The sequence below is a fragment of the Microchirus variegatus genome (assembly GCF_963457635.1).
Source record: "Microchirus variegatus genome assembly, chromosome: 3".
Classification (NCBI taxonomy): Eukaryota; Metazoa; Chordata; class Actinopteri; order Pleuronectiformes; family Soleidae; genus Microchirus; species Microchirus variegatus.
Genome location: NC_139804.1, coordinates 15461305 through 15533393, shown reverse-complemented (window position 1 = coordinate 15533393; position 72089 = coordinate 15461305).

The window sequence follows — 72089 nt, the reverse complement described above, 5'->3', positions numbered from 1 at the left end:
TATTACACTGTGTATAGGCCTGGAATAAAAGTGTGAGATAGTACAAGTGAACTTGTATGATGTACTGTCACACAGACAGGGCAAAACTCTCCCTGCTAAAGTTTATATTTGCTTTATCTCCCCACAGACGTTCGGTTTAGCCTAACCCTAACCCTTAGCCAAGGACAGGTGGGTCCTGAGCTGCAGGTGCTGCCTTGGCCACCAGTCGATTGGTTTCTGTTCGCTTTGGAGTGACGATGCTCTTCGAAATGTGCTAGTTTACCTGAGGAGGAAGAGTTGAGATCTATTATGAGTCAGAAAACTTGAGTGTTCAATTTAATGCTGGTTTTCTTACAGTGTGTTGGCAGAGATTTCCATTTATTGAAGCAGATGGTTACAAAGCAAGCAAGCGATGGAAAAAGTAATAGTTGGGAGTCTTGTTTGTTTGGAGAAGTTAATATTTTATGTCTCTCCAAATTGGAGCCTTTGGCAGTTCCCAGTCTCTCTCTCACACTCACAAACGTGGCAACAGTTCAGTCTCTCCAGTCCTTTCAGTGTTTTTTGCCCTTAAGGTGCTGAAATCCATGATTTCTTCCCGTTCACATGTGTCGCTGCATGAACTCGCCTATGTTTATCTGTGGCTGACTTTAGTTTAGATTGAGAATGAAGAAGCAGGAGAGCATACAAAAAGAAGTGACAGCACAGTGAAGCTGAATGCACCAACAGCTCACTTCATGTCTGTCCCAACTGGAACACTCGACTCCATTCTCTTGGCTTATTCCTCATGCCACCAGGCTGCCAATTCCTATTACGAGAGGACTGAGTTTGGAAAGTGAGTGCTGGGTTCTGCTCTGTCACTGGGACATGACGTAGTGCTTCAGGATGTGTACTGGTGTTGGTGACAGTTTGTCTGGGTCTGATTGTCCTTCCTCTGTGCAATCATGAAGGCTTGATTTGGTGAGATGGTTCATTTCCTGATGCAGTTTTTAACAATCGAACCAGCTATCGTGACTGTTATTTTGGCTTTTACATCTACTTTTACTGCTGCTTAATGAGTGCAAACCTTTTCACTCTGCTGCATGTACAGATTGTTTAGACTATTACAGGACTTCTGGACTTCCTGCAGTCCAGGGGTGGGAGGGAATCACTCACTCCTTGCATTAATACAGCCTGATTATCAGGCGGAAGACACAAAAGAGCGCAGTGTGAGGGCTGCTGGCTGTCTAAACAAACAGTGCAAAGATTAACTACCTCTGAGATTTGCTATGGTATTAACGAGAGAGAAGATAATAACAATGAGCTGTATGGAGACGTGAAATAAAGGGAGAATGCAGGACTGCAATCCATTAGCATTTTACAAAACACGTTTCTCGCAGAAGTGGGATCTCTTTCCAAATCCTTGTTAGCGGAAGCATCTTATCTCCATTCATTATAACCGTTTTTAAAAAAATCAAGTAGAAATTAAATTCAAGGTAAGACTGATTAATCAGGATAATTGTTGCCTTTTTACATAACCCCATGGCCAATTACTTAATAAATCTACCAGTTGTTATTGAGATTCAAAAGTTTCCCTTTATTGCATATAGCAGAACAACATTATGAGCTGGGTTTTAGATTAAAAACACAGCTGTGAGGACAAACAATAGGAAATAATACATTTAAATATAAATAGATGCCACCGAAAAAATTAAAAAGGTTATTACATTGGATAAAATACTAAATAAAATAGAATGACAACTGTTGTATTACACATGAATGGCACAAATAAATAATACATATATAACATTGCTTGTGTTGCAGATCAGAGGAGCAGTTTATGTGTGATTGTGTTTGACTGATCACAGCTGGGTGTTACTGTTGGTTTACATACAAACACACAAGCTCTTAATGACACCACAATACTGAGCAATATCCCTTTATATTCTATATTTTGGGAAATGTCATTATAGGTAGAAAGGTTCAGAAACTGTGAAAATAGCAGATCTACATGCTCAAAACACATTGCAATAATAGAGTTGTAAGCTGTTAAGCTTTTTGTTCCAGAAACACAGTCTCACAGGAGAAGAGTTTCTTAAGACTGAAAAGTTTATTGGACTACTTTGCAGCGTTCAGTGTCAGGTTGTTAGTTTCAGAAGCACACGAAGGTTTGGCTCTCTTCATCACTTCTCAAAGGGAAGAATGTTTTCAAAGTGGGAGCAGTTATTTGGGTCAAGGTACAGCAGCCGATTGGTTGGCACTAGTGGTGGGCGGATCGATCCAAAAATATCAATATATCGATCCACAAATGAAACAACAGCAAAAGTATGTAGTTTGTAAAACGCCTGTAAAATACAGTGGCAATACAATTAATTTATACAACCACGCCAAGGGAAATGCTGAGTTTCAGAGACAGAGAGAGGAGGAGAGAAACCCTCCACCCCCTGGCCCCCGACAGACCCACACCACCGACCCAGAGGCAGCGGTCATTAACAGAGGACTTTCAGTTTGGCAGAGAATATCCAGGTAGATAATAGTGATGAAAGTAATATTTTGGCCATCTTTGACATTGGATAATACATATTTTTAAATGCAGCTGGTAATTAGTTACTTTAGCCAACTCAATAAAGTATAAAGTATGCCAAGACCTTGAAATAATACATGTATCCCATTGAAACGTGTTATTTTAATTTTGCTTTATTTTTGTATTTATTTTTGTAAACTACTTGAAAGAAAATAATTTGTTTATAAAATGTGTATATAACAACAAGTATTTTACTTATAAACTTTCCTGGATGGATTACTATTAACTAATAATTAACTAATTAATAATCCAAATGAAAGGACGGAGCAGCGTGAAAGGAACGCCGAAAGTATCTGTATCGCTGATACTGACTGGTATTGGATCGATACCAAAATTTGCGTACACAAAACCCGGTTAATTTGGGGCAGATGACATTTAACATTTTTTTTGCTCTGATTTCAGATGTTAATGCGGTTATTGAAGCCAGTAAATGGCATTTTTTGGTCTGCAAAATATGTTATTTTAAAACTGCATAGATGTTTTCTGTATTTCCCCATGTTCCAATCAAGTGATTGAGAAATAATTATATGGTATGGTCATTATAGCATTGCTAAAACAACACAAGCTAATGGTGACCTAAGACCTAAGACATGCTAGCTCAACCTGACATATTCCAGGTCCAGTTCCATGCTACTGCTTAATTTGGAATCAGGTCTGTGTTTTTTGACCCACAGAGAAGTGTTTCCAGGCCACAAAAACTGGTTATACTCTCACACCAAGTTTTTGTTGGTCCAGAAGTGAGCTGCTTACGTTGGAGCCTGGGGGTTAGGGTTATCATGGCCAACAGGAACAGTTATACTCATCAGATCAGTGTGAAGAGGTAGTGGAAAATTCAAGTCTCACTATATTTGTTGCAATAATTAAAAGTGTTTAATTAACTCATCCCTAAAAGAATCTCAGGTTGCACCAGCTCTCAGCCAGCACCAACACTATTGTGCTCTAAAGCAGAATTTTTCCAAGATGCTAATCCAAAAATCTGCGTTGCTGAAACAGTTGAGGAAAAATCGTTGCCATGTGTGAACACATCATTCTTTCCTAATAAATGACATGAATATGTAAAGTGGTTGTCACACAGGCATTTGCATCAAGTGATGCTGGAAGAAGACATTCACCATGATGAGCAAAGTAGACAGGCCACACAATAGTGTAGTGGCTATTTAACTTCAGAAGCAGGTGGGCCACAAACAATATGTGTCAATAAATAAATAAATAATAATGCATTGGCTAAAATAAAAGCTTTATAGCAATTATAGAAGAAAAAATTGCTATAGACTGCTTATATGGCCCGACCTGGTACCTCTCGTATAAAAAAAATATATATATATATTTGAAACAAAGTTTAAACAAATAATGTAGAAAAATACAATTCACAGAACAAGCCTGAAGAATGTCATGATGTTTATTAAGATTTTACGTCATTCGAGAGAGTCAGAGATCTGTTGACGCTCTGAAAAGCTTCATCCATTACATTGTCAGCAAACCAGACACATTTGGCATCAAGTTCTGGCTTGCTGCTGATGTCGATACTAAATACTAAATACACAGTCAATGCTGCGCCATACCTGGGAAGAGACTAGATGAGGCCAGTTCAGAGGCTTTGGAGACAGTGTGGTGGTAATTAATTAATTAATTAATTAATTAAACAGCTTTGAACTTAAATAAATAAATAAATCATTTCTACTGAGTTATATATTACAAAATAAATAAAATGGGCTTGTATCTGTAATTTCAAGAGCCGTTTCAATTTCTCTTTGTCAATTAACACATTTTCTGCCTTGTTAGAATTCACATTTGCTTCCTCATATTTAGTATCACCTGTTACACATGTATTTATTTTCAATTTCTACTATGATTATTGAAATGATATGCATACATAATTTCAGAGTTTAATGATTCATTTATAAAAAATGTTAGTGGTGGGGACAAATGCCATTTGCATGTTGTTGTTCAGCACCATTTTCTGTATGCGTTCCGGGACCTGTGCCCATCTCGTCATCCCTGCGCTGTCATATGTACTTTGCATTCCGGCACCTTAGGATTTACAAATTAAACACTGGTTGGGCACTCTACATTGACCGTAGGTGTCAATGGTTGTCCAACATGGCCATTGCCTGTCCAGGGTGTATCCACGCCCTGTGTCAGCTGGGATTGTCTCCAGCTCCCCTCAACCCTAAAGTGGAGGATAAAGCAGTAGGCAACAAATGAATGAATGAATGAATGAAGTAGACCGAGAAATCAGGGACACTCTCCTCACTGCACAGTTAGCCTAAACATGACTGTATAATATACATTATGTATAATGTTACATTACATTATGTTTAAGGTTAAGCAGAGGATTTGGTTAAACAGCTTAATTACAGCCCACTTGTGTGTGAAAGTGCAAGGATCTCAGCAGGGCCACCCACTGCAGCAAAGGACCACTGATGTCTATTTTGTATCTCTGGCTTTGTTTTTGCTGTTTTCTCTCCTTCATGTGGGCTTGCGCGAACAATGAAAATGATACAACACAGTTTCCAGTGTGGTTTTCATCCATCTATCATTGCTACAGTAAAAGTAAGGTTGTGGTGTTAGTTTCTCAGAGTGAAGGAGTAAAGGCAATCATGGTAGAGAGGCCATTTTGAAGTGAGATCTCCACTGTTGCAGAGGCTGTGTTACATATTTCAACACCACCACACATGTTGCATTTTAAACTACAGGGAATGAGTTTGCTTTCCTTTAACTGCAACCACTTGCTCTTTTGCCCCTGCTATGCTATTACTGTTGCTCTCTCAGGGGCTGGAAGGAAAGCAAGACAAGGACCGTTGAGGGTAAGTGGGCACACGGGAGAAAAGTTCACTCACAGATCGCAAAATGTTGGTTGAAATTCCACAGCATGAAAGTATCTTAGGGAGGATTTCACAACAACATATGTTGACTAGATTGTGTTACCCATGGGTTTATGTATTTAAACAATAAGAAGAAAACATAAAAGGATATGCTTTTGGATAGGGGTGGTTGCTTTAAATATGTACGTACAAACTCCATTTCCAGAAAAGTTGGTACACAAATGCAATAAAAAACTTGTTTAATCTGCTTGAACATTTATTTAACAGACAAGGGGACAAATAAAACATATTCTGTGATGTTGCTGTTAAACCTACTTATAATTACACTTTTTAGTGTTTGCAAGGTTTGCAAATTGATTTTTTTTTCATCTCTGACAGAGCAGTGTTGCCAACATGGCGAATTTGTCGCTAAATCTGATGACTTTTTGCGGTGTTTGGAGACTCACGTGAAAGCATGTATCACTCTGAAGTTACTGTGCTCAACAAGCAGCGTGTGTTGGCAAGATCTCCTCCCAAAGCACAGTAACCTCCGCAGTGCAAGCCTATAGTCAGAGTGAGGGGCAAACGGAGTGTGATTGATGCATCACAATCCAATTAATGCCTTTGAGCCGTTCAATATGATTGGATGGTGTTTGTACAGGCCTGTCCTTTCCACAGATGACTGATTTTTTTATTATCATTTTTGTGACAATGCATTCATTAATTATTTGGTTGCACCTGGGGGTGTGAAGAGGATTTTAAGCAGTACATGCTCCAGAAAATGATCTCCCACCCCACCTTTAAACCAATCAGAATTCTGCATGTCATTCCTTTTTTAAAGGCAGATGGCCTGTGCCTGTTGCATTGCTAGTTAAAGGGAAAGATGGATCTGCTTGTGCTTGAGGTGAAGCAGGAATATGAAATAAAACATCTTAATACAAAACACAAAATAAGTGTTCATTGTTTGCTCATATATGTATATATATGTACATATACATAGACATGTATACAAGTCCTGCTTTTGTATCTACTCTACCCTACTACAAACTTACGGAGACGACAGCAAGGCCTGGCTCCCGTCATTGGTGAAATGGAGTGAGGTCAAGGTTCAGCCAGAAAGCTATAGAGTGATGCTGTCAGTAAGATGGAAGGACAAACACAGACAGAAAGGGAAGGAGATGAAAGCAGACAAGAGAGATTGATGAGATTGATTAAAGTGTGGGACACTGACAGAAAAAAAAGTGTTTTTAACATAAAAGACAAGGTGCTGAGAGGGTGGTTTGATGTTACATGCGAAAAGGAATGCTATTGTGGTCCATGTGGGGTTAATGGGCCACTTTACAGTACATTTGTGATGAACATGACAGTGTTTCTGCTTTAGTACACGTCCTTGTTTTTATACATAAGACAATACACCAGAGAATGTTATGTGTTTGTTTGCGTCCATGAATAAAATCATGCAGTGGATGTTAGAACATAAGCCACATTGTAAAGTTAAAGTCCTTTTTAAAGAGTGGCTGACACCAAAAAATAAAAATAAATAAAATAAAATCTTTTTATAAAATAAAAGCTTTTCTCACTGGAAACTAAGGAAGCACTCCGTCTGTGAATGCACATTTCTGGATAAATGTTTAAAGAAGAACTTCATCTTCATCAGCTTTTTCCTCCACATGAGGGTCGCGGGGGCTGCTGTGCCAATCTCAGCTGACATAGGGCGATTAGCAGGGTCACACCCTGGACAGTTCGCCAGTCCATCACAAGGACACACATAGAGACGAACAACCATTCACTCACACATTCACACCTATGGTCAATTTAGAGTGACCAATTTACCTAATCCCCATATTGCATGTTTTTGGACTGTGGGAGGAAGCCAGCAAACCCGGTAAAAACCTATGCACACATGGGGAGAACATGCAAACTCCATGCAGAAAGGCCCTTGTTCCCGACGGGTTCCTATGCAGCACGGAAAAGTATGGAATTTCATTTGAGTAATTTAATGGAAAAATGTTCTAACAAAACATCTAGCAATTGTTAATCAGATGTTTAATATTGACTGAAAAATCCTCCGAAAAGTCTGGAAAAGTATAGAATTTTGAAATGGAAAATGTGTAGGAACTCTGAAAATGTCAATCAGACTTAGTTTATTTACCTTATGAAATTCCAGATTTTTCCGGAAGGGGGAGATTAATGTTTAGAACTTATCTCATAAAAACTACACTGAATGGATTATGACAGTCTTCCATCTTTGTGGACCTTTTTTTTGAAAAAAGGCACATATGGTATCATAATGTGGTTGTTCTCTCTCCTTATATACTGTATATGTATAAAAAAGAAGTGTATTACACACATTTCATTTACTCTCATTAAACAGAACTAGAAACTGAATATAAAGGTAAAGTCTACAAAACAGTAGACTCTCCTGTTCGATCCTCTCGATTCTTTGTTACAATCCAGAATTTATTTTTTGAGGTCACAATGAAAGAGAGGATGTTAATTTGAAATGGACTAAATGCTACAACTACAAACAATGAAAATCTGCATTATTTCAATAAAAAGCAAATCAAAAAACTATCTTAAATGTGAAACTAAGGATTCATTGACTCATTCATTTTGGCAGTGTAGTAAAATACAGAAAATTGAGTCTAGTAGAGAACACTCATGTTGCATTATCACACAGAAATTTAACACATTATTTTATGTGTTTTTTTGAATACTTTTTACACTGTGATATCCCTCTTTTTCACCTTGTGAAAACTGTAAATTTGTGTTTTCTCCAACATGGTTGCACTGAAAAGAAAATAAGTGCATTATTATATGAACATAGAAAGAACAATAACAGCTGGAAATAACAAATTAAATCAACACGAAACCACATGGGGTGAAATATTACAAGCCTTGACTGCATAAAAACAGGTGGTGTGCCTGTTTGCTTTTCTGCTTTTCTTTTGTTTTGCATGTCTTTCTATTATCCAGTGTGTTTGTATGTTTTTGCACATTATGTTTGGCTGTGAATTTACTGGTGATTTATGTTAATTTAGCTGCAACCCATTTTAAAAGTCTTAAAGAAGAGGTTGTTTTGTTTGGTAGATATGTGTGGTGTTTTTGTCTTGCAGCTGTAATTGCAGGAATTCATCTGTTGCTGTGTACTGCTGTTGTTATGTACGTTGCATTTTTTTCTAAAATAGTCCTTCAAAAACATTCAAGACATTCAAAGCTTTCATTGATGGCAGAAGCAGAATAAAATACATTTAGTTACAGAAAAACATTCATAAACAAATCGTCAAACCACGAGAATGAATCATTGTGAGTGATTTTAATTCAAGTTTAATTTCTCAACAGTGATTTTTATGGGATGAGAATGCTTCTAATGTGTCGTGGGGTTTCGCCATATGTGGCTGAGAATATGGGAGCGTTGAGCCACTCACAGCCATGTGTGTGCCCCGCGCACAAACAAAACAAGACTCATAAGGAAGACGGCCGCCATCATCAATCATCTTCAAGCCTTTTATTTACCAGGGAACAGAGAGTGTGGCAGGAGAGATCAACCGGCTGTCTGAGGAGAGCACACACGCAAACACAGACGCACAGGTCTGTGTGCACACACACACACACACACGTATTCACACTGACACACTCTAATATTCACATACTTCAACATTGCACATACACACACACACACACACACTCACCAGGCAAACAAGCCATCAGCAGCACTCATTGCCAGCAGAGTGTGGTACTTCCTGCCTTGCTGACACATTTTCACACACACACACACACACACACACACACGCATGCTCTGTCCTCCCCTAACAAACTTGCAGAGCAGGACCCTGGATGTATAGAGTAGTGCTAACAGTGAGGCCACATTGATTTAACACTCAGGATTAAAGCTGAGACACGATTGTTGTCATTAGTTTCACAGAATGTGGAGAGAGGGAAACAGATCTGATGATGTGCTATTTCAATTTGGTATGACTTAAAGTGACACAATGGGATTTGTTCAAATTCAACTGATGTCTCCAATATAGCAGGCCATGTTGTTGAAGTCATTCATACAATGTGCATACAATAGGTTTTTAAAAGCTGGGTTGAAAACACAAACTAACCCCGGATTTCCACTGGACGCGGAACGGCAGCGGCGCGGTTCTGCTTTGTCCTCTGCCCGGCGTCAATCCCCACCGGGCGTGTTACGGCAGCGGCGCGGAGCCTTGGGAGCCAGCGGTATTCACGGAAGATCGCGTGATAATCTCGAACGGACGCGAGTTCGCGAGATCCAGCGATAGACTGTGTGTATAAAGTAAACAACAACAACACAGCTTCTTTTCATTCTCCGACGTGGAAGAACTGTTGATCTGGTGTCACAAATGATTTTATGTTTCTCCACTTCAACAATCAGTCTCTCGTCGTACATTATAACTCTCTGAGACGCTCTGATTAATTGACTGTTTACCTGGCAGCACCGGTCACGACGTAATGTTGATGTGAAGTTGTGACAGGTTATATGACCTGCGTATTGTGTTTTATTTTGAAAGGGGGGCGGAAATGTTTTACTTTGATTCTGTGTCGGACTTCCTGTCTTGTGCGATCTGCTTCGTTGAAATTTACGAGGTCCAGCAGCCGCAAAGGAAAAAATAGAACTGATTCCTATCGATAGCGCTGCGGCGCGGCGAGCCGCTTCTGGGCCGCTGCTGAGACGCTCCGCAGCGCGGCCGGTGGGAATGCTCTCATTGATTAGAATGGAAGCGATTTGCAACGGTGACCGCACCGCTGCCGTTCCGCGGCCGTTCCGCGTCCAGTGGAAATCCAGGGTTACGCTTCAGAGCATTAGGGGTACTGTGTGAATGGAAAGACACAAAAAACGAACGTTATTTCTGAGCCACTCATAACTTAACAGTGTGTTACAAATGAAATTGTCAAGCTAATGACAAATATAAACAATAAATGAAAAAATAAGTTTTGTATAATAATTCAATCGGCTCGTTTACAGCAACTAGGGGGTATATATGTTAGTTATGGAGGTCTACTCTATGTGCAATAGGACCACTCTATGTAAGCTTTAAGACTTTGAAAACGATATTCCCTCCCTTTAACAACAACAAAAAAAAAAAATAGCTTTCAGCACTGGCTACTGTAAATTTTATTGAAATTCACTCAATAAAAGCAGCCATCACTACCTCGATTTTAAGTGTTAATCTCTTAGCAAACAGAAACAAGTGGAGGCAACTGTGTCAGTGTAAAATAATATCTGTGATTTAGAGACAGGAAGCCCAGAACAACAGGAGTCTCACATGACATCTGAGAGTGTGTTGATCAAGTGTCACTCGTCACGCTGATCCCACGTCGGGCAGAACTAAGTACACTGTGAATGGATAGCTGTTATTAACAGTAACCTTATCCACCCATACAGTAAGTCTACTTCATGTGAAGCATAAAGACAACGAGCAGAGCTTTATTGGTTCAAGCCTCAGCAGCCACACTCATCCTTGTAACCGCTTCTCTTAAACACTGTGTGAGGGGGAAACCCTGGGATTACGTGCCATGCTGCGGCAATAAACTGTGTTAAAGACGCATCACAAAATGAATTCCTTTTTAATGGAGGGAAATGTGAAATGTGAGTGCAATCGGGGAGCGGTTTTGTTAATGGCCACTGTCAGATAAAGAGTTTGTATCTATAACATGTCAACATTTCAGCCTGAGAGCTGTTTGTTTCATTGATTTTAATAGGAAATGTCATTACTGTATTGTAAATTGTTTGTATAAACTATTTTTATATATATTAATGCACACATTCTTATTTAATATTGTCTCTCTTTTACTAAGTCTTGATATGTATCTGCTTTTCTTAAATGTATTTCTTTTCATTTTTATTGATTATGAGTATCACTTCTTTACTCTTTATTGTTATACTGTGTTTCTTTACACCTATGGCAATGCAACTGATCCTGATCTGTCACATGATTTTGATCAGGGCAGATTTGCTATCAATATGAAACATACATGTTCTGTGTTTAATATGAGTAGTTTAACTCACAGGTAATAAAAATCTAACAAATGTAATTGTTGCCCTGTTTCACAGCCTTGTCTGACTGGAAACTAACTCCTGCACCAAAATCCATAGAGAAAATATTCAGTTTTTAACTCACAGGAACACAAAGGCTGGCTTCTTTAGTTAGTTTTTGTCACCAAGGTGAATCCAAACAGAGGATTTCAAACACTGAAGGCACTGAAATAACACATTTGATCTTAGTGATGGAGACAGCAGTGGATCAACAACTCCTGTGTGCTGTAATGTAAAATCACTGATTTTCTCCATGGACTTTGGTGAAGGAGAAATGTGACAAAGCAGTTGGGTTGTGATATTATAATCCCTTTGCTGTAACTCAGCATGGAGTCCAAATTAGAAAAAAAGTATTAACATCATTTCATTGTGCTAAATGAAAGTAATGTAGTGAGATCATGTCTGCATGAGGCCTGCAGTTATAAACTACAGTACAGTTTTAGCCACGAGAAGTGGATGTGCTTCCAAAAATAATGACATTCATATTTATTTATATTTCAAAATAACTTTGCAAAGAAAAAAATAAATTAAAATAATCAATATCCTTTATTTTGAAGCCAGCACTAAATCGCCTCAGTGCAACCACACTGTCATCCAAGGTTCTTGGCAGGCAGACTGTTCCCAGCATTGTGGAGACCTCGCCATATAGTTCCTCTGTGGATTTAATCCATCTCAGTGTCTTCTGTCTCCTCATGTAATCTCAGACTGACTCTATGATGCTGAGATCAGGACTCTGTGGGGGACACACACCATCTGTTGTAGGACTCTTTGTTCTTCTTGGCGATGAGGACAGTGCTTTGTGACACTGGCTGTATAATGGGGGATCACTGTCATGCTGCAAAAATGAATTTTGGTGCGTGGAGATGCCACCTTAAAGGTATCTGAATATCTAAAGTGCCAAATTTGAGAATAAATTACAACTGTGGAGATGCCAAATATAAACTTTTTATATGGTGACATACTTTTTTAAGGTGGCCTGATTTACATGTATACTTGTTACACCTTATATAATTTTGAATTGGTAGAATCATTTCCAAGAAGTGAAATTAAGAGGTGGACAAAGTTCAGCAAATGCAAAAAAAAGACCCAGTGTTTGGGAACCACAGCTGATCCGAACTCATATACAGTATACTGTTAATGTATCATATATGCACATTTTTGGTCTGTCATTTTTCACTCGAAGCATAATTAATTTCTGTGATATCTAAAGGGATATGTGGTGAAGCTGTATAAGCTACTGACACATTTATGCAAACCCCCGTTGGATCACTGTGTAAACAACAGATTATCAAATACTTCACCACATAAAATCTATGTGTGCTTAAAGGTGAAGTAAGTAGTTTATAGTGACATCTAGAGGAGAGGCTGAAATTTACAACAACTAACTGCTTCTCTGCTCACCCCCTCCCTTCCCTGAGCGCTACGGTATCCTCAGCCGGTCAAATGTCGTCCTCGTCGTCTTTCTCCGTGTCGGCAGATGAGGTTCTAGTATTTATTCAGATGTATAAGTGTGTCTTTTGTGTATCACTGTAAAATATGTGTGGTCCTCTCAGCCTCGTCTCGGCGTTCTCTCCAGCTGACCAGTACTTTTCCACTCTGTTTATACCTCAGACTTCCTGCTCCGTCAGAGGAGGCGGGACTTCCGCTACAAGTAAAGCGATGCTTGATTTGTTCTCTCGGGTATGTCCTTACAGGCTCCAGTAGAAACATGGCGTCTTGCTGCTAACAGTGGCAATGCAACAGCGGCCCGTGACCATGTTATTTTACATGACTTTTTGAAACACTACAAAAATGAAACAAAACATATTATACAGCGACTAGACAATGCAGGAGCACATAATATGTATAAAAAAGTGGATTTTGGGTCATAATACTACGCAGTGTCCCTTTAAGTTTACAATATCGTAATAACGTTTGCCACTAATGTGTGTAAAAGGCGCTCCAAATAATGGAGAAGTCCATCGGCGATTTTACACCACGGTCACGAACGATTAGTTCGAAAGAACAGATCTTTTGAGTGAACGAACTGCCTGGGATAACTTCATGAACTGATACGTCCCTTTCTTAGTTCAGTTGAGCTCAGCAGCGAGCGTGGTGGCCAGGAGTGGTACTGCCGCATCCCGTGACTCACTTGACGTGACTCTTCGGCAAATGACACCGCCACCGTGCGGGCAGGGAGGGAGGTGGAGTCTGTCAGGGCACGAGAGTTCATGCAGTCACTCACCCGCGAACGTACTGACGCACTGAACTGTGAGACTGAGGACGTGAATCTCGCGAACGTACTGACGCACTGAACTGTGAGACTGGGGAGGTGACTCTCACGGTTGTGCTGTGTGTGTAAATCTCGTTCGCGATGTCACTCACTCGTGACCCGCGCCGCGAACCTACTGCATTAATAATAATTATAATAATAATAATATATATTTTTTTTTTAAATCTGCACTCAGGGTGGACATGAGTGACGTGACAGGGCTCCTTCAAAGCACTGAACGATTCGGTGAACGAATCTTTTGAACAAATTATTTTAATAAACTGATTCTAGTTATTCAGTACAGTCAAATGAACTGTTTTTACTGAGTGATGCTCAATTTATATATATATATGTATATATATATATTCATTTATGTAATTTATTTATTAAACTGGGACAATGGAGTTTAACAGTTTCAAGACAGCCCAAGAAGCTTATGTGCTGCACAAAGAGCTTATAGCAAATGTTGTTTTACAATTTCAGTCCCTAGTGGCTTTTATATGTACAATATATTATAAAACGCTGCAAATACATGACAATGCAAAACAATAAAACACAGACACCATAGTTTAGTTAAAATGTGTACAGCTCTGATTTGAGTCAACATTTAACCTTCAAATTAATTAGATTTAATTATTAGTGAATTTTTATAGTTGACAATGTTTTTTTATTATTATTTTTTTTTTTTCTTTGGCTAAATCTGGACTCAGGCCCACGTAGAGTACTGTTAGCACTGAAAATGAGTCAGTACCTCATGCCTCCACACGTCAGATCTTTCTATCAGATGAGATGAAAACACATATTCAGTAAAAAATAAAATACAGATACAGACCCCTCTCTGTGAACCTCACTGTGACTGGTGAAGGTCTTCCACCATAGGCCATAGGAGGAGAACTAGTTCAGTTTTCTCTTAGATCATACCAAATTACTTAATCACCTGCACTGAGGTTATGCTTTTGGCCATTTGTCTGTTTGTGCGCAGCAAGAAGAAATGATTCCATTTTGGAGGTGGATTTGTAATAATGCAGTGGAAAATTGGGCAGCGTTGGCACAGGTTTGCACTCCGAGTACTTTCTTGGTGTACAGTACCATATGCGTCGCTGCTATACATACAGGAGAATAGAGTGCACAGAGGTTTGTTCTGGCAGGGAAAGGAAATAATAGATTGTCCCATATGTCGATGGTGTGGAGAGAGACTTGGCATCAATTTATGATACGAAAACGCAATCATGAGTGCAGATTGGCATATGGGGACATCAGAGACACACATGCTCCCTGTCGCTCTCTCCCACTCTCTCTCTCTCTCACACACACACACACACACAACCATACACACACTTGATGATTTCCCCTTAGACTCCTTGTCCTCCGCAGTAGTACACATGTCATTTGTATGCCGCCCCTCCAGCTCAGTGACAGAACAACATTTGGAAACACTCATCTCCTGATCACATCCCTGCTCTGCTACCAGTTATTCCCAGACAGGTGTCCCTGTGCACACACACACACACACACACACACACACACACACACACACACACACACACACACCAATACACAAACACAGAGAGAGAACCACCCATATTCTCTGAACTGAAGCACAAGCTAACATACAAGCTAACTCTATGTCCTCTTACACAAGACAGCTCCCATTATCTATGTATATGGGTGCACAACACCTGAATTAGTAAATTGTCTGTATTTGTATAGTACGCTTCTATATTGATGACCTCTCATACACTAGTTCTGTACACTACAGATTTGCCATTCACTCACACATTCATTCATGCAGCACATCTATGTGCATACCACACTTCTCATATCCATTCACATGCTACTGGCCCAGCCATTTGGGGCAACATGAGGTTAAGTGTCTTGCACATTATCAGCATGTAGAGCTGGGGAAAATACTATTGCCCATTGCAAGTCAAGTCAATGTTATTTATATAGCCCAACATCACAAACACAGTTTACCTTGAAGAGCTCTACAGTCTGTAGAGCAGATGACACCCTCTGTCTTTAGACCCTCACATCAAGTTAAAGGGACACTGTGTAGTATTTATGGGTTTATCTGACCCAAAATCCACTTTTTTATACATATTATGTGCTCCTGCATTGTCTAGTCGCTGTATAATAGTTTTTGTTTCATTTTCGTAGTGTTTCAAAAAGTCATGTAAAATAACATGACCGCGGGCCGCGGTTGCATAGCCACTGTTAGCAGCGAGACGCCATGTTTCTACCGGAGCCTGTAAGGACAAACGCGAGAGAACAAATCAAGGGTCGCTTTACTTGTAGCGGAAGTCCCGCCTCCTCTCTTCGTCTGCTACGGCCGCGGTAGCTCGCCCTCTCCCTCACCTCACGAACCTCATCTGCTGACACGGAGAAAGACAATGAGGACGACATTTGACTGGCTGAGGATACCGTAGCGCTCAGGGAAGCGAGGGGGTGAGCAGAGGAGTAGTTCTTTGTTGTAAATTTCGGCCTCTCCTCTAGATGGCACTATAAACTACTTACTTCACCTTTAAGGAGAAGAAAAGAATTGTCCTCTCTCCTTTTTTTTGTCTTGAAATGGCACCTTAAGAAAGTTATGAAGCCTCAGCACAGATCAGATAATAAAGATTAAAGATAATAGCCTAATTAGAGAATTGATCAAAACCTATGATCAACTTTTTGCTCTTTGCAATCCCGCTGTAAAATCCGTAGTTTGAACTTGAAGGATTTTGCCCCTTCAAAGCAAAGACTCCTGGAAGAAGATATACATACTAATAGGATTAAAACCAACATGAGTTGCATATATTGGATATAGCAGGCTTCGATATAGATAGGAAAATACTCACAGCCAGTGGCCATGTCGAATTAAAGCCAATTTTAATTTTTTTTTCTAAATTGAGTTCAGTTTCTATGACTCAAATACTGGAATTCAATATAAAAGAATGGCCCTGGAATCTGTTAAAATGGTCCTTAAATATATAAAAGTCAAATATTATGAGATTTAGGATTAAAACATGTTCAATAAAATAAATACTGTATGTATCTGGCAGTTACATGTTTTTGTAACATTTTCTGGTCACATAAGTAATATATATATATTTTTTTTAATTAATTAATTTTGTAATACATTCATCCATGACCTCTATTAGACAGGAAGCCCAAGCAAGTAAGAAATAAAGCATATTTATGCACATACACATACATATATAGAACATAATTCTATTACTGTGATCAACTCAGCAGTGTTCCCCTCAGGGGAAGCATATCATGACCATCTGCATCCTAATGCAGAAGAATAGCTGTGCAAAACTGTGTGTGTGTGTGTGTGTGTGTGTGTATGTGTGTGTGTGTGTGTGTGTGTGTGTGTGTGTGTGTGTGTGTGTGTGTGTGTGTCATGTCATAAGAGAGGGCTGCCTGGGTGATATCATATGTGCAGTGTCGTACATAAATCTCACACCATATGGACTTTACCGCACACAAATGCACACACACACCAAACAGACATGAAGGTAATTAATAGCCCTTCCACAAATCACTGATACACCCCTGAGAGACCTGTCAATCAATTCTGGTGTCACACACACTTTATCAGAGCAGGTGTGTGTGTGTATACCGAGAGGCCGGCATGGTTAAAATGGTGAAAAATGAGACTTTAAAACAAGACTGTTCCATTTTCAGTTGTTTGCTTAAAAAAGAAAAGAAAATATATGTACAAACTGTGTTTAATAAGCATTGTGTAATAGTTTGTCTTAAGTGCCTTCTAAGCAGAGGCCGCTTATTTTAGTTTCCTCAGCTTGGTTTCTTTTTTTGTTGCAATCCACAGACAAAAATGAAATGTTATGAAAGGGACAGCGTCAGGAACTGTGAGCTGCAGAGAAACCACAAGTGATGTGGTGTTTTGTGTGGATGAGAAGCAGGATTGTGTTACCTGTCGGTGCATTTCAAGTTGGAACCTGGAATTTCGCTCATGAAACTTGGAGCAAATTCCCCATTCCCAACACGGGATTCCAAGATGCCTGCCATTAAACAGCTTTTACAGTTTGTAGCACTTCTGACGTATGTTTTACAGTAAATCAGTCGCACACATACTGTTTCATTTTGCATGCAAAATACAACGTGGGGCACAAAGTCCGTGTTACTTTGTAAACCATTTACTTTCCTGTACCAAAATCCACTTCCTGCCTCCATATGTAAATTCAGATGTGTTATTTATTGAATTTGGAGTTTGGAATTTATGGTGGCCCAGAGGTGTCAGGCCATATACAAATGCTTGTTGTGGCTTTTGTATTTGTGTTGTGGCATTTGTATTTGTGTTGTGGCTTTTGTATTTGTGTTGTGGCTTTTGTGTTGTGGCTTTTGTGTTTGTGTTGTGTGAATTATCTCACTGACACACATTCATCGAAGGAGGCAGCAGTAAAGCAACAACTGCTACAGCTCCCTGTAGTGTGTTCATTTTCTCGATGGACTTTGGTGGGGAAAAGTAAGCAAACTTGACTATCTACAGTGTAAAAAGAAAATAGCTGACGAACTTAAAATGATGACTTCAACACAGCACTATCAGCACTGACATTACGTCATACAAACACACTTAAAAAGACGCTATCATTTTAAGCTTTAACAAGAGAATGCTATTGATTATTTCAATTCATTTGATTCTCACTCGTACAAATTAATTGTTTCATTTTTCTTTTCCTGAATGCCGCTGCCTGTTTGACAGAGAAAAATGTCTGCAAACTGCTCTTTAGAAGGCATTGCACTCAGCAGAGCGCTATCCAAAAGTGAAAAATGTTCAATTTAGCAGAAAAGCACTGAGAAAGGTCAAGTGCTTCTTGCTCAACCAACCAATCGCAGTGAAGAAAATACAGGGTTCTAACAAGAGAAACAAAAATAGAGAAATGCCGGCAGTGGAATTGGTCACAGGAGGTAAGTGCTGTAAAATGCTGTGCGTGTATCTGCAAGTATACAGAAACATGGAAAATAATATGTGAATATAATTCTCCTGGTGGTAGAGGCAAGGTGAGACATCTGCTCTTTGTTTTCCCTCACATAAAGGTTGGAGATTCTGTCAATATTTTGGAGACGGTTTATATTTGTACCTCGGAGAAAAGGGTCAGTTCAGACAAATTGCTAAAAATAAAAGTTAGCTGCAGTCTTCTTTGCCAAGCCTGCAAGAAATCCATCTCTGACATATCTGCCATGTACAGGGGGAAAAAAAGTGTGTTTAAAAGCAGCACATCCTGGTTGCAGGTCACATTTCACATTACAGTAACAGCCTCGGATTAATTTCAGCTTTGTCCTTGTTTCTCGTCTCCCTACATCAAATAAAAAGCATTTACAGCACAAAATCTATGGGGAAAAAGTGAATCCAAAGTTAAACGAGGAAAACGTGTCTATTTTATCCTGAAAATCTCACGGTGAACTCTAATATTGTTAAACATTCTAATATGGAGCTTGATATAAATATGCAAGTGATGCTAAAATAAGAGGAGATTAAACAAAAATAACTGTCATAGATTTAGATCTTGAGCTCTCCCTCTATGTTTTTTGCCTTTTTGGTTTGGTCCGGCAGCTGTTGCGCAGACAGTTTAGGAAATGTGTGCTGTGGGGGAGGTGGGTGAGAGAGAAACTGAAAATGAGATTGGCCAGATTAGATTGCCTGATTGAGCAATTAGTTAACGTCTCCATCATTTGGCTGAGGCCTGGTGGCATCTGCGGCTGTGGGGGGAACACGCCGCCGCACACAGGGCTGCAAACACACACACACGCACGCACATACACCATCACACAATATAAGCCCTGCACATGTGCTGATAGTTGTGAGTGTGTCTGCGGACATTACAAAGTCTATCAACCAAATGTGTTCTGCTTTTTCCAAGCAGTGCGTGTGTGTGTGTGTGTACACATTCTCATGATGGTTTATGTCCGAAAAGCTAAGACAGAACCTGTCAACCACACTCCTGTTATCATTTCCTTCGAGGGATTTTTTTTATTTTTTTTAACTTGTATGAGGTACTGACACGTAATCGGTGTTGTGTGTGCGTGTGTGTGTGTGCCAGCACAAGGAACCAGCTTGAAACACATGACACTTTCAGTAAAAAAGAAAACATGCCGGCCAGGGACAAACAGATTTTTGCCACTTATCAAAAGGCTCACCTAATTAAATCTATAATACACTATATTTAAATCACGAGAGAACATGATCTGTGTTATCTCGTTGTTAGACAGCCTTTTCTGGAAACCGGAACTGGAAATTAAATGCTGTGCTGCTTTTTAAACCCTTTACCTATAACTTCATAGAGAAAATTTAAATTTTTAATGCTAAAATTAGCATGTGATTTGTGGGGACACAGGAACTGCTGGGCGACTGCTGCCTCCATTACTAAGTACATGTTTATGTATATTTTCTTCACAGTTTTAAATCCATTGTTTGAATGTATCAAAGTCACATCAACGTACCAATATAGGCAGCAGTGAACCAACAACTCGTGTGTCCCCACACATTAAAAACACTGATTTTCTCTGTGAGATTTGGTGCAGGATAATGAATTCAGTCTCCAACAGGGAAAGGCCGTCCTAAGGAAAGATACATTTGCAAACATATTATTGAATGAATATTTGTAATCATTATTATTATTTTGTTAATGTCGGCTTGTTGTTTCCTGTCAGAAAAGGATGTCCTTTTTAAAATACAGTAGACCTGTCCTCACTGGCAGCCATATGGTGGCACACAGCACAGTCAGTGCTTACTGTGACAGTACATCACACATAAACACACACATAGTTCAATCTCTATATATCGTTCACTTTCTGGCCTTTGTTGCTATTGTTAGTCAATTTAGAGTTTGATTCATTTTCCTTTCATTGATTAAAAAAAAATGTTAAAGGATTAATGCATCATGACAAAAAAATAAAATAAAATGACGAAAAAAAAAAAAAAATAATTGAAATATCGAGTTTCAAAGTTTTCAAAAAAAATGTTTTAAAATATTTTTTAAAATACGTTTTTTTTCTGTTGTTTTTATTTTTTTCAATATTTTTTAGAAACTCGAGTTTTCTTCTTTTTTTTTTTAAATCGAGATCTGGACTTTGAAACTCAAGATCTCGATTTTCCAAAAATATGATTTATTTTTTTTTCAGATTTTTTTAGAAACTCGCAAACTCGAGTTTCTTTTGACTGCCAGCCGCTCAAACATTTTCAATTGCACCATGTTCAGGGCTTCGTTGGTTTCCAAAAAAATATGATTTTTTTTTTTCTTTTTGAAACTCGAGATCTGGACTTTGAAACTCAAGATTTCAAAAAAAAAAATGTTTTTCATTTTTTTTTCCTCATTTCACTTCAGGGGCTCCGTACATCATAGGTGTGAGCACAGTAAAAAAAAGATAAACATACATAAAAGAAAGGGAATTAGCATCTTTGAATCTAGGAGGCATTCATTTCATTTTACTCACTCCTGAGGCCGATGAGATTTGAAGCACTTCCACAGAGAAGGCCATAACTCACTTTTAGTCCGTTTAGAGTTTTTGTCCCACATCCAGAACTAGACTGATAACTCTTAAGAGGGGTTTCAGCTCTTTCGCTCCACGGAGACACACTAAAACCTGTTTGATGAATTGGTCTCCATTGGCGCTCACTTATTCTCACATAAAGGAGTTTATGGCTCAGGAAGGAGAGGTGGGGTGGGGGTTGGACGAGGTATTGCCGCATGTGGTGAAGTAAGACTTCATCACGTGTATAGCTGGGGGTGGAATGTATGGGTGTAAGCAAGTGTCTGTTTATGTGTGTTTATGTGTGAGATGGAGTGCACTAGCTCGTGAGCTGCACTCGTGTTACTGTGTCTAAGTGTGTGATGTCGTGAGTGTAAAGGTTCATGGACCTTCTGTGAATCTTTGCATGTGGCACTTGTTTGTGTACTTGTATTTATATCTTTGTGAATTTTCAGGGTTAAGACTTAGTTTTAGGGTAAGGGTTCGAATTGGTTTTATTACGTTTAGTCACTTAAGTGTGATGTCAAATTTTAGGGTATGGGGCCAGGGAATTAATTATGTCAATGATGTGTCTTCACCAAGATATAAAATCAAGTTTTTGTGTGTGTTCCAGGTATTTCTCATGTAGTGGGGACCTAAATCTGTTTACATTGTCACATTATGGGGACTAACATTAACATGTTGTAGCACTGTTGTAGCATGTTAAGGTGAAGACGTGTTGCATGGTTAGATTAAGTTAGGGTTAGTTATGTAGTTATGGTTAAAGTCAGGACAATTAAATGTAATGTCCTCTGAAGTCATGGAAACGAGACTGTGTGTGTGTGTGTGTGTGTTCGCAATTAATTGCCAGGCGGGCGGTGTGAATGAGTGATGGTGGCCGTCCCTCACAGACAGTGGAGAGTTCAACTGTCAACGTGGGCTACCTTAAGACAGATGGACATCTGGAAGACATTGGTCTGCAGCTGCCGGAGCTGAGTTCATACACACACACACACACACACACACACACACACACACACACACACACGGCCATAGATATACATTTGAAGTGCACACACAGACCTGTTGAGAGAGTTGACAAAAGCCCACGTACATCTGAGACTGGGAGACACTGAAGAGAGGCATAAATCACAAAGCTCTTGTTCTCTTCCTCACATACACACACACACACACATTGCTAGTCACTAACAGAACGGTGAGTCATTTTCCCCATGCTTAAGTGGCTGAGTGAATAGCTGGCAGGTGCCTCCATCGCAGCAAAGTTAAATGAGTGAGCCAAAAACAAGTAAAGAGCAATGATGATGATGATGATGATGATGATGATGTAGCGTCAAGGACATTTTAGATTACGTCCATGGCAGTGGGACTTAATGGGACTGTGTAAACATGGGTTGGACTTTGACAAATGTTGCTAACAATCCAAAACAAAAGCCTCATTGAGCAGGGGGGGCATTAGCAAACCGGTTAATGTCAGGTATTATTTTCGAATAAAAATGACATACACAGGCACACAGATGGAGATACAGATGAATAAGTGCTACACACATTCATCCTCTCACATTAAAACACTGAAGACAGACACACGGGTGCGTGTTTGCCCAGCTACTCCCCTTAGGACACTGCATTCACTTCCTTTCATTTGGACAACTTTGACAAAGTGTCATCCTTAACCTTAACCAGTTAATGTCTAAAACCCTAACCTTAAACTTACCACAATTCAAATATTAGCCCTAAACTCAACCAGTTCTTCAGAAATTAGGTTATACCTCATTAGGACCAGTTTTTGGTCTCCATGAGGACTACTGGTCTGGACAACGTCACTGTTTATGTCAGAAAAGGTCCTAAAGAGGTAACAAATGCAAGAACACACACACAGCGGCATAATCAATATCAGTAAATCAAGTGAAATTTAGATGCTCTTTAACACTCTCACATATTCCCCAGACACAACGCAAAGAGAGCAAGCTGTCTGACACCAAATACCCTTGAGTTCCAATTGATCCACACACACACATATATTGTGCAGGTGGGCAAAGGACATCTGGCGCTGCTCATTAAGTGTCACTGCAAGTTGACCCGTTCATTTCTTAATTTCAAGTCGTGTTTACCATGATGGGGAGACAGAAATACTGATTCACTGACTTCCCTGCACTTGCAGTTTGCACTGTCACTCACACAGTCATATAGTTCATATGTGCATCGCATTTTTCCCCACACATCTTCTATACGCATTATACCCAGCATTGCAGTCTAGTGGAGCAGGGATTTGAACCCTCAACCTGCCAGTTAAAAGACAACTTGCTCTTCCACTGATCCACCATTGCCCCGAAAGAGAGAGATTACAGTTAAGCAAACACTACTGGTAGTAATCTATGAACTATTGTAGCACGCTGTGAACTATTAAACTCACTATCATTTTACCCATAACCCCTTTTTGTATCCAGTGTTGTCATCATCAAGAAAATAATAAAAAAACAAAGAGGAAATTGCTAAACTTAATTTTTACTCACAATACCAGAGCATAAAGTAGAGCAAATCATTTGGTGGCAACAAACATGATTCATAGACAGAGCGTATAGGTTCATAAATGTTTGTTAAAGCGATGCCTCAAACTTGGTAGCATGTCTCTGGACCGACTCATATGCCTAAAGCAGTTCAGTGATCGCACACATCATCTAAAGTGATATTTTCTTAGTTCCCTTCTTTGCATGGGCTGCAGAAATGTCAGTTTATGTACTTGTTATTATAAAAAAGAATGTAAACAAAGTTGATGAATAATTTCTAGATTGATTTTTAAAGTAGAAAAGAAGGATCTAAATGGAGGTTGAAAAAATCAAAAAGTGCCTTACTAAAAACTTGATAACGGAAATTTCTCAATATGCATACTTCCCTGTACTTCCCTGTACTTCTCTGTACAGCAAGTACAGTTCTCATTCTCGGAAGTGTTATCGCTCACCCATTTTAACAAGTATGCATTGGGTGGTGAGTTGAGCGTACTTGGGAAAGCCATGTATCCCAGAATACATTTTGTCGGAGTATATTGAAAAACACATAAAAAACCTGTGTCCCAGAGCGCAACTTTAACTGTGCCCGGCACACACCCTTGTGTGTGCTGTTTTTGTTCTGGTACATGCATCACCTGGGCGACATAATATAAAAACAGACACACACATGGACGATAATAAGCCTAATTTCCTAATCACGGTGACAATAGGAGGGACTCTTAGAAATGATCTCTTTTCTCCTGCCTCTCGCCATCTCTCTCCTCTCTCTCCTGGGGAGTTGAGCTATAGTATACGCCTGAGTCGAGCTCCACACTCACTTTGCTGCACTGACAGAATAAGAGAAACTTTAGCCGCAGAGGGAGCATATGGCCTCCACAGCACAGCACAGCACGGCACACCAAACCAAACCTTGTATTTTATGATGGCTGGCCAGTGTGAGTGCGTGCGTGACACACAAGGAAAGGGAAGATTATTAAAGGGTAATGAAGTAGAGGGAAAATGGGGAAAGCAGGAGGTAAGAGAGGATGTATGGGCTCATAGGAATAAGCAGTATAGACCTTTAGAAACCACAAATTCTCTGAGCAGGGTTGGACATTAATGCAACAGAAAGAGAGCGAGAGGATGAAAGGGCTTAAACCTGACAGTTCACACTGTATTAGCAGTCCATGAAACCCTTAAAGGATTAGCAGAGCAAAAATCCCATTCCCCTGCCTGTCAGCTGAGATAGATATATAAATTAGCACATATGAGCACAATTCAATGCATTGACCCCAATTAGTAGGATTTTGACCAGGTGGCACAGTGAGCCAGAATGGGAGAGTAAGAGGTGGGGGGGACAAATAATATGACAGGACAACAAAAAAATAAACAAAGTGAATCCAGCAGCTGTGAAGCCACTGGTTTGGTTTCACACCAAACCAGGTTTAGTCCTGAGCCCTATCACACCAATGGGAAGATGAAGACAATTTTGGAGGCTCAGAATGTTCTCAGATTGTTTAATGAAGTTTGATGAAGGTGCAGTGTTTTTTTTATTCATCATATATAAATACATAGTATGCTGACTTACGGCGTCAATGGGACAACACAACGAATGAGGCATCCACGCATTTGTATTACTATTGTTACGTTTCCTTTAACAGGAAAACGACTAGAGATTTAAAGGGAGGACTTCAATACAGAACAGGACAACAGAAGGTAAGTCGTAGGACATAGGTAAGAATGTACGAGTGAATACACGGACTGCAGCTGGGCGACGAAGGAGCAGCCGCTCCACAGTGGCAAACAGTACGTGCAGGTGTCCCCAGAGGAACGGATTCACTCAACTTGGCGGAGTTGGTCAGACAGAGGCAGCGCCTCGACAGGAGAAGACAAGGTGAATGCTAGAGAGGCTGTAGATGAGGAAACCAGACGATTCGGGCGGTAGGCGGAAGTGATCCCTAGAGAAGGCGGAATCCAGTGGAGCCTCCGTGTCTCTCGAGTGGCATGAGACGTGGTGACCGGCTGAGGTGAAACAACGGACTGACGCTGGTGAGAGGGGCGACTCCGCCTTAAGAGTCCTCCTGATCGCCGATCAGGAGCAGGTGAGGGTGGAGTCAATCACCAGCATCTTCTGAAAGTAGGTCAACCACGCCTCCTGCAGAGAAAGAGAAAACACGGGGCAGCAGGGAAAACAACAGACGATCTTGTGGAAATGTGAATGAGTGTGGATCGTGACAACTATGGCTGAGAGGATCAGTCTCAAGATGCATTCAAGAAACCTTGTAAATTTCATCACTTCTGTAAACAAACATGAAGTGCACTAACGTGAAAGACTGCCGCTGCTGAACTACTAGTGATTATAGATGCACAATTAGGTAGTGAGTTGAGTATAAATCATTGTTTTAATAAATGTTATCCTATTTTAAAACATTATGTACGTTCAATTGTTATTAAGAAAACTTAACCAGAGGTTCTCAGTTTTCTCTCTCGTCTGCAAACCGGTGTGTGAAGTCCACAACTTTTTAATATTCTGATTTTGATTTGTTGGAGCTATGTGGTGTATGTTTGATAACGTTTCAATTAGCATTTAGTGGCTATTTCTCACATGTTAACTAAGCAAATTGTGTCCATTTTGATACATGGACACGCTGAGTCTCTTGTTATCCAGCGTTTTTTAGTGTAAGAGGTTAAAATGATGAAATGACCAGTGACACACAGATACTGAGCTAATCTTACAACCCTTCAACCCACAGAAAAAGCAAAGCATTTCTATTCAGAATGTCTGATTGTTTTGTGAAGCTGATGCTTGGGTTTTATGTTTACTCGCAAAGTTTTTGCTCATTAGGATTTGCCTGAATGGTCAATAACACTTTTTATGGTGTGATCAACTCTTTTAAAGTCTTTAAGTTTATCACACTGATTACAAACTGAAATGATTTAAGTGTGAAGGCCTGAAGAGAAATTGTCATTGGAAATAATACTTACTGAATTTTAATATTTCAAATAAAAATACAGCGAGAGTTACATTTTTCAGTTATATTTACTCCTGAAGTAAAGTGTGAATTGTATCTGGTATAGCAGGTATGAGATGTTTGTTGGATGAATAAACATATGAGATGTTTGTTGAATGAATAAGAACCATAATGAGTATGGTTCTTATTCAGTATTATGTAATGTTTTGCAGTTTTTATTCAATATTAAACACCAGCAGGGCCTCCAAAGATGCCGCACACCTTTGGGCAGCAACAGAGGCTTTATGGCCAATGCATGTCAATATGTTCTGAACCTCTGAGTGGTGTACAAAGAATTCTTCAATGAAATCAACAAGATGACTTGCTTTGTTAATTGCTCTGCGGAAATGATTTGCTTATAAACAAAAATCCTATTGTCCCTTGGACACATCATTTGTGCATGTGGAGCATGCATGCACTCACAGAAATATTTAGATTTATGCATTTCACTTGTATACAACATTTCCATCCATTTGGATGATAAACATAAACAGACTAATAACTTCAATGTGATGCATATTTTTCAGTCAAACACAAATGAAACGAAATGAATGAAATGCAACATCACTATTAAAGCTATAGTCCAGCCAAAGATATACTGTATTTTTCGTTGAACCTTTGCAATTATGAGACCAGGTATGCAAATCCAAAACGACTATATGAAAACACACATTGTGTGAGGATTAGCATGAAGGGATGTTGTGTTTCCTGTTGTGAATGGGTAATTGTGACATTAGCTAAACATAAACAGCTGAAAAATACTTCAAGAATGTTTACACTTTTTTTTATTACCTCTGCCATGGAGGTTTTGTTTTTGCCGGAGTTTGTTTGTCTGTCTGTTTGTCTGTCTGTCTGTCTGTCTGTCTGTTAGTTAGCAACATCACGGACAGATTTGGATCACATTGTGACATGATGGAAATATACTGCACATACAGTAGATGTTGCTGTATGAATGTGTGTAAATTGGTCAATGGCAAAACATTAGTGTACAGCGCCTTTGAGAGGTCATCAAGACTAGAAAAGTGCTTCATAAATACAGACATTTTACTAAGTGTCAGTACCTCAGACAACTAGGACAAAAGTCTGACCTATTCATTTAATGCTACTGGCATTTGAGAAACTATAAAACTTGAGTCCCAACCAGCTTGATTCCTATCCTGATTCTGTTACTTCCTACTCCTCTCAACTCGTCTTCTTTCCATCCTTTTAATCATCTTAATGGCAGTTCTCATCTCCTCTAAACTCAGACACTCCTATAACTTTCCACTTGCGGCCACTCTCTCGCTCTCTTTCTCGAGCACCTTCCCTCTCATCACTCTGTCCTTCTGGAGACTCTCATCTTCTCTTCCACTTTCATTTCAGTCACTGTCTTTTCACAAGTGAGGATGAGGGATACTCATTTGCAGCTCTGAAAACCCACTTCAGACCAGCACTGAAACCCACCCAGTTAAGAACAGGAGGTGAAAGGAGATAAAGATCATGGGAACCATTTGGGCATTATAGAGAAGGGTTTTAGAAATGTAGAAGTGAGCGCAAACAAGATATCCACAATCCTCTGAGTCAGTTTCAAGTAAATGTGTCAAATAGTAATGCATGTGGCTTCACTGCATTTTTGTGCAACATCAGTATGGTGCGACCTTTTGGTTTTTGTCCCAGTACATATAGCAACATGTGTCGTATTCTCCTCCATTTTGAGAAGAGGCTGGCCGCCGGCAAGTACGTGACGCCATTCGGAGAATCTCAACGTTTACTTTGCGTCATTGCATAAGGAGGTCATAGTGATTTGGTGAGCCCCGCGATGGATGCAAGGCAAAATGTCCATGCTGTACCCCGTCTATTGCCCTATGTCAGCTGAGATTGGCACAGCATCCGCCCACGACCCTCCTGTGGAGGATAAAGTGGTAGAAGATGGATGGATAGATTTTGTAAATACAGTGTATTTGAGTTTTACAATATAGTTATCATAACGTATTGTGACTTAAATATCAGGATAATATCACATTGTGGTGTCTGGCGATTCCCATCCCTAAGAGCCACCAGCGCAAATGTCTAAAAAATGCAAACAACCACCACATTTCTCAACAAATGCTGAATAAAGTGAAACTAAGCAATTATGGCCGCATCGAATTCAATTAAAACATGAACAAGTCCTGTTTTATTATTCTATATGTATGTATTTCAAATACTATAAGATGTTCCTTTTACCTCCTCCATCACATTATGCAATACCTCTGTTCCTTAAAGATATAGTATATCTTTCTCTGTCTCTATAACCACGCACACACTCACAGACACACATCCCTCACTCCCTCTGGTCATATCTCCTCGTCTCCCACGGGTCCAATGTAACACTATCTGCCTCAGCCATTTTCCAGTCCCAAGCAGACAGCCTGGTCTTGAGAGATTCCTCCAGCACTTTCTCCACTGCCACAATTCTCTCTCCACTGGGACCAGAAACTAAAAATGACAGCTACACCAGAGAGACAGTGGAGAATGTCAAACTCCTCCGACCCTGATGAAGAAGCTTTTCTCCTCAATACAGTTGACGGGAAGACACTGTGACTGAAGATAAGGTCTTGGCCTTAACTTTGAGATTTATAACAAAATATGTATTTCTAAGGAATACCTAAAAAATGAGAGGCCCCTCTTGTTCCCTTGAGGTTTACTCATGCATTAAAAGGGTTATCTGAAAGAGAGAAGCTACAGCTTCCAGTCTGCTGGTCTTCTCTTGTTTTTGGAAGTGATGGAGAAAAAAATGAAATTCATTTTTGAAAAAAATAATAAGACTATATCTACAAAAGTGCATGAGCACATTTTTTGAGCTTACTATTATTATTTTCAGGCATACCCTGGATTTGTGCAACTGGGTGAACCCGCTAATAAGGCAATCAACACCATTGTCTTTTCTGCACTATGGAAATGTTTGTTCACCCCTGCATCACACACGGTTCACTGGGCCCCTAATAGAATGAGTCAAAGGAAGAAGAAAACAGCAGCATGTAGTTCAGCGTTTAATGATACAGTGGTTTGTATTCAGTCATTCAATAAATCTAATTAATGACATAAATAATATGAACTGTATACACACGACCAGTTCTTTCTTTTCTTCGTCATAACCAGTGGGAATATCCATGAGGTTGGCTGCAAAAAGATCTGCCTCAAATGTTTGGAATGAAGAAATTCATAGACCTGTTTTTTGTTTTGTTTTTTAATTTAATTTGCTAGGCAATCCTTTTTAAAGGTAAGAAACACAAGGCTCCAGACAGTGGTAATAAAGTCGACTATAGTTTAACTGCCAAACCTGTTACTTTTAAACCCCAAGACAGTGCAGTAATAATCTAAAAACATAGCATGTGGATGTGCACAGTTCACAGTTGTACTAAGATGTTTAGAAATGTTAATGTTAATAAGGACATATTATTTAAAAAGTAATTGCTATGTATGCTCATATTTGTAAAAATACTTTTAAAACCTAAAACCTGGATTATGTTAAAATGAAATGATGTCTAGTGTAATATGGGTAATATGGGGCAAAAATGCAATATACAAGTACACATATCATCACTTTAAAATAAAATAGAACTCATTTGGTTTTAAAGCCTTAGAATAGATCACTGTCTTGTGCCACAAAGCTTTTACTGCAGTCTGAGTGGACAAAACAGTCAGTGTGCAGATGCATTTTGAGGCAGAAGCTTCTTTCCTGGTACATGAAGGCCACCGTAGTTCCCTGATGTTTGGGAAAGAGAAGGCTGAGCAGAATCTTTACTTTCATCATTAGATGTTGCTATACGTCTTACACACTGGATCTTTAACATTAATCTTTTTTTTATAGAAATAACAAACTAATCAATAAATACATATCCAGGCCTGTCATAAGCTGACAAATTAAATGCATTAATAAATTAATCATAGATATCAAAATTGAATCCCTCTTAATGCTGGAGAAGGTCGAACTGGATGTCAAAAAAACTTACTGCCAGCACCATTTGTACGTTTTGGCTGCAGAGAGGATGAGATGTTCCAGCCTCAGTTGCCAGTCCAAAGGGCCTCTTCATCTCTATCTGGGAAATCTCTTCTTCCTCCTTTGGCTTCCTTTCACTCCTCTTCTTTTCCCTCTTAATTTCATCATCTATCTTTTCAGCCTTCCCCTGTCACTGTTTATCAGCAAAGTCAGACACTTCCTGTGAAAGCAGCTTTGCTAGGACACAGTAAAAGCTGACAGCTTCGACTCAAACAAACAAAAAGTGTCCTATATGGAGTGTGTGTGTGTGTGGGGGGGGGGGGGGGGGGGTAAACAGATTACAGTGGTGGTCCTTTGATTGCACTTCTAATGCATTTTGTCGCTGTTCTATTTCAATCCCTGGTACCAGGCAGACAAATCAGCTGAGTGAAAAAAGAGACAAAGAGGAAAAGACTGCAGGTGGCACAAAACACAAAGTGGCTTCAGATGCTCCACTGTCAGTGTTTATCTTCCTGAAAGTAATGTCACAAATGCATCTGCTGCTGCTGGAAGTGTATGTCCACAGCTTCATTTTCAACAAAAAAAGGGGCAATTTACAGAAAATATGAAAGGCTTTGTGAGAAAATGTATACACAGCAAGAGCAGTGCCATTATGGGATGTACACGACCAGAGAAAGGTGTTTTGGGTGAAGATGGTCACAGAGGGATGAACGCACTCGCTTTCCAAAACTCTGCATGTAATGCTTTGCCTGACAAACATGGTCTACTATTGGTAAACCTATCATCCTGCTCTAAATTCCCATTTTAAAATGCAAATAAATGAATAGATAAACTGACCAGGCAATCGATCATGACTGAAAAACTGAAACAATTCCCCTGAATTAACACAGATCTTTATTCTTTCATTCATTCATTTGTGTAAATAGTGCATGCAGGTATGTGTGTGAGTCTGTGATCATATTGTCAATGTTACCTTATCGAAAGGGATAGTTCAGGTACATATATACGTACAATATTTAAAAAAAATGATATCACATAATATGTCCGCTTCAGTCAATGACATATTGAGAAATGGTTAACTTTTATTTTACCATTAGACAGGTTTTTGTGGCTCACTCTCCTGTACCAAAGTCATTTGAGATAATCTGCATTTTTATCTCACGGGGACACAGCAACTGTTGGTCTACTGCTGCCTCATTTGGTAATTTTGTGCCACTAAGGTGAGTCTGACTGAAGGATTTCAAACAGTGAAGTCACAAAGTAATATGTCTGAACGTACAGATAGAGCCAGCAGTAACACTTTGTGTGTTCCCTGCGGTAAATGCGTTGATTTTGTCGATGGATTTTGATATGAGGGAGTGAACAGTTTACAAAGCGACACCAACTTCAGTTTCCAGGTATTGCAGCTTTTTTTGTAGTGGCTTAAAGCGTTGTTTTCCTTGTGTCCCTCCTTGCAGCCATGTTTTTAGTGAGAGCAAAAGACAGGCTCGTTCTTGTACAGTCAGCACTGACTATGTGTCAGTACTGCATACAACAGCACTTCAAAAAGCACAAGCTTTCCCTTTAATATTCTCTGTAATCTGTTGGCTGGTGGTTAGGGCAATGGTAGAGCAAGTTGTCTTTCAACTCGAAGGTTGTGGGTATGATTCCCGACCGAATGTGTCAGTGTCTTGCCCAAGGACAGATCGGCATGTAGATTAGCTGCCTCAATCAGTTTAACAGATGTGTGATGATTGGTCCAGAAAAGTGCTATATATTCACCATAATCTATACACACTTTGTTGGTGCATGAATCAGTATCTACGGTATCTAGCCTTGTGTGTATGTGTGTGTGATTAGATCACAGGGTACTGATGCACAGATGCCCTTCAGGTAAACCCAGATTTGTAACGCTGCCGAGTGTGGCCATCAGGTGGCGGCGCTAAGCGGCTCAGCCTTGCCTTCGAGGTCACCGGGACGGTATCCCAGAAACACCCTGGAGAGACAAAGAGGGTGGGGCAGCAGATGGAGGGCAGGCAGTGACACACAATGATGACAAGACACTAATAATAAGACGATGGTAGTGCTGGGTTTCTGTGTACGACATGCTATTAACATGCAGTGCGGCTTCAGGCAAACGAGAGCATGCCAATGCACTAGTTGTTATGTTAGCGCAAGAGCATGGATGTCATGTGCTTCCTGTATGAAGCAGCAATGGTCCGTCTGAATGAACGAGGGATGAACGATGCAGCTGGGGTTTAGAATGATATGTGTATGACAGAATGAAACAGATCCTGAATAGACGTGGGGTGAAAGAGGAATGAAGAATGAGAAGCAGTGTGTCATTCCTGTCTCCTCCTGAGCTTCAACTGATCTGCACCGGGTCAGAAATATGAAAAAAGCTTCTCAAACTTTTGATCCTCTGATTGAGCACTCAACCCTCTTCTCCCCAGTGAGTCTCTGATTAGAAGAAAATGGAGGATTTCCACTCATCTCGCACTAACATGAAACCCTTCCAGAGGTCACGTTTTTTTTTTTTGGAACTCACATAAAGAAAACTAAAAAAAAATCCAATCTGGATCCAGTGTGGAACTCAATGTTTTCCAATTAAGTATGATGTACAACGCATTAAAAACTATCAGTGAAGGATTTTTGGCTTGTTTTGCTGCTGTCTTCAGTGGTACAGATGAAAATTATAGTTGCATTACCATAATGTTGCAGGAAGTTAACAAATGATCCTGCAAGGCATTACAGGCAAGCAAATCCAAGGATGGACTCTTCCCGGCTATATAAGCCCTGTCCACACTTTGTCAGACACACTCTCTCTCTCTCTCTCTCTCACACACACACACACACACACTGCCCTCATCATCATAGCTTCTCCATCTCAAAGCCAAGGGCAAGAGAGAAAAGGGAAAAAAATGACAGAGATAGTCAAAGGTTGATTAAATTGGTTTTCAATTCCGAGTGTCTCCGTCTGAAGCCACTGCATTAATTTGCTCCATTACATATTTGAGAGCCAGTGAGTGTATTAAGAGCTGCTGTATATCATATCCGTGACTGCTGCGAGAGCTCGCTGCCAAAACAAGAGGCCCGGGTCCATCTATCGCAGCATTAAGCCAAAGTGACTCAGCACTCACAGGCCCCGAATACCTCTCATACTTCATGTGAGGGTTTCTTTGTTTCGCTGCAGTCGTCTCTGTGGCTGATGGCAGACTGCTATCAGTTTGTTCACAGTATCAGGCTTTAACATGTGAGTACAGTGCAGTGTATCTGGAAGCAGCTGATTCGTGATGAGCATGCATTTTGCAGAGGGATTCTACCCAGCAGCTGAGCTGAGCCAGAGTCAGAAACATAAGCTGTACTGGAGCTTTTTATGCAGGCTCAGAATGAGATTGTTTAAGGACCAGTGTGTGTGAGAATGACCGTGTTTTTTGCATGTAACATTGCCTCTGACACGCGAGGGACATGATTTCCAGAAGCCTGTGCACTTCCGCAGCAGTAGAAGTGTCACAGAGCTCCAGATGACTACATGCCATAACTCATTTTGTTGTCCATTCCTGAAACATTTCTGTCACACCGTTGGTGAAATGTTGGTGCTGATTGGTTATCAGGGGGAATGTGTCACAAGCTTGTAGAGATGAGGTGGGTCAAGTTACTGTCATGTCAAGGTCTCTAACATGCGTCTTCTCATCTCTCAACCAAAATCCCAGACATACCCAGAAGGGGAGTGACATCATCCAAAAACAGGAAGTGGTCATTGCAATCTTTTGACGGACTAGTTGTAATATTTCAAGTTGTGCATCAACATTATGGGATACCAATCGTGTATTCCATATGATAGGTATAACCACTTCAGGTTAACCACTTAAAATATACACAGCAACACATCTTTGACAGAGCCTGCACTCCAGCAATTTGTTTTTTTTGCAAATAAAAGGACCATCAAGAACACTGGTAATGATACTGGTAACCATCAAGAACACTGGTAATAATAAAGATGGCAGACATCACCCCAGTCACGCAACAAACCTCTCGCAGTGAGTGCAAGTGTGGAAGCACAAACAAACAAACAGAGACATCACAAACAATACTTCACTGAAGTAATTAACTATAGTGAAATTCATCATCCAATTATAACTTATTACTTAAAAACAAACCCAGAAAATATTGTTTAATGCAATCATTTATTATTTTTTTAAGTGTCTGGCAATCCAGAAATGTGGTCTCTACATAAATAACTATAATAAACGTATTCATATTGCACCTATAAGTACTTTGACCAACTGTTTGTGAAGTCACCCATAAGAATCTGAACTCACGCACGTAACCCAGGCCCTTATTGGATAATACCAACTGCTGTCAATCACACTGGTGTCCACACATAAGGTCATGCTTTATCATCTATATCCCTGTAAATGGAAACATAATGTACAAAATGTTCTACTGAAGAAGAGCTGAAACTAGAGATTGAATCAGTATCCTCAGGGAAAATGTTTACTGACGTTACAAAACAAGTGAGAAAAAGAGAACTTCAGGCTGTGATTGGGAGCTTTGAACTGTGGGGAGCAGTATTGCACCTCTCATTCTACAGCTTGCCAGAAATTATTGGAAGAAGAAGAAGATGAAGCATGCAGAAGCAGCTAATTTTCCCATAGACTTTGGTTTCTCAATATCCATACTTGTCCGTACTTTTACAAATGCTAACTGCTGTTAGCTGCCGGAGCCTCAGTGGCGCTGACGTGGTTTCCTGTGTCTCATTTGCATTTAAAGAGACAGGCACTCAAAACTGAATGTTCTGAACAGGGCTGTTTTGCCAGGGTGATTGAACTGCTTTCCTTTAAAAGACAAGCAAAAGGAAAATACAAAACATTTTTCTGTTCTAGCGTTTGCTGAAATATTTATCTATTCATTAACTCACATGTCAGTGAATTCATTGCATTTTTCATATCAGCCTTTATCATGACTGTAGCGGCACGTGGCAGTGGAATATGTTTGCCAACAAAATAACAGTTAGAACTAAATCTGTCACTGTGGTGGTTTACTTCTGTCAAGCTTGTTTCAATTGTCTCCACGTTGATTTTCTTATGTAAAAATGAAAGGATAGCAACGGCAGGAAATCCAACTGAAAACTGACTGCCTGCTTTCGGAAACAGCAGGAATGTAAAACACAGCCCATTTGTACTTAATGGGCTGAATCGTGTGAAAACACTGGCACAGCCCTGTTAGATAAGCAGCTGGCTTACAAGCTTACTGTTCATTAAATGTAATAATAAATTACCAACCTTTTGTCTTTTTTTGTGTGAAGTCATGGACAGAAATGGATCAAAATGCATGCAATAATAAGATTTTATCCTGAAGGAATTCATGATGGATTCGGAGTGTAGTACCTGCTCTGGCGAGGTTCCAGACGAGCTGAGCAGGTACAATGAGCTGATTGGTCAAAACTGCCGGCCACTGATTGGCCAGAAGTGTCGTCACTGAGAGACAGAAAAAAACAACAGAGCTGGTGGTGCCTGAAACACAGGCACAGTACTATATATGAGCTAGTTAGCGATAGCAACCATCAGCTTACCCTCATTCGTCGTCTCCTAGCATCTCGTAACATCTCACATTCGGTTTCATGGCTTCCCAAACTTTTCTGTACGCCTCCACAGTATTTCTTCTTGCTGCCTGTAGACTTTTCTGGCGATCTTTTCTTCTGTGTGTGAACAAAAGCCACAGACCCGAGCAGCAGATCGCCTCCACGTCCTCCATTGTTTATGTGTGTGTCGCGTATAAGACATCACAGTTTCGCGCAGCCGCGTTGTAGCTGTGTTTTGATGACCCCTCCCACGTTGAGTAGGTACTTTTTTTTTGTAGCGGAAACACAACCAAACCGTACTGAGGCAAGTAGAGCCGGTGGAAACGTACCATAAAGGGTATTCATACCTTTCCCTCGCACATACACAGGTTTGCTATTCTTCTTAGGACACTGCATTGACTTACATTCATTTGGATAGCCTTAACAAAGCATTATCCATAATCTCAACCATAACCATTAAATGCCAAAACTAAGATTGTAATTTGTGCAGGTCAATCAGGCCCTAATCCAAAGTGTCTGGTGCGCAAAGGTTCAATAATATGTGCATGAAAAAAATATAAAAATTAAATATGTTGCTTTAAGTGACATCACCTGCATCCTCCACTAGTTTCACCATGAGACCTTTGAGAAGACAGACTACGAGCAGACCAGATCCAAATGCAAGACTCCACAAAAGTGTCTTCTAAAAATCGAAGCACAAGCACCATACACAAATAGTCACGCACAAAAAGGCTGACAAAGTTAGTAAATAAATCAAATCGAGAAGCAAAAGGTGATTCCAAAAGTTACAAGCAAAGGTGATGAGAACACACAGAGAGAAAACAGATGGCTGTCAGGAAACGGAATGTTACACGCTTCGACGTTAAGAAAGTTTAAGCATTTCTTCATGTAAATGGTCTTTATGTAGGTACAGCCTGAAGGAAATTATTATTAGAAGGAACAAGATAATACTTATACTGCATGAATAACAATAATAATTAATTTTATTTTAATTATAAATGGCTTTCAAAAAATGTCACCATTCATGGACAGTTAAAAACTGTATAACAGTACAGTACAAATAATTAAAGCGTTATTTATAAAGCAGTTTCTACCTGTGAAAATGTAAATTTGTCCCCACAATGACATGGATAAGAGTCTCCATGTGGCAGTATTTATGCATGTTGAGGTTCCTACACAGATATGAAACAAACAGACCCGTACACACGTGTTCCTGCTCTTGCCAGTGTTTGAGCATGTGGAGGAGATCATTTCAGGGCTGTCACTTCTCTTTCAACGGTCCTATTCATCGTGTCTTTTCTAAGTGAGAGTGTGCAGGTGTTTACTGTAAGAAAGAGACAAAAAAAGAGGGAGAGAAAAGAAGAGATGGAAACAAATGTCAGTGTCCTCAATGCCTGGAGAGCAGATGGAGAGGAGGGTGGAGACACAGAGAGGCACAGGGTGAGAGACAAAATCAAACAAAGCAAAAGTAGAGAGAGAGAGAGAGAGAGAGAGGCAGAGAGTAGTCGAGCAAGAGTTAAAATACATTCCATCTTTTTTATAAACTAAGATGGGAAGAGTCTGATCTAGGTGCTACAGACCACACATCAGCTGGGGGCTGATTTCCAGAAAAGGAAATTTAAGAAATAAAAGAAACAGAGTACATTTACAAAACCAAGACCAATAATTCCTGTTTTGGATATTGGTGGAATGAGGCAGTGTGTGATCCTCAGGCTGAGGTTCACACACTGTTTCTGTAGAAACCGTATTTAACAGATTACTTCAAAATACATTTGTCAGGATAATATCTACGAAGCCTTATGTGCTACTAACAGTGCTACTATTAGCACTGTTAGTAGCAACGTGAGAACGCTGTGTTGTATCGTAATCTCAGGGCTCAGCGAGATCTCTGAAAAATCCCGTTACGTAAACATCGTTTCTCTTGAAGAGCGGATCCTCCTTGGCACTAGTCCGGGCGAATCTCTATGGGAGCTTTAATGTGTTTGTGTTTTCTGCTCGATGTGGGATTCTAACCTGTTGTGAGGACTGTAGCCTCAACATCTGTTTTTTGATTTGCATTTGTGTTTTGTGTTTGTGTTTTGCGCCTCAGGGCCACCGTAAACACCCCTGACACCAGTGAAGCTAGAAACGTTGATGACGAAATGAGCGATGAATCCACCTCATTGACCCGCTCAAGTAATTATCAGCTAACTATAACTAGGTGAACAAGTAGTTGCAAATAACTTTGTTATTGTTGACCTGGTCCTAAATGTTCTATATTTATTTCTAACTAACATTTTTTTTTATGTTAATTCATTTACTGTTCTTAAATCTTCTTAATAAAAAAAACTGAAACAGAAATGTAGGCTTTGTTTTACAACTGAAGAACATTTTAAAAGTACCAAAATAAAGTACAGTTTGGTTCCGGGTACCGAATTCCAGATAACGATACCGGCATTGTATCGGTTCAATTATGAACGATACCCAACCCTAATATTCAGTCTGTCAAGTTTTGCAATATATCAGTGGATCTCCGTGGATTCAAAGAGCGCAGTGAACTCCACCAGGTTACATCCAGCACTGCTCCCTTTCATTTTTGCCACATCTTAGGCTGCCAATATGGTGCTTCAAAGAAACCGAGTCACGACTGGAATTCTATAGTCTTACTCTGCAACACAAGTCACACACTTTGAACAACAACCCACATTATTTTCCCCTCGTCTAATGAACACGAACTTTCCCTGCATCGTGTGCTGTTTGAACGAGTCACCGCACGATCCAAAAGGCCAGCGCTAATGTCAGTTGGCAGGCCGGAGCACAAATTAGCTGCTCAGCTGCATCACATTAAACACATGTAAACATACCTGCAAATGGCACTTTGGTCCAGAACGATGCTGCTGTGTAGAAACACTCACAACTAACTAACACAGTGCCTGGCCAAAGCCCAGTGAAAGCTTTGTTTGCTTTTCCTCTTTTGCTTGATCCTTTCTGATATTTTCCCAAAGACCTTTTCCCCTTCCTTTTAATAATAAAACACGCTATAAGAAAAATACGTCTGAAAACCCCACTGACATTATTTTCTCTGTAAGAGAGAGAGGAGTGAATAAATGTGACTTCAGTTTTCACTTCACAAGAAGACTTTGAAACAGGGATTGAATCAGCAACTTTTTCCACCTCACAGCTCCTACTTAACCCTCCCTCACTGCATGGCTTGCATTTATAACCCAACTCTAACCATAATCTAATCTATCGGTAAGCCCAAGTCATTCATCCATATGTCATCACCTCGCCGTGTTTTCGGCAAATGTGTGATTCCATGATGACATTTGGCCCAAAGTAAGGAAACACTATAATGAACTGAAAAAACCATACAGTATGCACACACTCACTTGTTCTTGTCTGTCTGGCTTCAATAACTCACAGGGTCAAAGGTCACACCCACAGCCCCGCCCCAACCTCCAGGCAGTCCTTTGAATCCTGTCCCTGTGTCCCTGGTGTATTCTGCAAATGTCTCCATCAATGACAGGTCACTGGGATTCAATCACATAATTGTCCAATCATTCTTTCCTCAGCTTAAACAACCCTCCAAGATCAGCTCAATTCAATACATGCTTTTATTTTTGTCTTGTTTCTTTTTGAGATGTTTAAATTGTAGTTCACTTTTAAAACGGTGGCTGGTGGCTCAAAGGTGGATCACCAGGCCAAACTGAGCGAATCAAAAATGTGTGCAAGAATAAAAAACTTGAAGAAAAGAAAACTCCTTGCACAGCTAAAAATAAATTGTGGTTTGTCGCACAAACAAAAATATGAAAGTGAAAAACTGAAATGATTTCATGAGTAAATAATTAGTGAACATGAGGATTAAGTCACAAGCAAAACATAATGTTTACTCAATGTTTTACATTAATTAAGTCATTTCAATGTTTAGCGTTTTGTTACTATAATTATTATTTTATTTTGAAGGACAGGCACTGTGACAGCATTGTCTATATAGGCCTATTATGAATGACATGATGACTGTAGCTATGGAAGCTCAGTGAGTCATCCTTCAACTGGAAGGTTGGGGGTTCAATTCCCGGCTCCACATGCCAATGTGTCCTCGGGCAAGACACGTTTGCTCCTGGCGGCTGTGTTGGCAGTGTATGAAAGATGTGTGATAGAAAATCTGCTGCACGATGAAAGTGTAATTGAATCTTACTGTAAAAATGATTGTGAGCAATTTAGAAAACCTGCTAAGCCTGGTCGTAGGGCCGCTAGGGCAGCCCACCAGCGGCCAAACGTGTTTTTGTTAAAGAGAAATGTTACAAGTTGACAGGAAATTTGAAATTATGACTATTATGTGTTACCCTGGATTTCCACTGGACGCGGAACGGCCGCGGAACGGCAGCGGCGCGATCGCCGTTGCAAATCGCTTCCATTCTAATCAATGAGAGCATTCCCACCGGCCGCGCTGCGGCACGTCTCAGCAGCGGCCCAGAAGCGGCTCGCCGTTGCCGCTGCTGAACCTCGTAAATTTCAACGAAGCAGATCGCACAAGACAGACAAGACTTTCAAAATAAAACACAATACGCAGGTCATATAGCCTGTCACAACTTCACATCAACATTACGTCGTGACCGGTGCTGCCAGGTAAACAGTCAATTAATCAGAGCGTCTCTGAGAGTCATAATGTACGACGAGAGACTGATTGTTGAAGTGGAGAAACATAAAATAATTTATGACACCAGATCAACAGTTCTTCCACGTCGGAGAATGAAAAGAAGCTGTGTTGTTGTTGTTTACTTTATACACACAGTCTATCGCTGGATCTCACGTCCGTTCGAGATTATCGCGCGATCTTCCGTGAATACCGCCGGCTCCCAAGGCTCCGCGCCGCTGCCGTAACGCGCCCAGTGGGGATTGCCGCCGGGCAGAGGACGAAGCAGAACCGCGCCGCTGCCGTTCCGCGGCCGTTCCGCGTCCAGTGGAAATCCGGGGTTAGTGTAAGACATTAATTAACAATAGTTATTTTAAAATTATTCTTATTTGTATTATTCAAACCAAACATGTCAATTAATAGACAATTCTAGTAACAGAATCTCTATTTCAGATGCTGGCAGGCCAGTTTTGTCCCACGGCCGCCAGTTGCTGACCACTGTTTTAAGCTGTAAATAAGATAAATATGACAACATGGACTGCAACCACTGACACACACACACAGGAATGTGTGTCAGAGTGAACGCTTGAGTGTGTGTATGTGCTTCCTTCTCTCTTGTTGTAAATTCCCCCATCCGTCACATTAGCCTAATGAAAAGTAATAAGAGCGCTCCAAATGATCTACTCCCTGAGGTTGCCCCGGAGCTGTGTGAAATAAGATAACATTAACCTGAGTTATATGGCCTGCCAAAGGGAAGTGCCATAACAACACACACACACAAACACACACACACATCTATCTTATAGCGTTTACTCTCCAATAGGGAGTCGTGGTGTTACACAGGCAACATAAACTAACAGGACAGAAACAATAATAAATAGGTTTCATATAAGCACCAGAGTAAAAAAACACATGTAGTCTCTTCCTGCCTGTGTGTTTACATGTGTGTGAATGTGTGTTGCAATGTCCACAGCATGTATGTTATAGACGTTTTTGCAGACTGGAAGTAAACAAGTTGCCATTAATGTTGTGGCATCTCCCTGCAGTTTGAAAACAAGTTCCCTTAAGAATGTATTATTTTATACTTAAATGTGTTTTCGTGTTCAGTACATTTGATCGTTACTTTTCACAAAGATGTCCAGGAGGTTGGGGAGAAGTGGCATAAATTGTCTTGTGTTTTTTTGTTTTTTTTGCTTTGTTCCTCAAATAAAGCAACTCAGAAAAGAAAATCCCAAACACCTGAATGAAAAGGAGCATAAATATAAAATAATCTCACATGATCTGCCCATTACACACGGCGTTAACAAACAAAACAAAAAGTTTCAAATAATTAGGCCTATAACATTCAAATGCAAATACATTTTATTACCTGTCACAACACGAAAGAGCAAAACCTTAACAAATATATTCTCTCTCTAAACACAAACATCATTTTTCGTGCATCTACAGTAAACATTGCTAATTAACAAAAAATGCATCATGCACATTGTTTCAAAGTATTTAAACGTAAACAAATATATGTATATGTTAAGTAAAGTCTAACAATTTCATTACAACAAACACAAATACATTTGTGAAGGCAAGTCTTTCTGTGGTTAAACTCAAATGGCTTTAAATGCCTCACATTTAAATTAACAAACTTAACTTCAACTTAATCAGCTCATTAACACAAAATGGCATACCACATCAAACAAAACCCCTGAAACCAGGCAAAAGCTCACCGGCTGCTTCTTCTCTGCTTGAACAAGCCTTATTTTGCACAAAGTGCAAGTTTTGGATCCTCAGTCGTTGTCAGCTCTCACTTTGCAACTGTTTGCTCCCACTGTTGCTCTGCAGTGAATCTGTGAGTGTGTGACTCTGTGATTAGCAGATCAGCTGGTGCACTCAGCTCGATGCATTCAGTCTGGAAGGGGTGTGGCCCACAGTTCACCTCAACACTTATGGAATATAATCTTTTGAGAATGTGTATAATCTTCAGAAAAAAACAAAAAACTGTACTTTTAAAGGGATACTTCATCGATTTGCATGTGGCTTTGTATTGCTACATTAGCAGTAGTATTTTTATTTTTATTTAATTTTTTTTAAAAATGTGCTTCTCTCCCTCAGTTGTCCACTGAGTTGTAAAACATCTGTTTTCCCATTTCCAATGTTGCCCTACTGTGAGTCAAATTACGTGTTTCACTTTGTTTGACTCACAGTAGTGCAAACGTGGGTTCAAGGCTTGAAACTACAACACTAGTTTTGCACTTCTTAGACTCACCCATAGGGGGACAAGACTTCATTCCCAGAATGTAAACACGGTGTCCGCCATCTTTGCTAACAGTTTACGACCGGCCCTGGCTATCTTTAATTTGGCCTTGTAAACTGAGAAGACAATGACAGAATGTAGTTTTTAAACTGCTATGGCTGCGAGGGAAAAGACCCTCACAGAGCACTCCAGGGATTGCAAAGAACAAATGTATTTTCTAACATTCAAATAATGTATTATGTATTATGCATTATTTGAATGATTATATCAATATTTTTTTTGCTCCTGAAAAAGTGATGCTTGCTTCATGAAAAGTGTTGTTTGAATCATGAATCGTGAAAAGTGTTGTTTGAAAGTAATAGTGTTGTTTGAAAATATTGACACAAATCCCATAGCTTTACTGCCGACAACTATCACATCGTATATTATGAGCAATGGAGTATTAGCATCCGTCTTACCATTCAGTGACGTTTTCCTGCTGGAAATGGAGACCGTGACCCTCGGAGTTTCCAGCTTTTGTCTTCAGTGTCTTCTCAAAAACTCCAAACAAGCTTAGCCTAGCTTAGCTTAGCTTAGCTTAGCGTAGCCTTAAGGCTTCAGGCTTGCACCGCTCTGAATCTCTGACCAGCAAATAATGGGAACGTACCGATTGTCCTTTCCTTGCTTTTACTGCACATCCCGGTACAATTTAACACCATCGGAAAAAAAAATAAAATCTGTGTAATTTGCAGGTCCGTAATGTATTTCGCCAACTAATTCCTCACAGGGTTTTGTGTGTTTACACAACTGACGCTAGTCTGCTTCACTTGCTAAGAAGTGACACTGGAGACAGCGAGACTCTCACGGGGCAGCGAGCACACTGCATTCATGGGAATTGATCTTTTCAATGGTGAAATATCCCTTTAAGTTTCTATTCAAGGACCAACATGTACTTTTTAAATTCAAATATCTGCTCTTTAATATCAATGTACACTCTGTATAGGTTCTGTTACCAATGTTGTAAGTTACGTTAGTATTTTAGAACATCACATAATTTCTAATACATAACTTTTTTTGCACCAAATATCTGGAACAAACTCAGAGAAATATATTCTATAACTTAATGTTTTTCATATATATTTTAACTGCTTGTTTTTAGTTTTTTAATATGAATGTTATTTTATAAACGTCTCTTTTCTAAGTTTTTAATGTTTTATCTAAAGCACTTTGAATTACCTTGTTGTCGCCTTGCTTTTATTTACTGAAATATGACAAAGGGGGGGGGAGAAGAGGCAGAAATAAGAAGTTGACAAACAATTGTTCAAAATTTAGATAACATTACGATTTTCAATTTTAATCTTCCTCTTAATCAGTCACCGTCAGCAGACAGTGACAGCTGACAACACTGATCCTCCCTCATACAGGGAGTGTGCTTGCTGTGGAGCTGCTGCTGTAATTTACACACTCGTCTTCATCCATACGTATGGTCACAAAAACGCAAACAAAAGTGCTGCATCATGGGGAGGATGGAGAGAAGGTGCAGGAGGAGAAATGATCTGCACTTCAAACCACCTGGTCAAGACCTCTGCAGACTGAGAGCCATATCTCCCTCTGTCTCTCCCGCTCTCATGCTCTCTTTCTGTCTCACTCTGACAGATTTATTAAGAGGTGGGGATCGAAACGAGTCCCCAGCTCCCTCCTCTCCTCATCCTCTGCTTTCTCCTCTTCTTCCATCGACTGACAGCATCTCCTCCCTCCCTCCTTCCCTCCCGCTCTCCCCTTGTCCCATGGCCCGAGTCTCTATATTCTAGGGCCCTCAGAGGTAAAATAAGAGAAATAGGGGATGAGAAAGGAGATGAGGAGGAGGAGGAGACAGAAGAGGAGAGGATGAATATCTCTTTGTCATCCCTGTGGCTGGTTTTCAATAGACTTTTTACCACACACACAGACACGTGACTCTCCCTCTCTTATCATTTTATGAGCAGAGCGTACTTTCAGCAGACTTCAGGAGGGATTATTTGTGGTGGAGTAAGAACTGTGCGTCACCATCACTCTTATCTGTTCATTTGCTTCACCGATTTTCTGTGCTGAATTCAAACACTATTGTCAGGGGAAAAAAATAAATAAATCCAGTGTTGACAGAGAAGGTGATTTCTCAATCACCATTTTTACCTGGAATGACGGTTTCACGACATGGAGGAATGTGAAGAGAGAGTGCAGAGAACACACGCAGTCAGACAATCATTTCTCATACATAGGACAGCTTCTCTATTATGGGGATGTTATGAGGTGGTGGTGATTAAAAGAGAGTGTGCTTAGCACTCTTTATGCAGGTTTAATCTAAAAAGTGTCAACACACCTGTTGTTGCTCCCAAAAAAAGAAATCCCTAAGAAATGAATAATAGTCAGGATATGTGTGTGTAATTCTAGCAATATTATAAGCATGGTAAAAAATTATTTTAATAATAACATTGTAACATTGTACATGGTAACATTTGGTATGGGAAGGCCATGTTTTGATAATAATAATAGTTTGATAATAGTCTGGTAATAATGTACTCAGACAACTCATATTAGTCACTGTGGAGAGGAGCATGTTTATTTTCAAAGTGAATGATTCTATTATGTTCATGGTGGAGTTTAAAATTTAGAATTTTAGGGTAAATTGCTTGTGATTAGTAATCCAGCACAGTTTCATCTGGGAAGAGAAAAAGTATTTGTCATTGGTGCGTTAAAGCAGAACTATACTGTATGCAGGATTGGTGGATTGTGATGGTTAAATGTCTTGTTTGGGGACATTAGGGCTGTCCCCACAGACTCCATACGGTCTGTTAGTGTCAAACAAAGCCTATTGCAAGATCAAGCTGGCTGACCTGGAGTCCCCTAGAATCAGGAGGTCTCACAAAGTATTGGTTCTCACAAGAAACCCAAATTACTTTGCAGCACTACACACATACACACACACTAACCCTAACCCAGACTCGCAAAGTTCCTCTTTATTGGTGACGTTCCAATTTAAACACGAATACACTGTAAGAAATACATAATCGTCTTTATTCGGTTGTTGCACAAGGTTGTGCTGTACAGATTTTGGTATTTTGGACATGAGGGGCTAGTGGAGGAGACATAATCACTTTCTGTCTGTCTTTGGACAGTGTGCACAAACCACAGTGACTACTGTATCAAAGGATTTTTTTTCCTTGAAATGCCCATCCCTAATATGCAGTGGGAGTAATTCAGTAAGACATGTCCAAACCACAAACCAATTTCAAAGATGTAGAAGAAGAAGAGAATGTACACGGATGCCAACAAGTTGATGTATAAGAGGAAGACTATGATGAAGTCAGACATCCATCCATTGTCTACTGCTTTATCCTCAATACGATAGCAAACTAAAAAACTAAAAAAGTGCAAATACACATAAATACAAAAAACGACAATGACTCCAAAGTCTAAATGGGGTAAAAATACTGCAAAGTTCTGCTTTAATCGAAATTAGCTGTGGTTTTAACTTGTATATATATTTAACTGTTATATCAAGCCCTGACTGCATACATGACACCTGTTTTCTAGACGCAATGTTATCTGTCAAAGTTATTGTCCTGCCTACTACTACTACTGAAATGCCAAACTGGAAGTTTTTCTCACAAATAATGGGGGACATCTACTTACATGTTTCTGCTATATATAAGGTCTATATTTATAGTCTAGGCTATATGTACCCAAAGTGTGTGAGGCTTTTCAAAAATGCCGAATGAAAAATGTAAAAATCTATTCTGGAATGTAGGCTGCACTGCTTTACTTCATCATTTTGAAGAATAATCTCCTCTCCTGACGTTGAAAGGGATGAGACAGAGATGCCAACAGGGAAAAAAAAACAGAGACAAAGAGGGATGAAGAGAGAGGCAGACAAGAGAGCAGGCTGCCTCCATTACCCCCTGGCCTCTGTGTCTGGCAGTACGTGAGCAGCAGCAGCAGTGGATGGACTCGACTAGTCACCTATCAAAGCTGCTTTAATGAATAGTCCTCTAATCCCCTCATTGAGATACAGAGAACAGGCTTGCTACTAATGCTCTCAGACAGAGATGTGCTCTTTCTGTCTCCCTTCCCTCTCACACTCTCACACACACTCTCACACACACACACACTTTTTTGTACAGCTAACTTAGTGAGGATTGGGCCAGGTCATACTTAGTGCATTTCCACATGTGTGTACATGCCGTGAGACCTTTCATACTAAAGCAAGGGTCCATTCAGGGTTGCCAACTATACGTTCAATGACAAGTAGTCAAAACTAGCATGAAAAGTCATTAGATGTCACGAGAACATGTTATGGACTAATTGGCATTTATGCGATGTAACTTTGGACTCGAGCCAATATCTTGCTAAGCAAATGAATGCCGGGCCAACAAAAAGTATATTCTCATCAGGCAAATCTGATTTGTTTTGTTTTGTTGCTTACATTTTTTCTTCTAATCTTTTATTATACAAAATGGCACATTTAGGAGACGGTTAGATTAAAAAGTGACTAGAATTTGCCACAGAATGTTACTAAACTTCTCTTTGATTCTTTTTTGTTGAAGAATGTATTCATTAAAGGGACAATGTGTAGTATTTATGGGTTTATATAACCCAAAATCCACTTTTTTATACATATTATGTGCTCCTGCATTGTCTAGTCGCTGTATAATAGTTTTTGTTTCATTTTCGTAGTGTTTCAAAAAGTCATGTTAAATAACATGGTCACGGGCCGCGGTTGCATAGCCACTGTTAGCAGCGAGACGCCATGTTTCTACTGGAGCCTGTAAGGACAAACGCGAGAGAACAAATCAATCGTCGCTTTACTTGTAGCGGAAGTCCCGCCTCCACTCTCTCAGCTTCGTCTGCTACGGCCACGGTAGCTCGCCCTCTCCCTCACCGGCTTCTGACAGCTCTACCATGGCCACAAAGAGCTGTCCCTCGTCCTCGTCCTCGCCCTCTCCCTCCCGTTGTCTGAATAAATACTAGAACCTCATCTGCTGACACGGAGAAAGACGACGAGGACGACATTAGACCGGCTGAGGATACCGTAGCGCTCAGGGAAGGGAGGAGCTGTTCTTTGTTGTAAATTTCAGTGTCCTTTGAGTCCTTAAGAAGATGTTTAGCAGCTTATGAAGTGTCAAGGGCTGGTTTCTACAGCAGCAACAGAACTAGCAGTTGACGCAGCTGTTCAGAGGAGTGGTGAGACCTGCTGGTGACGTCACTAGCAAGCACTTTTCAGATGCACTTCGGAGAGCTCAGGAAAACAATTAAAACCTGCATTCTCAGCAGTGGCTGAACTGTTTCTTATGAAACTTTAGAGCTTCATAAATGAGGTAATGACGCAGATACACTCTCGAAAGCAGCGTTAAATGGAACTTCCAGTCTATGTAGCCTTTAATCTATCCTCACAAAGATATATATACAAGTATACACGCACACACAGGAATTATGCAAAAAAGAAATATTCCCAATGGCCAGACAAGCACACAAGCGTCTATGCAACATTCACATGCAAAAGCTTGTCTGTGTTTTTAGAATATTATGCAAGTGCCACAACCTCACACACACACACACACACACACTCATAGCGCAATCCAGCTGAACAATATTGTGCCTTTGTACAAGCATCGTGAGCCACCTTAATTATTCCCGAGCAGAGTAGATTTCAAAGCGGCAAACACAAGAGGCCCTTGTCATTTTGGAATCAGTAGAACATGTTTGTTTAATTCCCAGCGTGTTTATGAGCAGGCTGGGCGAGTCAGAAATATGAAGTCATTATGTTTAGATTGATGGAGAGAATTTATATTCTGCATTCTCCCTCACCCAGCAAATCATTCATACACTGGTGTTTTGACATCCTAAGTGGAGTCTCAGCGTGTCTGTCTTTCATTTCCTCCCCCTTTTTCCTCTCTTGCCTTCTCTCTGTCCCTCTTTCACTTTCTTTTTCCTCAACATGCGTTGTACATTCTACATTCAGCCAAACATGAAATAAACACACCCTTCTCGTCTTTCACTCTCTCTCTCACTCTCTTCACTTGGCCCTTGGTGGTGCGCTGTTTCTTTCATCCTGGACGTGCGTTCAGGCCAGATATCAAATAAACACTGAGACCAGGCCAGTGCCTCTCCCCTCCCTTCAACTTCCATCCCTGCCACCTGGCGGGCAGTGAGCACCACCCACTGGATCAGCTCCACAGGAAGACAAATGGGCAGAAGAAGAGAAATATTATTTACTTCAGCTGTGGACGTCAGACTTTTGGAAGCTGACTCTGTCTCCATTCTTAAATATCATAAAGTTCTGTTTGATAAGCGACTGAGGAGTCAACGGGAGCCAGAGGGCTGGGCATCACTGGGCAGTGGGAAATGTCAGCCAAGAAGCAGGTAGCCAGCCCTCACACGTGGTTCTTCTAACACATGGAGAGGAAAAGCACACATTGCTCACACCAAAGTTAATGTTGTGCACCCTTATGTTTCTTTAAAGCTGGGGAGGGAAACTGGGAACCTAACCCACTGGTTTACGCCTTCAGGTGCCAGCCGTTTTATCTATGACAAACACGTATGACTCTCCCACAATAAGCTTGGGCATATGAAAGTGAACGTGATAGATGAGGTTACTGACACATACAGCAGCCAGCTCTGAATGAGTTGTGTGGACTCCCTGTTGGCACCCTTTGCCGAGAACCAGTACAAGACTCACTCTCTCACTGAATACATGGAAGCCAGCTGGAACACAAGGAACAAGATAATATTTTCCAAGACAAAAGTTTGTAAGTTTGAATTGCATTCTTGCAAGTTAATGGTGCCACAATGGTAGACAGATGAAGAATAGAATGAAATCAGGCAACGTTACCATTTTGTGTATCTCTCTATTATTAAGGCTGTCATTTTTTCCAAACAACATGCTGGAACAAAAGATACATTTACAAAACTGATTTTATGCACAATCACACACTAATTGGTATGAATCTCTCACGTCTTTTATGACAGTAATCTTAGCATATATTTAATGGTAATGTTTCTAAAAACAATTCCGTAAAAGAACTTTCAGTTAGAACAATACTTAGATGTTTTCTGTGTTTGGATCCCCTTCCTAAAATACCTCAGATGAAGTGGAGACTTCATCGTCAAGCATCCCGTGAAACATCGGAGAAGGAATGAAAACAATGAATCGCGAAATGTTAAGCAACCTGAAGCCAACATGTTTAGTTTATTTTCCTGATTAAAAATAGCAAACATGATTAACTTACATTGATTGACATTATATTTTCCAGTAAAAAATAGTGACTTAAGGTAGTGAGCATTTTTTTTACTCTAAATAAATCAACAAAGCTAATTTAATTTGATCACTTACAGTCTAGTAGTTAGTAGTTTAAAAAAAGAAGTCCTAATGTCGCCTGCCGATTTGCCTCTCATTGTTGGTGGCATGATGTCAAAAAAAGAGAAAACAAGTAGCTATGGACAAAATGACGTGTGTTAAGTAGTGCAGGCCAGAGAGAAAGGAGATGTGTGCTTTATGGCCCTAAAAACTCACCGTTGTGTTGTCAGAACAGCACATCACCTGCGCGCTCTCTCTCTCCTGTCTCCTCTGTGACTCACAGCGATATTTTGCTCGGCTCTGATTCGTTCACTGATGCTAGTAAAATCCGCTCGCTCTCCTCTAACAGCCCTTGCACACACATACACATTGCTCTGTCTCTAATATTGGTCGGGACAATCCCTGTACTGTCTTTCCCTCTATTCGTAGAGCAAGAGCACTGACAGTGTGTCAGCATCTTTAAACACCATGACTCTGGAGACATCAGTATTGTCCACAGGTTTAATAATGTCAGAAGCTGTGAAACAAACAAAAACAAACATCAAAAGCATTAAATGTGTATAACAAACACAATCCAGACAAGCCTATGCTTGACATTTATAACTTCCTGTTCCTTGCTATGTAACTTCCTGCCTCTGATATCCATGGATGTATTATATGAACTGGATAGAGCGCCGCCCCCTCTGCCTTGAAGACAATTTTTACATGGTGGCCACTGTGGGTACTGCAACAAAAAATCCCATGAGGCCCAAAACGCAATTTTCTCAGAGACGCTTGTAAAAGTGTCCATAGGACACCTCGAGACATGGGCATGGGCTTTTATAGATCTTTATATCCTATATATTTAATTTATGGAGTTTCATATTTGAAAAACTAAAGGCCATAAAAAACCAAGACAAATCTTATTTCTCAGAGTGACATCACAGCTGTGTACGAGCACGGCAAAGCGTGGTCATGTGGCGTCTCGGGAACAGCGCTGCTGTCAGTGAACCGTACGACATGAAAACTTTATGAGAAATGTGAATAAATGAAGACAATGAGGGGGTTTCGTTTACATTTTTTTTAAATAACGACAAACCAGGTTTTAGTTATTTATTCGTTGCTCATTAACATTTATTTTCAAACGTATTATCGATGTATTAACGATCTGTTGCGTGGATTCATTGAGGAGAGGAGACTGACATGCTGCACTTTATCACTGTGTTCAGTCCTGGACATCGTGACACTGATGACGGTGTGGTCTGTGGAGCTGTGACCGTGTGATGCACTGAGACCTGCGGTCACTTCACCACTGATTCCCGGGGAGGATGTTTGTCTTATCGTCACTATCGGTTCATCAAGTGACTGACAAATGTGATGAAGACGCGAAATTAGAGTTAAATATAAACGTGTTGAGTGAAATAATCGGGAGTTATAAAACTACTTTAACACATTGTTGTTGTTCATAATAATAATTATACAATTAAATAAGGGAAATCAGGCAAAAACAACATGATTCCTGTAACACATAAAGTAATAGCCACGGTCCTAACCCAAATAAACCATTTTTATTGATCGTTTTAATCTTGAAACCACGTCATTGTACTTTTCAGCTTACTATATTCATTTCGCTATCGTTGGTTTTACATTTATTTACAAATCCATGGTTTAAAACCGAAGTTAACGTGACGTTGGTATTCATGAAATCCGCTAGCGCATGTCATAAGCATACTCCCATCATCGATGTTCATGTACGCGCCGACCGAGTCGATAACTCGGAAGGCTGGTTCACATAGCCGAGAAGCATTATAGGAGTGAGACAACTGTGCATGCTCTATGGGCCCCATAACCCAGAAATAAATGCGGAAGTCAAGAAAACTTTTTGGCATATGTGCTGGGTGAGCAGCTCAACGGAGATCTATGAAGATCTATAAAAGCCCGTGTCCATGTCTCGAGGTGTCATGTGGACACTTTTACAGGCGTCTCTTTTACTATTGCGGTCAATGGGAAAATTGCGTTTTGGGCACCATGGGATTTTTTGTTGCAGTACCCACAACGGCCACCATGTAAAAATGTTCTTCAAGGCAGAGGGGGCAGTGCTCTATCCAGTTCATATAATACATCCATGCTGGTACCTAACCCTGTACCTAAATCTGCCTGTAGGTGGCAGAAAAAAATCTGTCTTTCTCCAAATAATTTGTGGGACCACTGTCCATACACAAACCTACACCCTTGTATTTAACATTTCTGCACTAAAATATCTAGAGAACACTCACTAAATCCATAAACCTGTTTCTGCTACGACTGCTATGGCGTCTTCAGTTCTTGGTTGAGAGGTGAAATGTCTTCTTAACTCAAGCTCAGTTCGGTCGCCTACAGCTCACTACTAAATATGACTTTGACCTGGATAACTGGATAATTGAAGCCTACAGGCACACATTACCTGCAGTAAAGTCTATAAGACGGTCCCAGCCACAGTTGGCCGATGTTTCTGAAATGCGGCGCTCACCACACAATCAGCTCACTTTTGGAGCCTGTCTTGACTGCTGAAGTCTGACAAAGACATACCTCTGCTATGACCATGTGTATTTGCACATTAGATAAAAGCAACCTTGGACATACATAAACCAATCCATAATCCAATTTTGGAGGATGACAACCTCTTTTAGGTGTCTGCACTAGAGCACGCTAACTCATTTCAGATGCACCATGAGTTGTTCTGTTCTTGAACTGGGCCCCTGCCAGCCGTGGACCTTACATGGAAGCACAACCCAACTGGGAAGAAGAGGATGGATGGATAATGGATGTTGGTATAAAAGAGGAAAAGAAAGTGTAATGAGATTAGAAGGAGGACAGAAAAGGATTAGGGGCAGAGGACTCGGGATAGAGAGTCATGACTGGCAGATTTGTGAAAATTCTTGGACAACAAAATGTGAGAGAAAGGACATAATAGAAAAAAGGCTGCATTCTTTTTATGTTCCATAGCAGTGACCCAGAGGGTTCCAAGGGACCTGAGCTCTTTATTTACATTGGCAAAAGCCTCCTGCACATTATAATCCTGATGAATATTTATTTATATATATCTCAGGATTTGTTCTGCTCGAAGGAGTCCTGTTTGGGTTGGCCCTGATCTGACTGGACCATCTGGTTGTCCTCAGGTCAGTTCTACGGGATCGGACAGAGTCCAGAACCTCAGCACGCTCTGAAAAACAGATCCAGGAATATTTCTCTGATCCATAATTCATGCGGCCGGGGCAGCAGCTCTCAGACACCAGGCAGGGGAGTGAGCTGTAAAACTGCGTTGACTTTAACTGCACTGCTGTTGGTGGGTGACGACAAAACATAGTGAGTTTTTTGCTCTTGGAAACTTTCCCCGAAACTGCAGAACAGCAGCAATTTCACCTTTGCAGCATTGTGCTGGTGAATAATTGATCTCCTGCCAGATCTTCAGGGAAGGCAGCATCTGGAAGCTTCTTTTGTGTGACACACAGAGGTTGTAAGGGGGACTGAGGAAACAGGCAAGAAAGTCACATGACTGTCTCACATATTTTTTTATTTTATTTTTTTAAGAGATATTCATTGAGATTGGAAAATTAAGTGGAAATTACCGCCTGCTAGATGTTCCCATTTCAGCTTTCATTCATTTATCCTCCGTGCAGGTGCCCCAGTTTTAGTCATTTAGGTAAATGATGCGTGAAAAATGGATGTGTTAACGTTACCATCCATCATCTATGAGGAGGAGAGCACATGGAGTTAGCACGGCCAAAGAGACAGACAGACAGACAGACAGACACCCTGGAGCAACGTGGAGCCTCCAGCATCCATGACAATCTGACTGTTATTGGAGAAAATAACATTTAATAGAAAACAACATTGACAACATTGCCTTTAACACATATCATTAGACATAATAAACGATAAATGATAGTGGGGCTGTCAAAATCAGAGTGTCAAAGGGATACAAACCACACTGTATGTACCATATAATTTTCAATTTATGAAATCTAGTAGGCCACTATTAGATGTATTGTTTTAGCTTAGTTTATTTACACATTATATCAAAAGAAAAACAGAAATCAACATAGAAGACATTGTACAGGGATAGTCGGCAATGAAAACCAGGCATGAAAACAAATAGCTACATAGTTAAATTTTGACATCAGACAATTATAACTAGAAAAGCACTCTGAGAGTGCAGACCTCCGCCAAGGCAGCTCAGTGCCTACAAAATACACCCTGCCGGCGCGCCTGGGTCAGACAGAGAGTGTTGTAACCAGTGATAGCGTCTGCCGATCACGGCCAAAATGTAATCACTTGTTCCTGGTCCCATTGCGGACATTTTCTGAAAATTTCATTGAAATCCGTCTGTGACTTTTTAAATTATGTTGCTAAATAACAGACAAACAGACAGACAAACAAACTCTGGCGAAGATGTAACCTCCTTGGCGGAGGTAGTAAAAGAAAAGAAACAAGCACACAAACACAAAAAAGATGTCTGAAACTTCCTTGTTGATCAGAGACATCCTCAAGCTTTTCTTGAATTAAATCAATGTAGACTGTCTGACTGTAATGATTCAGATGAACTGTTCCAAAGAGATGGACAAAATGGTAGATAAAACTTTGTTTGAGTGCCGTGTGTAATATGAGTGAATCTCAGCCGGTGGTCCCGCACCTTGGTTGCCATCATATTCAAGGACTTTACAAAGACTTCCCAGGACCAATTCCCTCAAATTCAAGGACCAAATGTGCTGACTCAGTGTTAGATGGGAGTCGCTTATTTTACTTACTCAAAAAAGTAAAATAAGCCTCATTGCTGGGAAGTTGTTCTTATTTTTGGTCTAAAACAAATCTTGGCGAGCACTAGAAAAGTATTCAACTTCTCTGAAAAAAACTTCTAAATAATACAAATATTTTACAGCTTACTTTAAGTTTGAATTAAGAGTACCAATCGAAAACAATGGTTTACATGAAATTCTAACTAGTCCTGCTCCTGGTTTGTGTCTTCACTGTTGGTGTCTATTGGGGTAGACATAACCCTAAAAGCATCTTAATTATGTAGGAAGAGTCATATTAGGTAAAAGAAAATAAAAAAGTATCTCATATGGCAGAATTTCTTTGTGATACAGTACAACTTTCTTACATTTTGGCTAACATTAGTTTGAAAGTTTTAGCATATAGTGCTCATTTCATTTGCATAGTATTTTTCTTTAAAAAAAAATACATTTACATTTAATTTAATATTTGACTAATTTCTCATACTGTAAGGCTGCTTTTGAAGTGTTGACTGTGGCTCCCTGCAGTGACTCAGTTCAAAGTCAGATTGCAGTATGTTGCTGTATTTCTTCCTTCCTTGTTCCTGTGTATCTCTCCTATGCAAGACTGAAAAAGCCCAAAGATGTAGTTATGTTAAAAACAAACAAAAAAGAAAAAATCTCTTGGAGAACCTTAGCAGTGAATGCTTTCTGACAAATATGTGTCCAAGCACAGGCTTAAATAACCACGACCATCACCCTCTCCAGGAATTACCAATCAGCAGTGTCAGGTTAGGAAGGAGTGTGTCTTGTATGTAGCATAACTCATGCAAAACCATTGCCTGTGAAAGTTTAAGATGATTATAAATATCCTTTATTAATATAGATGAGAGAAAATAAGAAAGCTACTACTACTGAACGTCCTCAGCACTTCCATAATTTCCATTGCTTGTTGGTTTCTCTGTGTGAAATCCATCCTCGATTACACTGTTCACTGAATATTTAGGATGTGAGGAGCTGTAACCACTATATATAGATCAGAATATTCCGTAAGATAATATTCAAACTAATCAGGCAAGGTTTGCTTCAGAGGGTTCATGATCTGATGTGATACTTTTCCCATGGACTTTGATGTGGGGAAGTGAGCAGTTTACATACTTTATCTTTAACGGTGGTTTCTGGAATCCCACTGCCATGTTCTATCTAAAATAAAGCAGGATGAGTGAATGGATGGATAGATAGGTGGATGGATGGATGGATAGATGGATGGATGGATGGATGGATGGATGGATGGATGGATGGATGGATGGATGGATAGATGTATGGATGGATGGATGGATGGATGGATGGATGGATAGATGGATGGATGGATAGATGGATGGATGGATGGATGGATGGATGGGTGGGTGGGTGGGTGGGTGGATGGATGGATTGAGTTATACAGCAGCACAGTTTCAGGCTCTTTACAACTCTTAATAAAATAAAATGAATGTTAGATAAAAACAAAATATACATATAAAGTAATATAAAATATAAAATGCGATATAGAGAGCTGTATAAGAAGGAAGAAAATATTAGTAAATTAGTAAAAAATTAGTAAATTAGTAAATTCTAAGGACAAGAATTAATTTGTAATTAACTGGATTCATTTAAATCAACAACAATGGATGTTTTTTAGGGACATTCCAGCCAGATCCACATACAGCTAACACATTAATCATGGTCATGGTGCTTTAAAACTACAGGTAAAGGCATGAGAATAAAGCTGTATTTAACCAGACTCTTTACCATGTGACTCTTTACCATTATTCTTTCTTCTTCTCAAATCACAGAGGAAGGTCAATGCTCGAGGTCACGTGTTAACAAGGCAATCAATGTTAATCACGGACAGAGCGATCAATACAGATGAGTGAGAGCAGCTTCAGTCACAGTCGCCGGCAACAATTGAGTCGCATGGCTTTGAGAGTTTTTCTTCGTCACCCATTAAATCATCGATCAGGTTGACCTCTGTGATGTGTAGCTGTCACACTTTGTCATTAACATTAAATGAGTTAGCGACCATTGCTGCCATTTTAATGCTGCATGAGATTGTACTATTTTTATTTATTTTTTTATGGGAGAACAGAAACACGTACTAAAAACGAGTCGAGTCGAGTAGTGCTAAAACTGTATGATGGAAAAAGAAAAAACATCCCATGTCTAGGGGCCATGCTACTGAAATCATATGAGACAGCGTTTGCCCTCTTCAAGCCCATGCTAAGTGGGCAACACAGGTGGGGCCACCATGGAAACCACAAACATTGCTTGGAACACATATTGTTAGCCTGAATATAAACCATATGGAGCCCACATGGACATACTGGCAAGGGAACATCATCACAACTAACAAGTGTGTCTGTGTGTAGTCAACAACTGATTTCTACGCAAAGTATAATGAAAAATAAAATAAAACCATTTTTTAAAAGCACTATGGATACACATATGTACATAGAGATTAAAAGTGTGAATTAATTACATTTAATTACTTTAAATTTTGATTAAAATGGTGCTATCTAGATTTCTCTTCTCAGATTACACAGTGTGAGATTACTTGACCTTGATATTCAATCTTTTCTTCCTCTCTCTTCATCTCTACCTGAAGTGTGTGTCTCACTCTCTGTTGTTTACCCAGGTAGAGTCTGTTTTGTCGTGTTGTTGTTTTTTTACCCATGGGTTTGCCTTTGATAATGCCATAATATACTTTTGAATTCTCTGGTTAGGACTTCTCAGTATGAAGCTTGCTGTTCATGCAAATATTTCACAATAAAAGTGTTGTTGAAAAAAGAGTAGCACACAAAAACAGGACAAGTTGTGTTTGCAACGTACTTTATATAGACATTTTGTCTCTGTTTATGCTGATGTAACACGTGATTTGTGGTAAAAACAGAGGTCTAATCTTAAATAAACACACCTGATGAGCCTCACATGGGCAGTGTGGTCTTAAATACTATTACTAATACTAAAATACTAATGCACCATTAAGATGTGGCAGATATTTATGGTAACTTCAGGCGAAACTGGATAGGTCATAAATCCATCATAGTAAAGGCCACAGTATACTTCTTATACTTGTGTATTAACAAATGACGTATTTATAGTTTGGCAGCGACGTTGTCATCGTTGATCAGCTCCTCCTCCGTGGACCCTCGGTGCACACAGTGGCCGGCACAGAGCAGCGTTACCTCGGCCTGTCCTGAGGACCAATCACAGCCCTTGACGACGCAGAGACTCTCCAGCGACGTAGAGGGGTCTCCGTAACCTGCGTAGAGCGCTTTACGCAGAAGTATACATTGGGCTTAAAAAGGAAAACCATTCACTCTCACATTCACACCTACACTCAATTTAGCATGTCCAATTAAAGGTGAAGTAAGTAGTTTATAGTGCCATCTAGAGGAGAGGCTGAAATTTACAACAAAGAACTGCTCCTCTGCTCACCCCCTCCCTTCCCTGAGCGCTACGGTGTCCGCAGCCGGTCAAATGTCGTCCTCGTCGTCTTTCTCCGTGTCAGCAGATGAGGTTCGTGAGGCGAGGGAGAGGGCGAGCTACCGCGGCCGTAGCAGACTAAGACGAATTTTTGCAGTGCACGTACGTACAGTTGAGTGTTCTGATCTAAAAAACCATACTGAACATCACTGAGAACACAGTTTTATGTCAGAAGTGTTAATTAGCCAGATTCAAGTACTTAGACAGACAATGGTGAGACAGGACTGTAATTACTGCTCTCTGATGGGATGCCACAGTAATTGCCAGACATGTGAAGATTTCCAGAGTAAACATGAAGGACGTACTTCACACTCTGTTTATATAAATGTGCCTCCTTTGAAGTAACTGTTGTTTTCTGCTCTTTAAAAGTGACATCAGTGCCTCCTGCATGAGCTCTACAGTCCAGATATAGACAACTCTTCCTATATCTTCTCTTCCAGAAGTGCCTTCACTAGGAGTTTCTAAAGAAACCCTGCCTTGCTTTAAAACACTGTTGAGCCATTTATTGCACTGAACCAGGCAGACGTTTCGGTAACACTTTATAATAACGACCTTTAGTAAGTCCTTTATAAGACATTAGTAATGATGAACAAATCATGAACATAACATTAATAAACCTTTGTAAATCATTAGTTAATACTAAATAAAGAGTCATCTGCAAATGATTTGTTAACCATGAAACATTCATGAACAAATTATTAGTAAATGACTTGACATAAAAGTGATTATAATAAATAGTTATTATTAATGAATGCTGTTAACATATCACAAATATGTTGTCAGTCATCTACAACTGATTAGTTAATTATGAAATATTCATAAACTAATGTTTAACTAATGTTTTAATGTCTTTTAAAACTCACATGTAAATGTATTTCTGAATCATCTATAAGTCATTTAGAAGTGCTTTTGCTTTTTGAATTTGGTGTTTTCTTTATGTTATAAAAATTCATTTTATGGGTTCAGGAGCACATGGGTAAGGCACGTTTGGCCCAAACATTGTTTTGGGGTTTGTGTGTGTTTTCTGTTTTGTGTCAGGTTTTTTTGTCAGCCACCGTAGGTTCCTGGTGCAGTGGGCAGTGACTATCATGTCAGTACCTCATTCATTTAACTTCAAAAAAACCTAAACTATCCCTTTATTGCAGTATTCTGTCACTCTGTCAGTAGCTCTTGTTCCTGTCACATGTACTTGCATTTGGAGCTACAACGTGAGTGACCCTCATTGCACTTTTGTGTGTCGGTGAGTTTCGATTTTTGAAAAAAAACAAAAACAAAGTGACAGTATCCAACGGAGTCTGAGGAAGGGAGTCATTCTGTTGAAATCCAGCCTCATCCTCAGCTGTCTGAGAGCAACAGACAGAGACATGGACAGAGAGGCAAGATAAGTAGAGCGTTAATGTTCCTTGAACACATCATATATTCTGAGCTATAACTGCTGCACTTCACTCTCTTATATCTCTTACATCTCGACACACCAAGGCCTGGGAGGGACGTCATGTCATGGAGTTGTGAGACATACTGGGCAAATTAAACACAGTTAAAGATGAAATGTTGCTGTTAAGATGCTATCAGGCTTTTTCATAGTTGCGCATACATCACATGTGACTAAAACTATGTGAAGAATAGAGCGTTTTTAACGGGACAACTGTGTGTGTGAGTCTTACAGCTGCTCCCTCCACAGGTTCGCCATAGCGGATCACCCGCACATTTATTTTGCAGAGATTTTTAATGCCAGATGCCCTTCCTGATGCAACCGGCCCACATATTCGGGCACAGAAAGGCACATACTGGGTATGAGCTGACCTTGCCATGACCAAGATTTGTACCCCTATCTTCCACACCAAGGTCTGTGGACTATACCACTGAGCTATCCCAACTGCTTTATGGGACAACTGTGATATGTGAAATATACATATACATATACTAATACAAAATCACCCCTAAATTGTGGTCGTTTTTCTGTCAAACAGCTCTGAAGTCGTTTTTTAAATATGTTTGCAACCTCTACATGAAAACATGGTGAGCATAGATGGTCATTCTTGACCCCGACAGTAGGCAAGTCATGGTTCTCATCAGGAAAAAGTGTCTCACATAAATAGGGGAGAGAGGAGGGTAACGTTTATCAATCTTTACTTGCACTGTGGCATGAGAGCAAACCCCCAAAACAGGACTAATTGGTAAGAAAGTTATCCAGCAAAGTGTACAACCAAGCGAAGTCCAGTTAATTTCATTTTTAATGTGTGTTTTTTTCCCCCGTTGTTACCTTTCTTGATGTGTCACAAACAGACATGACCTCTTGACACCGTGTTCATGATGCTGTGCTGTTGGCATAGCCCACCTCACATCTATCTAGGACAATACCATAGTTCTCATGGAGCATATCAAAAGCATGTTAATCCAGCTTTGAACTGTAATGTTTTTTAGGTGACTTTAAATAAACCTGTATGATACATCCAACACCAGTTGTCTTCTGGGGATCCTGATACATTTTACCATGTTGAAAATACCCATTGTTGTTATCAGTATGGTTGTTAACCCTCCGTTAATAATCCCATCACTACTTGGTCTATATTATCTAATGTGACCAGTCTCTCATAAAACATTAAGAGTGACCATACTAAAAACTACAAAGTTTCCATCTCATACAACAGCACTTTAAAAACCTGACCTATACCTTTAAATACAACTTATCACTCTTTCCATTCAGATCTGTATCTTATTACAGGCAGTCCATCAGTTTGCGAAGCATGTCGTACCATAACTGTGGGTCACATATGGGCCTAAGTGGGTGTGAAAGGGAATGTTAATCAGCTGAATGCTTTAGTCGTCTTCCTAGGGTGGAGTCGCATATGTGTGAGTGCATATGGATGTTTACGTCCATGCGTATGCTACCATATGCTTCCATGCTCAGCAGGGGGGCATTTCAGGACATCCTACATCAACAGCTGGAGGAGACCAACTGTGAGGCAGACACAGGGGTGGCTGGCAGTTAATCATCACACCGAGTGCACAAACCGGACTGAACTCTTTTGCACAGTGATCTACTGTGGTGAACCAAGACATCCTCTTCAATCACTCCTAACCAAAGACATTCTTTTAGAGGTGTGTGTGTGTGTGTGCGTGCGTGCGTGCGTGCGTGCGTGCGTGCGTGCGTGCGTGCGTGCGTGTTTGCGCGACATTACTGTAAGTGCAGCTCAAAGAGGCCATGACAGGGGAAAGGGGGTTGGTGGCGAAGTCTGGAGAATCTCCAAAATTACAAAGCAAGCACCATTGTAGAGTTTCTGGCCTGTAGTGCAAGTGTTTGTGTTTCTCATTTGAGTCTGGTTTGCGGCAGGGGTGAGATAGATGGGAAATACTAGAACTCCCCCCCCCGTATATTTGCACTTGTCTCGTAAATCCAGCATCCACCCTGTCATTCTCCTTCTCCTTAAGCTCTCCCATTGGTGACATTCAGTCTCCTCAGCCCTTGAGGATGTGCTGACCACTCATTATTATGTTCTTCTCTTTGCTTTGTTCCCCCTCTCGCTTGCCTGGCATTCATTCTAGCTCAGTGTCGCTCTCATCCTCACCACACTTATCTCTCCCATCTCTGCAGCAGAGAAGAGTCATTACTCTTCCTCTTCCCTGGAGTTTCCCTCCACCAGGCTGTTGAAAATGAAAAAAAAAAAAAAAAACACTCAGCGATACTCTGGGAAATAGTTAACACCCTGCTTAGAAACAAAATTAGGTGTGTGAAGAAAAAAAAAAAGTGCTTTGCGTACAGGTGTACACTTTCTATTCTTTGTAAGGCAACTTCCACGCTACATTTTCAAACCAAAACCACTTTTTGAGATTTCTGTTTCTCGACTGACAACGAGGTGAAACTAAAAGTGTTAATAATGGATTTAATTAAAAGTTGGGACACAGCAGTGTAGTGGCAAGCAATGTTACCATGCAGCAAAAAGACTCGGATGCGTAACCCGTTCTGATCGAGGGTCTTTCTGTATGGAGTTTGTTTGTGGGGGTTTTCTCCTTCCCAGTCAGTCTAAATTGACCGTAAGTGTGAATGTGAGAGTAAATGGTTTTCGACCTGTCCTGGGTGTACTCCTTCTTTCACCCCATGTCAGCTGGGATTGGCTCCAGCTCCCCATGACCTTCATGAATGAGACAGTAAATGAATTAATCCACAGCTGATAGACTTGTTCTTAAAGCTCTCTGTCTCTGCTTGTCCAAACTTTTCTGTTTTGGATTCAAATTCCCAAGTAAGGCCTTTGCTAAGAAGGAGTGATGGCTATCTAGTAATGGTGTCTAATGACTTTTGCCCAGGGGAGATCTGTGGAGCAAGTCCCTTTAAATGGAAGTAACAAGACAACAGCTCTTCATTGGCCACCACGTTGGCTGTATACAAAAGCTGCTCTACGTCACTTTCGTCGCGGAAAGCTCATCTCTAGCAAGCCAGGGGTTTGTGGTTCCCCTTTTTGGGATATTCTGAAGTTGGCCAAAACGGTGTCCTTGACAGACTTGTCTGCAGCTCAAAACCAAATCGCTGGCAGACTCGGCTGAGTTCACCCAGGCTTCCCCGTCTCCACATTCAACGATGGATTTTTGAGACCAACTGAAAATATGTGTGCTGCTGATTTTGTTGATGAAATGTATCTGTGTGGGGCTAATGTTGTTTGCCTTTGCCCCATCTGTTATTTGAGTCATCAGTTACTCCGCGCTGTGATTTGAATCACTAGCCGAAAGAATTATACGTTTGTGGGAAAAAGTATTCCCAGGGACTGTATGAGTATAATAACTAATAAATTAAATATTAATCTAGTTAAATTCATTGCTAACTGTGGAGGACTGCATCTACTGCCGCCCCCCAGTGTTAGTATTTCAGTTTGCGTTTGTTACAAAATGAATTTGATCACACATTTAAGTCAACTTAAGTCAACTGGCAGAGTCAGACTTGGCTTTTTAGTATCTTTGTTTTTCTTTGATCATGTTGTTTAAGTTCATAGCTTTACTCGATACCTTATTTTGACAGATTAGTTTTGAGTAGATTTAATTGTGTTTTGTGCTTTTACACAGCTTTGACTTTTGTCTAGCCCGTTGACTATATTTATACATATATATATATACATTTCTATACATATATACACATATTTTTTTTTGTTTTGGGATCAAATTTGGGTTTTGCCTGGTCCCTAACACTTACATTACGATACGTGCACTGTGTTCAAATGGAGGCGATTTAGCTATTTTTTCCTTTCTTTGTAAACCACTGGAAATTGGTATATTCTGTACAGGAATAACAATGGATTTGAGCGAAACCTATTTGGCTCTAAAATTACTTTAGCATTAACCATTAGCTGCCAAATACAAAACCCCAACTATTTTTGCAAAGGGTGTCATGAATAGAGGGGATCAGACACTGGACCACTGCTGCAAATGTGCTCCACACATGTCAAACACTGGGATAAAGAAATTGGTCCAAAAAGTTGCTAAATGGATCTTTGTGGATGTTGTCAACACAAATGCATGCAGTCCTAATATCAGTCAACCACTGCCATGAGAAAAACACCCACTAAGTGGTCTGGAACTCAGATGCTGTTTCCACAGAACATGCCCCAAAACAGTTTTATCCTCATTTGAAAAATACACACACAGACCACTGCTGCTGTATCATTATAGATTTCCTTTTTCAAGAAGTTGCTGAGAATTCAAAGCATGCAAGTATGAACATTACTCGACACATGTGGGAGCGTATGCCCACAGCCATGTCTTCTTTACATTTTCAAAATGGTGCATTGGTGTGTGAGTATATTAGTGTGTGTTTGAGAGAGTGTTTTGGGAGCAACTCCAGATAATTACAGAGAGACAGCAAGTGGCTTTGTGCAGCTCGGCTCTGGCCATTCAGTCCAACACAACCGTGACGGGCAGTCGGGCAATTCAACAAGCTCAGAAGGCCTGCATTCATGCATGGCCCTTAGAATTACACACGCACACACACACCATATGCAAACACAACAGATGCAATCTCAAACTACGGCATGTTTGGAGCCAGTTTTTACCCAACATACACACTCACTCTGCCGGTTTTTCACTTAGATGTAAACACACATGAAACGGGAGACACTGGTGATTCAATCAGCAAAAAGAAACACAAGCACACACACACATATTTCCAGAGGCCCTCGAAATGCAACCCTGTCCTTGTTTTGTCTGCAGTGTAGCTAAGTCGAATTTGTGCTAAAATAACTTCAAAGGCTCCGGAGAAGGGGCCACTCCGAGGAGTATGGGTAATTAGGAGTGTGGAGCAAGAGAGGGAGAGAGAGGGAGAGGATGAGTGAAAGAGGAGAGAGGAAGAAGGATCCTCTTTGCCACAATGGATGAATGGATGAGGAGGTGAGACGGTTTGGAGGCAAACAGCAGAGGGGGTGGGAGGATTGCTGGGGCGCGAACACTTGAACGCGCACACACACGTCCAGATTTGTGGTGTGACAGTTTATGGCAAAAACACTGGATATTTTGTTTGTGGAATTTAGTTCCAGTTATTAACATGGCACGTGAATATAGAATTATAGAAAATAGATTATGAATTATAAATTCTATTATAAAATAATATAATTTACAAAGGAGCAGTGATTGATCAAATGTTTCAATATATTAAAAAAGGACATTTATTAAACAGTGAATACAGTATGTTGTCATAAAGAGAGCAAATTAACTTTATGATATTTATTATTTACTGAATGCAACTTCACATTAAAATTTAATTTAATTATATAGTTTGTTACAAAAGGTTCTACAGTTTAACCTATAATTTTGGTTGCCACCATATCACCTGACATTTGATGATGTTCCTACTGTCTTCAATTTTGTTTTTATGCATGTATCTATATATGTATCTATGTATTTGTTTATTCCAGCATGATACAAATAAATTGAATTAAATAAATTGCCAGCAAATTAATAAAAGAGAAGAAACAGCAAAACATCTAATTCAATGTTCCATGAAAGAATGAAATAAGGAACATTCGTTTCTAGCCCTGCTTCCCTGCTACAGTCTTTCTTTGGTTTTGAACTCTAATATCTGTGAAACCTATAACCTAACAGCACAATAGAAAAACAAAACTATGATACATTGTTTCATAGAGAGGTCCTTTGTCCTAATAAAGATGAGTCTGATTCACAAACACTGGTGAAGACTAAAAGCAGACATTTTCACCTCTGTCAAACACACACACACACACACACACACACACACAGAGAGAGAGTGCTCCTTAATGGCGAAAGTGCAAACAGCAGTGTGTTTACAGCCAGCAGCGCAGCCATCACAAGAGCCTCATGGCCACCGGCTAATGCACAGCTATTTATAGACCATTAACTCCGCTAAACTTGTCGGCATTGTTCCTTATCAACACCACCTGTACGTATAAAGCCAGATTACTAAATGCTACTGTCAATAAAATCAAGCTCAGTGTCTTTTAGAATGTGTCCATGTGAAACTGTAACAGATGTGGGTTAACACAGTTTCGGTCTGTTAGTATTGTTTTCCCCAAAAAAATGTTGGTGAACAATGAAATGAAAGAAGAGGAAATGGAGAGATGAAGCTTGGGGGGAAAAGCTGAAGGGGTAAAGGGAATTTGTGTGTGTTTTGTTGTTGTCTCTCCGTGATGAAGAAGAATGTGGATTCAGAGAGAGGGGCTAGAGTGCCCTCTGTTGACTGCACAGAGCTCAACACACTGTTGCCTCACACTTACTGTAACACACACGTGATACTTCAGAGTTCTTTACATTGACTGCCATTCATTTCCTGGAGACTTATTCTCACTTTTAACCATTACTACTACTCCCTTAACCCTAACCTTACCCTTAACCTAACCATACAATGTGTGTTCACCTAAAAAAAAAAAAGCAATAATTTTACATTACTGATTTTTGTCCACATAAGGAAGACAAGTCACCATGATGTGACTGTGTAAACAGATTTAGGTCTCCATGACGAGTAATACCTAGAACACAACACACAACACACACTCATTATTTGTATATCTTTGTGGGGACACACAGACATAATACATTCCCTCACGCCTTACCCTGAACTTAACCATCACAACTAATGCCTAACCTAAACCCAAACATTACAGAATTCTAACTTTAACTACACTAGACAATAACTACAAAAATAAAAACATTAATGTATGAAGGTAACAAAGTCTAACACAGTCTGCAAAACAGAAATGCACATGGGCTAAACTGTCTCACAGTCACAGAAATGGATGAAGTATTTTCTCATTCACTGGTTCACACCTGCAAAACACTATGTTTTAACGGCATATTTTTCAAATGCTAACACACTTCAACCCTTTAACCCTAACCCTTACTGATCAAAACGGTTAAAAACACACTCAAAACAGAATGATAGGGGGGAAAAACACTGGGAATTTCTGCTGCAGCCACATTGAAATCTGTTGAAGATTATATCAAAATATTTACAATAACCCAATAATACAATAATAAAGGTACACACAAAGAAAAAAGCAAAGGAAACATGATTTATTTGCATTTTTTATTATTTTATTGTATTTACTTAGGATAACAATAATGACAATCAATATTTTTTTTTTTTTAAATTAGACCCTACAGTATTTCAGATACAGGTCTCTACCAAACGGTTGAGACGTCTGTCAATTATTCTCTTTACGTAATCTTTATTTTGTTTGTATGGTCCTGAAGTATTTACGCAAAAGCACAAATAATAAATAAATAATAATAATAATAATAATAATAAATCTCTGCAAAAATTATTCTAACTTGAAATATAAGATGTATTTGATGTAATGTTCTTTGTTGTTAGTATTTTGTTGATCCGTTTGTGTGGTTGTGTGTGTTTACAAAGTGAGACAATGTGCTAGTGTTTTGTTGAACGAGTTTCTTTTGAGACAAGTACTGTATGAAGTGTTTTGTTGGTAAAACACACTTTTGGGCATGAGATTAACTGTTGCGCTGAGCTGCATGATGGAAATGCAGACTGTGTTAAGAGTTTTGAACATGTCGCTTCGGTTTCGACGAATGCGTCTAAGCAATCGAAAAAAAAACTGTAATGAAACCTGTCTCTTTAGACAGTTACACCAACTCTAACCCTAAAACCAGGTCTTAATCCCAATATATATATATATGCTTTTCTGGTCCTCACACACACACACACACACACACACACACACACACACACACACACACACACACACACACAGTGCATGCCAAATTCAAATTCAAGCATAAACACACAGGAAGGACGATGTGCATGGAGGCAAAAGCATACATCCGCACATGTGTGTGTGTGTGCGTGCGCGTTTGTGTGCATGTGTCAGCCGTTGGCTCTCTGGATCCCTGCTGAGCTGCAGCTGCCTGAGTGACATGTGCTGGTTGATCCCTCTCAAGCCCCCTCGACTAAAATCACTTACCCTCAACCACCCATCTACCAACCCAGCTACACACATGCACACACACACACACACACACACACACACACACAGAAAGAGTCCATCTGCAAATGTTGTTTAAATTGAAACTTTTATACATTGAGGCAGTTATTTACCTTAAATATGATAAAATCATGGTGTCTGTCCTCTCGCGCTGGGTATTCTAGGATCCTGAAGAATATTCTACAGAATATATTTTTTTATTTTGTTGTGCATACCCTACACCAGAACACTGTTTAAAACTGGTAATACTAATGTAATTCACACTACATTGCTTGCATATAGTCATTGTGCATCATCCCACACTCTTAGGGCCAATTCCAATTCCTTAAGCTTAACCCTCAATCTTAACTGGCTGTTATTTTGTGACTTAGAAATGGGACACCCCCTAAATGCAGATACGTCTTCAGACTGTGGGGGGGCAGAATAACGTGAAAGCTGCGTCCAGTCTGTCAACTCCAAAAAAGAAGAAGAAGAACGCATTCAGTTAGTTATAAGATGATACAAATACCACAACCACGGACATATTCAGCTGACAGTTACCACACACCACGGCTTATTGAAAAGTAAAATGATAGCAAATCGCTTGTCCGCACCGGCCGGCTATTGACAAAAGATTGTAAAATAAAAAATAAATGTTACGCAACAATGACATAAGTAGTTCATAAAATGGGCCTGAACTAAGATAATACAATGGTTTTCCTCATTTTTATATCTCTATTAACAAAGAAAAAAAAAACATTTGTAGCTTACTCGTTTTGCTGCTTTCGACGCCATCTTTCTTATGTGAAAACACGCAATGCATTCTGGGTAGCCCTTGCTCACAAGGGTGGTCTCGGAAAATCTCAACATTGAGGGCAATACAGCCCTTAAACCTGCCCCTCAACTTAATTTTTCTGAGAATCGGAACAGCACTTGCACTAGAGGGAGCGCACATTTTTGAGATTGAGGGTTAAGCAAGGAATTGGAATTCACCCATTGCCTTACTGTGTTAACGGTGAAGTAAGTAGTTTATAGTGCCATCTAGAGGAAAGGCTGAAATTTACAACAAAGAACTGCTCCTCTGCTCACCCCCTCCCTTCCCTGAGCGCTACGGTATCCTCAGCCAGTCAAATGTCGTCCTCGTTGTCTTTCTCCGTGTCAGCAGATGAGGTTCGTGAGGCGAGGGAGAGGGCGAGCTACCGCGGCCGTAGCAGACGAAGCGGAGAGAGAGGAGGCGGGACTTCCGCTACAAGTAAAGTGACGCTTTAGCCCGAGCTAGCAGGAGGGTCCTGAGCCAGATGCTGCCCTTTTCCTCATCCTATTGCCCAAAAGTGAGAAACGTTGACAGTTTTGCAGCACTTTCAGGAGATGATGCTCAGCTAAATGTGCAAGTTTGCCTGTGGAGGAGGAAGAGTTGGGACCTGCCAGCTGCTCTAAGAGATGAGAACACTGAGGCTATAGCTGTTAATACAATACTATTAGTATTAGAGTTAACACCAGTTACAAACCACTCACATGAACACTTGTAAGTGGTCTTAAATAACCCCTTCCAAGTAGACCAGAGTTCAGTTATTAGGTCCACATCAGAGGTCAGTGACAACATTCACACCATACCAAGGGGGTAAACATACCAGGGTTCCATTTAACCACACTTAACCAGGTTGTGAACACACCAGTATATTTCCATCACATTTTGTAAAGCCATAAGTAAAGCGCTAGGTCAGGCTTGCAATGTGACTGAGACCACTACCTTTACTTGGTTAGGCTCCCATGTTAGCTCTGTGTACCATTTAACTCAAATAACCCAAAGGAAAGGGTGCTAAAAAATTGAAGAGTAGGGGCTGATCATGGCGCTATTAATAAACCATACCAAACCATTCCACTTGGTGGAAATACAGTTTTAGACTTGTTGGTCTAGATTTTACTCAGTGAGTCTTTTGTAAAGTGGCTAATTTGGCACTTTTTTCTTGTCACGTATTGAGTGAGTTAGCATCACTGACTAGATCTGTTTGTTGTCTAAGGGGACACAGATTGAGTCAGTGCCTCATACTTTTCAAAAACACTTTAGATCCTCTTCTCTTCTACCTCTCTTTTTTTATCACTTTCAGCCCAACGGTCAAAACTCACACGTTTGTACAGTAATACAGCAAGTATAAGGGTTTCTTTTTTAGCCATTATCAGCTGGCCTGTTTCCTCTCATTTCCACATAAACGGCTCATAAGTCTGTGGCGTGGTGCCACAGCCAATGCCAGTCTTTGTGGCTCTTCCAGGTGGGTGATTTATGTGTGCCGCTAAGCCCCCAAAGCGCCATCGAGCCTCTGTCATCTTCCTTCTGTCAGTCCTGGCCCCGATGGGACATAAATCCTTCTAAGATGCCAACACTGACTCCAACAAAGTTTTTCCTCACTTCTTGTTTTCTTTACTTGGAAACATACTCACTTGCATGTGTCCCCATGAGTTGGTGGATTAATTTTCATCTTCCAAGCCCTGTCCCGTTTCTCAGAGCAGTGCGATGAATTTAGTATGACAAGCTCTCTGAAGAGCTACTCTTAAAGCATTTCACCACTGAAATTGATCATAAATAAAGTTTTAGATTGTTTGCACTTAACATATAACCACTCACACGAGTTTGAGTCTCATCATGGTGGAAAATCCACTGACAATATGGTAACAGTGGTGGTCAGCAAATGAGGATGTGTTGCAGCACCACTAAATGAAATCTTATCAATGTAATTTAATTATAGCTCATGCAATTAAGGTGTTTCTCCCATTTATTTGTTAGACATAATAATAATTAGAAAGAGAGGAGGTGTATGACCAAAGATTTCAGTATGAGAGTTTGTGCTCGAGTCATCAATATAAATAAGGGCTTGTTTTGAAAATAGTCTGTTAAAATATGGTTGTCATATAGCTTCTGCCTTGGTTTGCCATCAAATTCAAAAGCCGACAACCAAAACAACACGACACTAACTGACTCTCTGCAACACGCAACGGGGAACGTTAGCTTTTCTAAACCCTCTGACAACATGCCAGCCGCAGTTCCTCGCTATATGTACGATTTAACAAACAGCACAGCTCAACTTTCTAAAAACACCTTGGAACATATTACGAAAGTGTTTTTTTTTTTTGTTTTGTTTTAATTCAGCCTTCGCATGACTTGTTTTTCTGTTGTGTCTCATCCTATTCCTCTGCACCTCAGAATGAGATTGTGGAGGTCTTGATTTGATCTCCAGGCCTTCATTTCTCTCTGTGCCTTCTCCCCGAGGTGCACTGTCTCCCATCTGCAAACTCAGCTCTTTAAATTGCAGCGCAGCCTCTTCTGCTTCTCATAATTCACAAAGTTTGCTTTTAAAAAGCCAAACACACACACCCCAGCACACACACACACACACACACACTTAGTATTGCTACTATGTTCAACCTTGGGAATAGATGTAGGGAAGCACGGATGTAAAGACGGTGGAAGCAGGGAGAGGAAAGGAATGACTGTTCTCTTGCTAGTTTATAATTACCTGGAGAGCAAGGCGTGTGTGTGTGTGTGTGTGTGTGTGTGTGTGTGTGTGTGTGTGTGTGTGTGTGTGTGTGTGTGTGTGTGTGTGTGTGTGTGTGTGTGTGTGTCTGCGTGTGCGTGCGTGTGTGTATTTGTATTTCTTACCTTGTCAGGACTTTTTTCCAGGCATAAACACTGACGTAGACCTCAAGACCACTAGTTCTCAGGGAGAGCAAAACCTGGTCCTAATGAGGCAGAACCTCTCTTCTAAGGCTAAGATTTTAATTGTGGTTAGGGATAATGCTTTGGTTAAACTGTCCAAATAATGAAGTCAATGCTGTCTACCTAGCTGTGCAAACCGGTGTGTATGTGTGTGATGGGAGACCTGTAGCCTTTGTGCAGATTAATGCTGATGCAGAGAGGACGTAGTTAGGCATAGTGGAACTCAGGTCATTAAGGTTCTACTAGCAAGGGCAAAAACAACCTTACTGCGCTGCTCAATGGGCCTTTTATTTTGGAAAACAAACAGAGGGCGCTAGAAAAATGGAGGAAGGAAAACATTGCTGGTGACAGGCCCTCTATGGGGTCT